Source organism: Vombatus ursinus, unplaced genomic scaffold, assembly GCF_900497805.2.
Source record: "Vombatus ursinus unplaced genomic scaffold, bare-nosed wombat genome assembly UNPS02009573.1, whole genome shotgun sequence".
NCBI classification, from domain to species: Eukaryota; Metazoa; Chordata; class Mammalia; order Diprotodontia; family Vombatidae; genus Vombatus; species Vombatus ursinus.
Genome location: NW_020949351.1, coordinates 14,904,628 through 14,976,716, shown reverse-complemented (window position 1 = coordinate 14,976,716; position 72,089 = coordinate 14,904,628). Strand labels below are relative to the sequence as shown.

At 35.2% G+C, this 72,089-nt stretch overlaps 3 pseudogenes; all 3 read right to left on the bottom strand.

The window, feature by feature from the left end:
- Positions 1-24,973: 24,973 nt before the first annotated feature.
- On the bottom strand, positions 24,974-27,977 carry LOC114035995 (annotated as a pseudogene).
- Positions 27,978-28,047: 70 nt separating this feature from the next.
- LOC114035994 lies at positions 28,048-49,986 on the bottom strand (annotated as a pseudogene).
- A 1,821-nt stretch (positions 49,987-51,807) lies between these two features.
- On the bottom strand, positions 51,808-69,531 carry LOC114035993 (annotated as a pseudogene).
- Positions 69,532-72,089: the final 2,558 nt, after the last annotated feature.

Sequence of the window (72,089 nt, the reverse complement as noted above, 5' to 3'; positions counted from 1 at the left end):
TATTGTTCAGTCTTTTTCAATTTTGTCTGACTCTCCGCAACCTCATTTGGGGTTTTCTTGGCAAAGATACTGGAGTGGTTTGCCATTTCTTTCACCAGCTCATTTTTTACATGAGCAACTGAAGCAAAGAGGATTAAGTGACTTGCCCAGGCTCACAGTGTATGAGACCAAATTTGAACTCACAAAGATTAGTCTTCTTGACTCTAAGCTCAAGTATACATACATATATCCATACATACATATATATACACATAACTATATGATTCTAACTAATGATGATGACAACAATGATAAAAATGGAATAGAATGCTCGCTGTGACTATATACCTTGTTTCTTAAATTAGTTCACATACATACATATTGCAATTTATATTTGTATAATTCATTTTAATCAATATGTTTTCATGTACAATATCTCATTTGCTTCTAACAATAAGCCTGTGGCACATGTAGCTCCAGATATTTTCCCCTTTTTTACAGATTATTTCTTTAAATGGACAGATTAAATTACTTCACAGAATATCAGAATTTGAGAGTTGGAATGGATTTTAGTGAGCACCTCTTCTAAAGCATGCATGAAGCATTTTGCACTTTAATATAGATTACAATTGTTTAACTAGCTTCTTTTTGAATACTTCAAAGGAGGGGTGATACTCTGCTTCTTGAAACAAGACATTTCACTCTTGTACAGATTGATTGTTCACAAATTTTTCCTGACATAAATTCCAAATTTGCATATTTGAAACCCATCCATTACTGCCATTTCCTTTTTTAGGCAAAGAGAACAAGTTAGATCTCTCTTGCACATGGCATTATTTCAAATATCTGAGAATAGGAATCATGTTCTCCACCTCCTCTTATGCTTTTTTTTTCCAGTCTCAACAAGGTCAAGAGTCTTTCACCAATCCCTGATTGATGAACTCATTTTTGCTTCAGAATCCTGGTTTCCGTCCTCTAGATGCTCTACAACTTTTTAATGTCCTTCTTTCTTTCTCACATCTAGTAATAAGAACTAAATGCAAATTGCAGATGACATCCATCAACTATCAAAGAATCCTTGAATTATCATTTCCTTCTTCTTGGAAGCTGTTCTTTTCCCAAAGCAGTCCAAGATTACAATGTCTTTTTTTTATTTTAAATTTTATTATTGTTGTTGTTGTTATTGTTACTGCCACACTACATTGCTGATTTACACTGATCTTGCAACACATTATAACACCTACACCTGCTTCAGAACAACTGCTGACTCTGAACCCCATGTAATATTTGTGGGGTGTGTGTGTGTGTGTGTGTGTGTGATATGTGAAGATTCCATAAGTACATTATCATATCATCTGCAAAGAGTGATAGCTTTGTTTCCTTTTTGCCTATTCTAATTCCTTCAATTTAGTTTTCTTCTCCTATTGCTAAAGCTAATGTTTATAGTACCATGTTGAACAATAGTGGTGATGATGGATATCCTTGTTTCACTTCTGATCTTATTGGAAATGCTTCTAGCTTATCCCCATTATGTATAACACTTGCTGATGGTTTTAGTTAGATGCTACTTATCATTTTAAGGAAGACTGCATTTATTTCTTTGCTCTTAGTGTTTTTAATAGGAATGGGGATTGTATTTTGTCCAAAGCTTTTTCTGCATCTATTGAGATAATCATATGGTTTTAATTAGTTTTGTTGTTAATATGATCAATTATGCTGATAGTTTTCCTAATATTAAACCAACCCTGCATTCCTGGTATAAATCCTACCTGGTCATATTCTTGTGATAAGTTGCTGTAATCTTTTTGCTAATATTTTATTTAAAATTTTGGCATCTAAATTCATTAGGGAAATTTATGTATAATTTTCTTTCTTTGTTTTGACTTTTCCCAATTTAGGTATCAGCACTATATTTGTATCATAAAAAGAATTTAGGAGGAATCCTTCTCAGCCTATTTCCCTAAATAGTTTATACAGTATTGGAATTAATGGTTCTTTCAATGTTTGAAAGAATTCATTTGTAAATCCATCTGGCCCTGGAGATATTTTCTTAGTCATCAAGTGATGGATGACTTTTTCCATTTCTTTTTATGAAATAGGGTTATTTAAAGACTTTATTTCTTCTTCTATTAATCCAAACAATGTCTATCTTCATAAATATTCACCCATTTTACTAAAATTGCCAAATTTATTGGCATACAGTTGGGCAAAATATCTCATAATTATTGCTTTAATTTCCTCTTCATAGGTGGTAAATTCACCCTTTTCATTTTTGATACTAGTAATTTGTATTTATTCTATTTTTAATCAAGTTAAACAAAGGTTTATATGTTATTATTTTTGGTCATAAATCAATTTATTAGTTTTATTTATTAATTCAATAGTTTTGATATCAGTTTTATTAATCTCTGTCATTTTCTGTATTTATAATTTGTTATTTAATTGTGGATTTTTAATTTCTTCTTTTTCTAGGTTTTTTAGTTGTATGCCCAATCCATTGACTTCCTCTTTCTCTATTTTATTCATGTAAGCATTTAGAGATACAAAACTTCCCCCAAAATCAACTTTTGCTATATCCCATAAATTTTGGCATATTTTCTCATTACTGTCATTCTCTTGGATCAAGTTAATGATTATTTCTATGATTTGATGTTAAACCTATGCTTTCTTTAGAATTAGGTTATTTAGTGTCTAATTAATTTTCAGTCCATCTTTCCATGGCCCTTTCTTACATGTAATTTTTATTGCATCATGATCTGTAAAGAATGCATTTAATATTTCTGCCTTTTTGCATAGGATTGTGAGGTTTGAAAGCCCTAGCAAGCTGTCAATTTTTGAGTAGGTGCCACATACAACTGAGAAAAATGTATATTCCTTTCTATTCCCATTAAATTATCTCCAGAGGGTTACCATATCTAAGTTTTCTAAAATTCTTTTTACTTTCTTAACTTCTTTTTGCTTTATGGTAAAATTTATCTAGTTCAGACTGAAGAAGGTTGAGGTCCCCCACTAGTATAGTTTTGCTGTCTATTTCTTCCTCTAACTCATTTAACTTCTCCTCTAAGAAGGTGGATGCTATGCCACTTGGTGCTCATATGTTTAGCAATGATATCACTTCATTGTCCATGGTGACATTTAGCAGGATATAGATTACTTCCTTATCTCTTTTAATTGGATCTATTTTTTGCTTTTGTCTTGTCTGATATTAGGATTGCTACCCCCATTTTGTTTTGTTTTGTTTTCAGCTGAAGTATAATATGTTCTACTCCAGCCTTTTACCTTTATCCTATGTTTCAAATGTGTTTCTTGGGGTCATGGAGGCAGAGCAATATGGCAGAGTGAATACTCTAAATACCTCTAAATTTTTGCATCTATATTCATTAGTGAAATACCTCTAAAAAGTGACTCTGAACAAATTCTAGAGTGACAAAAGTCTAGAGTGACAAAGAGATATAGTGAGGCAGAGTTCCAGCCCAAGAGAACCTGGAAGGTAGACAGAAAAGGTGTGTTGCACCAGCCTGAGAGGAGCATCCAGCATGCAGGGCATAGCACAGACCTTACCTAAGCCAAGCTGGAGCAGGCTTCAGGGGACTGAATCACCAGCAGTAGTTCCAGTCTTCTCAACCCATAGATGCCATAGACAACTTAGAAGGACTGCAGGAAGGGTCTATCAGATTTAGGTGAGAGAGAAGTGCAGTCCAACACAGGCCTGTAGGGTATGCCAATACAGCCCTGGCACCAGCAAACAAGTAATAGGCCTTGGGAGTGACCGAATCAAAAGCAGTAACTGGCAGCTGTGGCAGCTCTGCTCCTGGAGTTATTAGCCCACAGACTGAATGTTTGAAAGTCACCTATTTAGACTTCCAGGAGTCAAGATGGTGGAAAAAGCAGTAAGTCACTCTCACCTTCTCTTATAGATCTTGCAAAACCCAGAAAATATTGCCTCAGGAAAAATCCTAAAATAGTAGAGTCAGCAAAAAGACTAACTAGATACAGCAATCTTTTAGCTCATGAGGCTAGGGAGATTAATGGGAAAGGCCCCTCTTGCTGTGGCTGAAGGAGACCAGTACAGGAAGAGAGGTGTCCCAGCAAGCCAGTGGCAAACTGCACCTCAGTAATCCAGCAACCAGGCCCCTAGCCTCTATCCCTCTGTTTCAAATGAGTTTCTTGTAAACAACATATTGTAGGATTATGATTTTTAATCCATTCTGCTATTCACTTACATTTTATGGGAGAGTTCATCCCATTCACGTTAACAGTTATGATTTCTATCTGTGTCTTTCTCTCAATTCTATCCCCACCCCATCCAATTATGCATTTCATTCTCCTTTTTTTTCTTTCCCTCCTCATTAGAGTTTTGCTTTTAACCACCACTTCCCTCAATCTGCCCTATCAGCTCCCTCCCTTTTCTTCCCCTTTACCCTTACTACTTCTTCCCTCCCTTCTATTCCCCCTCCCTTTTATTTCCCATTTTCCTTCCTACTGTTTATAGGGCAAGTTAGATTTCTATACCTAACTCAGTATGTTATTCCCTCCTTGAGCAAAATCGGATGAGAGTAAGTTCAAACAGTGTTCATCTCCCTCCCATCTTTCCCTTTACTGTAGTATATTTTTGTACCTCTTCATGGGATGCAATTTACCCTTTTCTGTCTCCTCCTTTCCTCATTTCCCATTACAATTCCTTTCCACCAATTCATTAAGTTTTTTTTATCATTACAGCAAAGTCAACTTAAACCCTCCTCCTCTATCTATGTATATCTCTTCTAAATGTCATAATAAAGATCCAGTTCTTGAGAGTTACAAATATTGTCTTCCCTTGAAGGGATGTAAAATGTTTGCTCTTATTGAATAACATATTGTTTTTCCTTTTCTGTTTACCTTTTTATGCCTTTCTTGAGTCTTGTATTTGAAAATTAAATTTTCCATTGAGTTGTGGTCTTTTCATCAGAAAGTCTGGAAGTCCTCCATTTCATACAATGTCCATCTCTTGCCCCGAAACATTATGCTCATTTTCGCTTGGTAGTTGATCTTTGGTTGTAATCCAAGCTCCCTTGCCTTATGGAATATCATTCCCCACCCTCAGGTCTTTTAATGTAGAAGCTGCAAGGCCCGCAGAATCCTGTGTAATCCTGACCATAATTCCACGATATTTCAATTGTTTCTTTCTGGCTGCTTGCAGTATTTTCTCCTTGAGCTGATAATTCTAGAATTTGGTTACAATACTCAGGTATTTTCAATTTGGGATCTCTTTCAGGAAGTGTTCAGTGGATTCTTTTAATGACTGTTTTACCCTCTGGTTCTAGAACCTCAGGATATTTTTTTTGATGATTTCTTAAAAGATACTGTCCAGGCTCTTTTATTATTATTATTATTATTATTATTATTATTATTATTATTATTATTATTATTATTTTGGAGGCAATGGGTTAAGTGACCTGCCCAGGATGACCCAGGCTCTTTTTTTTTTTTTTGATCATGGCTTTCAGGTAGACCAATAATTCTTAAATTATCTCACCTGGATCTATTTTCCAGGTCAGTTGTTTTTCCAATGATGTATTTTATGTTTTTTTTTCCATTTTTTCCAGTCTATTGATTTGGTTTGACTGGTTCTTGATGTCTCATAGAGTCATTAGCTTCCACTTGCCCAATTCTAATTTTTATCAAATTATTTTCTTCAGGTAAATCTTGTACCTCCTTTTCCATTTGGCCAATTCCACTTTTTAAGGAGGTGTTTCTTCAGTGTCCTTTTTTTTCCATTTTGTCAATTGTATTTCTAAAATAATTGTTCAATTTTTCTTCTACCTCTCTTATTTGACTTTTAAAATCCTTCTTGAGCTCTTCCAAGAAGACTTTTTGGGCTTGAGTCCAGTTCATATTCCCCTTTGAGGTTTTTTTATGTGGGTATATTAACAATGTTTTCCTCTCCTGAATTTGTGTTTTGATCTTTCCTGTAACCAAGATACTTCCTTATGGTTATTATTTCTTTATGTTGCTTTTTGCACGTGTTGCTTGCTTTTTTCTGGCTTTTTTTTTTTTTTGGTGAGGCAATTGGAAGTAAGTGACTTGCCTAGAGTCACACGGCTAGTGAATATTATGTGTCTGAGGCCATATTTGACCTCAGGTCCTCCTGACTCCAGGGTTGGTGCTTTATGCACTGTGCCATCTATATGCCTCTTTTTCTAGCTTTTAAATTTGATCTCTGCTTCTGGGGTATAGTGTTTACTGTCCCAGGCTTCTTGTGCTGGGGGGTGGGAGCCTGGTTACTGGTTTTATGTGCTGGAACCTCAGGTGCTGGCAACTAGAAGCAGTAGGTGTCTGATAGGTGTTCAGCTGGAGCAGGTGTTAGTGGCTAGTGTATAATTGGTGTTAGCGATTTCCTGCTCCACCTCTCTGGAGCTCATAATCTCCCATTGATTTGTTGAGGTTAGGCTTGGCACTGGCTTGCTGAGTTGCCTTTCTTCTTGTACTGGTCCCCTTTAGTCACAGTAAAATGATCATGTTAATCCTCCTAGCCTCCTCTGCTAAAAGACTGCTGCACCTCATCTTTCTGCTGGCTCCACTATTTCAGGATTTTTCCTGTACAATATTCCCTGGGTTTTTCAAGGTCGGTAATGTAGGGTGAGAGTGACTTACTGCTTACTCCACCATTTTCCCTCCCAGAAGTCAAAATAGGTGATTTTCAAACATTTTAGCAGTGGGCTGATAGCTTCAGGATCAGCCACTGCAGCTGCTGGTTCAGTCACTTTCAATGCCTGCTCCTTGTTTGCTGGGGCTGGGGCTGTATTGGCACTCTCTGTGTTGGACTATGCTTCTCTCTCACCCAGTTCCTACAGACTCCTCTCACTGACATTCTAAGTTATCTCTGGGATCTGTGGGATGAGAAGTCTGGAAATCACTACTGATGCCAGTGATTCAGTCCCCTGAGGCCTGCTCCAGCTTTTCTGTGGCCAGGTCTGTGCTGGCATGACCTATGCTAGACTGTACTCCTCTCTCAGCCTGGTGCAATAGACCATTCCTTTTGAACTTCCAGGTTGTCTTGGGCTGAAAATCTGCCTCGCTCTGTCTCTTTGTGGGTTCTGACACTGTATAATTTGTTCATAGTCACTTTTTTCAAAGTATTTGAAGAGATTAGGGGGAGAGCTCATGTGAGTTTTCTTTCTTGGCTCCCCAAGACTTTAACATGATGTGGAAATAAAGCCAGGAAATGGATGAATATAGTGTCAAGGCACAGTCTTATAAAGTAAAATTTTAAAAAAATCAGGAATTTTAAAATAAAGTGTAAGTGGAGACCATGGTAGAAAAATAAAGAAAAGAAGAAAACCTTTTTTAAAGGTTATATTGGGATTAAAAAATTATATTTTCTAAAAGCTACGTACTTTGCCTGAGGTGAAAAGGATGATGATAAGTTAAAACTGAGGGAACAAAGGTACTCAATCCTTCTTTTGTTTCTGTTTTCTCTCACACAAGGAATGATATGTGCACTAGAATTGGAAAAAAATGATGAGCAAGGAGCGACCTTGTTTTAAAAGAAGTATCCATGTACCCCTGATTTATTAAGACCTGTAACCATAATGAGGCCATCTAGATGACACAGTAGATAGAGTGACAGGCCAGACTCATGTTCCTGAGTTCAAATCTGGCCTCAGACAGTTACCAGCTATGGGCAAGTGATTTAATCCTGTTTGTCTCAGTTCTTTATTTGTAAAATGAACTGGAGAAGTAAATAGCAAGCCACTCCAGTATCTTTCCTAAGAAAACTCCAAATGGAGTCAGAAAGAGTTGGATATGATTGAAAAACAACTAAAAACCATAATAAACTGCATTGTAGGTTCCTGAAAACCTAGCAGACTGTATTGTTGAGTCAGTATTAGTGACCTTGACAAAGAATGGAAAATGGGAGAGTTAGCACAAGGTGAGAGAATTATCAATGTAGCCAAAACTTGAAGAAGAAGGAGAAAGAGGAGGAGGAGAAGGAGATGATGATGATGATGATGATGGAGAAGAGTGAGGAAGAGAAGGAAAACCTGGAGAAGGTGGAGAAGTAGAAGAGGAAGAGGAAGGAAGGAATGAAGTGTGTATGAAGGAGGAGTCAGCAAACCATAAAATACTAAAATATTTTTTTTATTCCTGGGGAAATTCTTGAAAGAATCATTAAAAACTATTGTTAGCACATCTCTAAAAATGCAATTAATTGTTACAAAATTAACATTCTTTCATCAAGAAGGATTACTAATGAGGATAGTATAAAAATAAATAATAAAATATTATCTTTATTTTAACAAATCAGTTTTTGCTAAGTAATCTCATACTCTTGAAGAAATGATGGATACACATCAGAAGATAATGGAATCAGAAGGGTTTAGAACAACAATAACTAGAATTTATATAGCTCTTTAATTTTTGCCAAGAAATTTCTATATGTTATCACATTTGATCTGATTATATGGCAAGTGTCAGACAGTAGTTGTTAATCGTTGTGTCAATTTATCAGGAGATCTCTAATGGAGTACTTCAGAGGTCTATAATTGCTTTATACTATATAAGAATTTTAGTCATGGCTTGAATAAAAGCATGTATAGTTTAGTCATCCTATTTAATGAAGACACAAAGCCAGAAGAGAAAGGTAACACTGGATTACAGAATTAATAGTCAAAATAATATTGACAGACTAGAATACTTGGCTGAATTGGATAATATGCAATTTCAGAGAGATATCTATATATCTATATCTATATATCTATATTGTATGTGTGCATATGTATACATATGTAAGTGTGTATGCATATATGTATACATATGTATGTATGTATATATGTATATATATGTGTGTGTATATGTGTGTATATGTGTGTGCATGTGTATATATAAGAGGAAAAGCCTTATGAATATTGTGGTCAAATTCCAGAGTTCTCAGGTCAAGGAAAAAATACTGCAAGCAGTCAGAAAGAAACAATTCAAGAATTGTGGAAGGACAGTCATTTTATAGATATGTATATATATATATATATGTATATATATATATATATACATATATATATATTTTAAAAAATAGTCTACCTCAAATGGCAAAAGAGTTACAAACAGCCAAGAAAGAGAAGAATGTCTTAAAAATCAGAATTGGCCAAATGGAAAAGGAGGTCCAAAAGCTCAGTGAAGAAAATAATTCTTTAAAATTAGAATGGAGCAAATGGAAGTTGATGATTATAAAGCAAGAAATTATAAAAAAAAACCAAAAGAATGAAAAAAATAGAATACAATATGAAATATGTCATAGGAAAAACAACTGACCTGGAAAATAGACCCAGGAGAGATTATTCAAAAATTATTGGACTAACTGAAAATCATGATTAAAAAAAAAGGGCCTAGAAAACATCTTTCAAGAAATTATCAAGGAAATCTACCCTGATATTCTAGAACCAGAAGGTGAAATAGAAATTGAAAGAATCCACCAATCATCTCCTGAAAGAGATCCCCAAAGGAAAACTCTTAGGAATATTATAGTCAAATTCCAGAGTTCTCAGGTCAAGGAGAAAATATTGCAAGCAGCCAGAAAGAAACAATTCAAGTATTGTGGAAGGACAGTCATGATAACATAAGATTTAGCACCTTCTACTTTAAGAGGTCGGAGGGCTTAGAATAAGCAATTCTGGAGGTGAAAGGAGCTAAGATTAAAACCAAGAATCACCTACCCAGCAAAACTGAGTATAATGCTATGAGAGAAAATTGACATTCAGTGAAAAATAAAAGACTTTCAAGCATTCTTGATGCAAAGACCAGAGCTGAATAGAAAAATTGACTTTCATTTACAAGACTTAAGAGAATCATAAAAAAAAGAAAACAGTAAAGATATCATGAGGGACTTATTAAATTTGAACTCTTTATATTCTTACATGGAAAGATAGTATTTTTAACTCATGAGACCTTTCCCAGATTTAGGGTAGTTGGAGGGAATGTGTGTGTGTGTGTGTGTGTGTAGGTATGTATGTATATATACATACAGACATGCATACAGACATATATACATACACACACATACAGACATATATACATATACACATACATCCATGCATATATATATATATATATATATATATATACCCACACATATAAACATGCATATACACACAGGACACAGGGTGAGTTGAATATGAAGTAATGATACCTAAAAATAAAACCAAGGGGTAAGAAAAGATTGTACTGGGAGAGGTAGAATGGGGTAAATTATCTCAGATGAAAGGGAAGAAAAAGCTTTTACAGTGGAGGGAAAGAGGGGGGAAATGAGATTGAAAGATTGAATCTTACTGTCAGTAGATTTGGTTTAAGGAGGGAATAACATACACACTCAATTGAATATGCGAATCTATCTTACCCTACAGGTAAATAGAGGGGAAAGGAATAAGAGAGGGGGAAGATAGAAGAGAGGGGGAAGATAGAAGAGAGGGAAAACTGGGGGATGGGGTAATCAAAAGCAAAGACTTTTGAAGAGAGACAAGGTCAAAGGACAGAACAGAACAAATGTGGGGGGCGGCATAGGATGGGAGGAAATATAGTTAGTCTTTTACAACATGGATATTATAGAAGTGTTTTGCATGACTACACATGTATAACTTATATTGAATTGCTTGCTTTCTCAATGAGGATCAGTGGGAGGGAGGAGGTGAGAGAATTTAGAACTCAAAGTTTTAAAAACAAATGATAAAAATTGTTTTTACATGCAACTGGGAAATAAGGTATACAGGCAATGGGGTATAGAAATCAATCAAAGGGATAAAAAGGGGAAGTGGTGATAGAAAGGAGGGCAGATTGGAGGAAGGGGTATTCAGAATGAACACCATCTTGGGATGGGGGAGGAGAGAGATGAGGAGAAAATTTGGAACTAAAAATCTTGAGGAAGTGAATGTTAAAAACAAAAAATAAATTATTAATTTTTTTTAAAAAGGAATAAATAAAAAGAAAATGTAAATCAAATCAACTTTAAAAGACTTAGATACTTGTTTCAATGCAATGATTTATTACAACTCCAAAGGACTCATTCTGAAAGAATGCTACCCATTTCCAGAGAGAGAACTGATGAACTTTAAGTGCAGACTGAAATATTTTTAAGCTTTCTTACTTTCTTATTTTTTTTACATCATGACTAATATGGAAATATTTTTATGAACTCACATATAAAATGGGTATCATATTGGTTCACTTCTCAAATTGTGGGGGAAGACACTGGAGGAAGGGAGAGAATTTAGAACTTAAAAATTGAATGTTAAAAGATAAAATCCCACCTTTTGTGAAACAAAAAAAAAGATTAAAAAGATAAAAGAAAAAAAGAAATATCTTTAGCAAAGTTGTAGAACATAAAATTTACACACATAAATCATCAACATTTCTACATATTACTAACAAAGCAAAGAGCAAGAGCTAGAAAGATAAATTCAATTTAAAGTTACTGTAGACATCATAAAATATTTGGGATTCTACTAGTCTAAACAAACCCAAGAACTATATAAACAGAAGTAAAAAACCCTTTTGACATAAATACAGTCAGATCTAAATAATTAGAAAAACATCAGTTGAACATGGGTAGGTCGAGCTAATATAATAAAAAATAACTCTTCTACCTAAATTAAATTACTTATTCAGTGCCCTACCAATCAAACTAACAAAAATATTTTTTAGAGACAGAAAAAAGTAATAACAAAATTCATCTGGAAGAATAAAATGTCCAGAATGCCAAGGTTATTAATGAAAAGTAATGCTAGGGAAGGTGGTCTAGCCATACCAGATCTTAAATTGTATTATAACCAGAAATCACCAATATTCCTTTGCACTGGCTAAGAAATAAAGTGGTGGATCAGCTGAATAAGTAAGGTACACAAGACACAGTAGCAAATTATTATAATAATCTATTGTTTGAAAAACTGAAAGACCCCAGCTTCTGGGATAAGAACTCACTATTTGACAAAAACTGCTGGGAAAACTGTAAAATACTATGGTAGAAACTAGGCAGAGACCAATGCCTTACTCTATACCAAAATAATGTCAAAATGGGTACATGATCTAGATATGAAGACTGATATTATAAGAAAACTGGGAGAGCAAGTAATAATTTACCTGTATGGTTTATGAAGAATGAAATATTTTTTTAATTTTTAAATTAATTTTTTTAATTATCAAATTTTCTTTTTTTAAAATTTTATTAATTTATTTATTTTTAGTTTTCAACATTCACTTCCACAAGATTTTGAGTTCCAAATTTTCTCCCAATCTCATCCTTACTCCTACCACAAAATGGTGTGTATTCTCAATATCCCTTCCTCTAATATGCCCTCCCTTCTATCTCCTCCCCCAACCTTCTTTTATCTCCCCTTTCTGTTTTCCTATAGGGCAAGATAGATTTCTATACCTTATTTCCTGTATATCTTATTTCCCACTTGCACATGAAAATAATTTTTAACATTTGTTTTTAAAACTTTGGGTTCCTCATTTTCTCCCTTCCCCCCTCCCTACCCACCCTCATTGAAAAGGCAGGCAAGTCAATACAGGTTATACATGTGTAGTCATGCAAAACACTTCCATAGTAGTCGTGTTTTGGAAAACTATCTATATTTCCCTTCATCTGTCCCAATCCCCCATTTATCCTATTCTCCCTTTTGACCATGTCCCTCCTAAGAAATGTGGTGAGATCAAGGAGTGAGGTGGTTATTTCTTCCCTAGCCTACGCTCTTCTCTATGACTGACCACTCTTTTCTGCCTTGGAACTGTGAAGAGGATTCCCTCTCCACTGCCACTACAAGCTCCACCATGCCAGTGCTCCTCCTTGCCTAAAGATCACCACCCTGAACTGTGACCCAGATCAAAGCACAGGCAAAACAAGAGATTTCTACCTCCATGTCAGCAAAGAGATCCCTACAATTGCCCCCTGATCAGCCAGTTGATTCTCCCTCAGTGTGTGGGCTGAGAGCTCTGGAAGCAGCAGCTGGCCCAGGGCTGCACCAGGAGTGGGGTTGGGACCAACCTTCTCTCTCACGTTGGTCACAGACTTTTCCTACTTGCCTTCTAAGTTGTCTTTGGTATTTGTGGATTGAGAAGTCTGGGAACTGCCACAACTGTTCATGATTCAATCCCGAGGCCTGCTCCAGGTTTGCTGGGGCCCCATTTTTGGTTGTTGGGCCCGCGTGCCTACACTGAATTGTGCTCCTTTACCAGTCTGCCACAATAGACCTTTCCAATTGAACATCTAGCTTCTCTTGGGCTGGACATTTTTTCAATCACTCTTTGGTGATTGCTGTTCTAGAACTTGTTTAGAGCCATTTTTATAGATATTTGGAGGGGTTTTGGGGATAATTCAAGCAAGTAACTGTTTTTACTCTGCCATTTTGGCTCTGCCCCCTAAGCACTGAGAATGAAAAATTTTTTGACCAAACAAGGATAGAAAACATTATGAAATGCAAAATGGATAATTTTGATTGCATTAAATTGAAATGTTTTTGCATAAACAAAGCCAATTCAACCAAGATTATGATGGAAGCAATAAGCTGGGAAAGAATTTTTACAACCAGTTTCTCTGATGAACGCCTTATTTCTAACATAGACAGCTGAGTAAAATTTATATGAAAACAAGTCATACCCCAATTTATAAATGGTGAAAGGATATGAACACACAGTTTTCAGATGAAGAAATTAAATTTATCTATACTCATACGAAAAAAAAGCTAGAAGCTAAAGGGCAGCCGAGATGGTGGAGTAAGAAATAAGCCACTCTTATCCTCCCTTATTAACCTCTGAAAGCCAAGAAAATATCTCCCAAGGAAAAACTGTGGAACAACTGAACCAGAAGAAAGTAGGTACAGTAGTCTGATAGCTCAGGTAGCTTGAGGGATTAACGGGAAAGGCCCTTATTACCCTGGGGTAAGAAGAGCAGTACAGAAAGGGAGGCATCCCAGCAAGCTAGAGGAAAGCCCCATGTCAGCATAACAGGAGGAGGTCCTGAAACCCAGGTGGTGGAGCAGGCAAACACCAATACCAGGACCCCTGAGTACCCCAGTGATGGTGGGGGAACCAGTGGAAACCAGCTCAGAAAACCACCAGGTGCCTCAGCTTTCTACACAGTCAAATCTCCCAGTGTCTCAGCAAAACTCTGGGAAGCCCTTTAAGGGACTGCAAGCAGATAAACATCCTGAAACATCCCTCTGAAAGGAGCTGAAGAAAATAAAAGGAAGGAAAGGCTCAGGTGAGCAGGCAACCTCCAGGGGCCAGACTACCCAATCCTACCCTAGAGTTCCATTGTTGCTAATTCCAGCCCAACACAAGGTAAGCTGCCAGAGCCTGACATCCTCCAACTGCCAGCGTCAGAAGCCCTAGCACACAAAGCCACTGACCAGGCCATGGGTTCCCAACAAAAGAAGCTCGGGTCAGTGCCCCCTCCTTCCCAGCAGGAGAGCTCAATCTCTTTAAAGTCCAGGAAAAAAGCAAATACCATAAGCAAAAAAGAAACATACGTTAGATTCTTATTATGGGAAGAGTGAAGATCAAGGCAGAAATGCTGAAGAGGACAACATTGTCAACAAACCCACATCTGGAACCTCAAAAGGGAATTTAAACTGATCTGGAAGAGTTCCAGAAGGATTTTAAAAGTCACATGAGAGAGGTAGAAGAAAAATTGGGAGAAAAAATGAGAGGTACACAAGAGCAAGTCAAAGCATGGAAAAGGAAGGACAATAATTAACTGAAGTAAACAACTCCTTAAAAAAAAAACAGAATTGGTCAAATGGGGAAGGAGGAACAAAATCTAATAGAAGAAAACAATTTGTTAAAAATTAGATTTGGGCAAATGAAAGCTAATGACTCTATGAGAGAGCAAGAATCAGTCAAACAGAAACAAAAGAATGAAAAAATAGATTAAAATGTAAAATATCTCATTTGTAAAACAACTGACTTGGAAAATTATTCCAAGAGAGACAATTTAAAAATTATTGATCTACCTAAACAAACATGATAAAAAAAAAAGAGCCAGGACAGCATCTTTCAGGAAATCATCACAGAAAAGTGCCCTGAGGTCCTGGAACCAGAGGGTAAAATAGCATAGAAAGAATCCACACATCACCTGCTGAAAGAGATCCCAAATTGAAAATGTCAAGGAATACAGTAGCCATATTCCAGAATTACCAGGTCAAAGAGAAAATACTGCAAGCAGCCAGAAAGAAACAATTTATATATCATGAAACCACAGTCAGGATTACACAGGAATTTGCAGCTTTTACATGAAAAGACCATATGGCATGGAATACAATATTCTGGAAGGCAAAGGAGTTTGGATTACAACCACAGATCAACTATCCAGTGAAAATAAGTAATCTTTCAGGGGAGGAGATGGATATTCAATGAAATAGCGGACTTGCAAAACTTTCTGATAAAAAAAGACCAGAGCTCAACAACAACAACAAAAAATGATCTTCAAATACAAGACTCAAGAGAGGCATAAAAAGGTAAACAGGACAGAAAGAAACAACAACATGTTATTAATAAGGGCAAACAGTTTACATCCCTACAAGGGAAGATGACACTTGTAACTCTTGAGAACTGTATTGTTATTACACCATTTTAAAGGGGTATACATAGATGGAGTGGATATAAGTTGACTTTGATGTAATGATAAAAAAAATCTAATCAAGTAGGTCAAATGGATCTAAGTAAGTGGATTAATGTGATCTAACTAAGAAAATGTACTGAGAGAAATGAAAAGGAGGAGGCAGACAAGGGTAAATTACATTATGGGAAAAGATACAAAAACCTATTAGAGTGGAGGGAAAGAAGGGAGGGAAATGAGCATTGCTTGAATCTTACTGTTATCATATTTGGCTCAAGAAGGGAATAACATAATCAGTTAGGTACAGAAATCTAACTTGCTCTATAGGCAGTAGGAGGGAAAAGGAGAAAGAAAAGGGAAGGGTGATAGAAGGGAGAGAAGAAGTAGTAAGGGTAAAGGGGAAGACAAGGGAGGGGGCTAATAGAAAGGAGGCAGGATTGAGGGAGGCTGTGGTCAAAAGCAAAACACTATTGAGGAGGGAAAAGGAGAAAGGAGAAAGAAAAGCATAGACAGGGGGGAAATATGATGGACACAAAAACACAGATAGTAATCTTAACTGTGAATGGGATGAATTCTCCCATAATACAGAAGTGGATAGCAGAATGGACTAAGAACCATAATTCTACAATATGTTATTTAAAGGAAACATATTTGAAAGAGAGGGACACACACAGGTTAAAAGTTAAAAGGTTGGAGTAGAATATATTATGCTTCAGCTGAAGCAAAAAAAAAAAAAAAAAGCAGCAGTAGAAATCCTGATCTCAGACAAAGCAAAAACAAAAGTAGATCTTATCAAAAGAGGTAAGGAAGGAAACTACATCCTGCTTAGAGGCACCATAGACAGTGAAATAATATTATTACTAAACATATGCACCAGATGGTATAGCATCCAAATTCTTAGAGGAGAAGTTCAGGGAGTTACAGGAAGAAATAGCAAAACTATACTAGTGGGGCACCTCAACCCCCTCCTCTCTGAACTAGATTAATCTAACCACAAAATAATCAAGAAAGAAATTAAGAATGTGAATAGAATATTAGAAAAGTCAGATATGGTAGAGCTATGGGGAAAATTGAATGAGAATAGAAAGAAATATATTTTTTTTATTGGTGGTACATGGCACATATACAAAAATCGACCATGTACTAGGGCATAAATACCTCACAATCCAATGTAGAAAGGCAGACATATTAAATGCCTCCTATTCAGATCATCATGTAATAAAAAAAAATATGTAATTAAGGGCTATGGAAAGATTAAAAAATAATTGGAAACTAAATAATCTAATCTTAAAAAATGAATGGGTCAAACAACAAATCATTGAAACAATTAATAACTTCATTCAAGAGAATTACAATAATGAGACAACATACCAAAACTTATGGGATGTAGTGAAAGCAGATCTTAAGGGAAGTTTTATATCCCTAAATATTTACATGAATGAGGTAGAAAAAGAGATCAATGAATTGGGCACACAACTAAAAAAAATTGAAAAAGAATAAAATTAAATTCAATTAAACACCAAATTAAAAATACTTAAAATACTGAAAACAAAGTAGAAATTAAGAAAATTGAAATTAAGAAAACTATTGAACTAATAAATAAAACTAAGAGCTAGTTTTATGAAAAAGACAATAAAATAGTTAAAACTTTGTTTTATTTAATTAAAAAAAGTAAGAAGAAAACCAAATTACCAGTATCAAAAATGAAAAGGGTGAATCCACCACCAAGGAAGAGGAAATTAAAACAATAATTAGGAACTATTTTGCCCAATTGTATGCCACAAAATGATCCACATTTACAAAAAATATTTATAGCAGCTCTTTTTATAGTTGCAAAGAATTGGAAATTGAGAGGTTGCCCATCAATCAGGGAATGGCTGAACAAGTTGCGATATATGAATGTAATGGAATACTATTGTGCTATAAGAAATGATGAGTAAGTGAACTTCAGAAAAAACCTGGAAAGATATGCAGTGTCTGATGCTGAGTGAAGTTAGCAGAAAAAGGAGAACATTATATACAGTAACAACCAGGTTGTGCAATGACTAACATTGATAGACGTAGCCCTTCTCAGCAATGCAAGGATCTAAGACATCTCCAAAGGTCCCATGATGGAAAATGCTATCACATCCAAAGAAAGAACTATGGAGTTTGAATGCAGATCAAGGCTATTTGCTATTGTTTTTCTTCTTTTTTGTTTTGTTTTCTCTTTCTGGTGGTTGCTTCTATTGGTTCCAATTCTTCCATACAATATCACTAGTGTGAAAATATATTTAATAAGAATGTATACATATAGCATATATCAATGCTTATGAAAACAATAACAAAATTTTTCAAAATCTACTAGTTCAGTTCCTACTTGTGAATTTAAGGGAAGAATTATTGAGTAAAATTAATGTAGACATCAAAAGATTAAAAAGGAATATCATAAAATGAGTGATTAGGGAGTATAAGCTGAAAAAGATGACTTTAATACAAATAAAGATAACCGAGATGAGTTAGAGGAACAATTATTGAGTTAAGTAAATTGATAAATTTGTAGGGGAGGGAGATGGGGAGGGAGGGGGAAAATTTAAAACTCAAAAGCTTATTTTAGTGATTGTTGATATATCAAAATAAATTAATAAAAAATGAAAAGGGACTCTTACTTTTTGCATGTATTTTTATCTTGAATACTTAACAGTGTCTGTTACATTAATCTTCTGTTGAGATTTCCACCATTGTTTCATGAAATGACTTAGTGATATTAAATTTAAACACTAAGTCCCTGGTGAAAACTTTTTTTTTATATAACCAATTATCACCTCTTAATAACTTCACTACTTCATTCAATTCTTTTCCATTGTCTCAACAGTTCCATAGTCATAGCAACATCCACTTGCCCTTCAAACTTATACTAATCTCCAGTCTGTTTCATCAATTTTCCCCATAATACAATTGACTTTATCAATTTGCTTAACTCAATAATTGTTCCTCTAACTCATCTCAGTTATCTTTATTTGTATTAAAGTCATCTTTTTCAGCTTATACTCCCTAATCACTCATTTTATAATATTCCTTTTTAATCTTTTGATGTCTACATTAATTTTACTCAATAATTCTTCCCTTAAATCCACAAGTAGGAACTGAACAAGTAGATTTTGCAAAATTTTGTCATTGTTTTCATAAGCATTTCTGAATTTCTCCTCCTCAAATTCAATTGGTAATCTACTTCACTAGGCCAAACCTCTCCAAATTACCTGGATTAGTCTTTTCCTTCTAATTTAGCTTGAACTGATCTCCCTTTTTGTATTTCACTGGGGTCTAAAGTAGAAAGAAAAAGGAGACTTAACTAAGATCAAAAAGTGGCTACTGAGTAGCTAATGAGGAAAGGAATTCCAGTTTTATGAATCTGTTTGACACTTACTTGCCTCTTTGAATAGGTAAATGAATAATATTCATAATATAAATATGCTCATCATGTATTGCTCCTGAATATACGCATATGTGTGTATATTATGTACATATATACATATAAAATGAGAAAGAAAATGTATGTGTGAGAGAGAGATAAAGAGAGAGACAGAGAGAGAGACAGAGGCAGAGATAGAGACAGAGAGAGACAGAGAGAAGGAATATAATAACCCGTAAAATTTCTATTCCCTGGACATTTTTTCCTTGCTTTTTACCAGCAATATACATGAACTTGAATATTAATGATAAACAAATATTTATTAAGAAAAAAAGTCATATTTGACATCGGATCCTTAAATGTCACAGTGGTATTTTCTAACATTTTGACATGTTATCTCTCATCACCTGTCTTCATGTAAGCAGTGCTGTCTGTATGATATGTAAACAAGATGTTAACCTTAGGAATGCATTTGGTACTTACTGACCTTTTCTGGATTCTAAGGCAGCAATGTCAATAAATAGTGTTGTCTTAACTATTAATTATATTTCTTCTAATTTAATTAAATTTAATGAACTGATTAATCCCCTGCTTTGGGTAAGACATTGTGCTAAGAAAGGACAAATGAAGAAGCATAGCCTACATGAACCTAAATTCAATATGTTCACTAGTAAGTTAATACAACAGATAGGATCTTTAGCATGAGATTTTCTTAAATATTTTGTGCCTCTTTTACCAAGTTGTAAGTTCTATTTTTAAAATTTTCTTTCATCACTTTCATTTCTTTCCCCAGTTTTTCCTTTACCACTCTTACCTCTTTAACTCTTCCACGAATTCCTGTTGGGTTTGTATCTATTTAGCATTTTTTTTCTTTGATGCCTTGGTTGTAGATGTTTTTACATTGTTGTCTTCTTTTGAGTTTATGTACTGGTCTTCTATGCCACTGTAAATTTTTTTTTTTATGGTCAAGTTCTTTTATTGTTGTTTGCTCATTTTTCCAGCCTTTTTTTTTAAACTTTGAGTTTTATGTTAAAGTTGGGCTCTGCTCAACTAGGATAAGGAGGGTGTGCTGTGCCATACCCATGACTACTTTGTGCCTCTATTTTCAGAGCTAGTTCTGAAGGTATAAATTTTTTCAGTGCTTCCAAGGTATTGTGATTCTGTGAGAGTTATGATCACTGTTTTCTTACTCTGCTCCCAGATCTTTATTCAGGAAACATCACTTTTCCTCTGCAGGTACAAGTGCTAGCACTCCTCTAAGTCAATTCTGTTCTCCTGTAGCCACAAGCACTAGTGTTCTCTGCCTTGGACCTGTGACTAGGGCCTCTGAGTCCTTTTGATCAACTGGAAGTGCTCCTCTCCACCCTTGAATTGTGACCCAGAAGTGTATGTGGGCAATAGAGTTGCTAATTAATGCCAGCTAGGCTCAGTGCCAGCAAATGGCTCCCTATAAAGGTTTTCTCTTTGTATGATTCCCTTACTGCCTATGGACTGTGAGTTTCTGAAGCTAGTGTTATTATGGCAGCCTTCTCTAAGGCCTACTGGTGGTGGTAATGTGGCTGTTTGAGCTTTGGGTTGGTGTTAACCCAGTTGTCAAAAACCTCTCCTGCTGACCTCCTAAATTGCCTTAGGCTGGAATAATGTATCACCCTGACCTTTTGTTGGTCCTGCTGCTCCAAAATTCAATTTAAGGAGTTATTTTAAAGTTGTTTGGAGGGGAATGTTTGGATAGTGTGGATGGGTTGCTGCCTCTAATCTACAATCTTGGATCCCTTTTATTGATTTTTGATGGAATATTTTTGTGAGAATATGGAACACTATAAACAAAATTACACAGGTATATTAGAGATTCCTAAATGAGATTGTCAAAATACTATTACTACTACAACAACAACAACTACTACAACAACCATCACCACCAACACTATTAATACTACTACTACTAGCAATACAATAAAGTTCAATTGAATAATACACAAAAAGAGAGAGAATTTCTGCAATTCAGACAGAAAGATCCAGTTAAACAGATAGTTGGTTGATCTAGCCAATCAACAATAAATCTTGAGCAGACACTACATGTAGTCTAAAAATGTATTTAGAAGGGAAAAGGAGAAAGAGAGAAGCCAGGATGTTCTTTGCTAACCTATGCTTCTCCCTGAAACAACCACTCACTGTCTGTGAGTAATGTAATACTGAAATATTGAAATAAGCAAAATTTCAGATAATTCAAAAGGCAATGAGAAAGTAAATGAAGGGTATAAACAGAATGTAGGATACCACCAACTTGTGTACAAGTAGCCCTTTTAAAGTTATGATCCTTTTTCATAAGACACTGCTGAGATCTTACTTAAGTCAGTTACTTCTTCCTTTATTGAGAAAACTAGCTCAAATCATAGCCCACCTATTTTGTTACTTCCATGGCCACAAAGACTAATAAAACACATATCTGAAAAGTCACACCTTGATTCCTATACCACCTAAATTCAAGGGCTCTCTTTTTGATGCACTGAAAATTTTCATATAAATGTCTAGAGAAGCTATATTCTATGCTAGAGAAGCATCATTGGGTTCCTATTTATTTGGAAACACGTGGGAATGCTGCCTGTAATTTGCCTTAATTACATCCTGCTCTTTTTACCTCATTATATCTCCTAATTTTTGAGATGTTCATAAGTAGCTATATTATTTGTTTTAAATAATAGTTGACATTTTTCTAATTTAATATTTTATTTTTCCCAATCATGTAAAATATATATATATTTCAAATCTTGAGTTCCAATTTCTCTTACTGCCCCCTTCCACCCTCATTGAGAAGACAATCAATTTGACATAAGTTACACATGTGTACTCATGCATAACACATTTCCCTGTAAGTCATTCTGTGAAAGAAAACACAGACAAAAAACCCAAGAAAAAAAAAAGTAAAGAAAAAGTATCTTCAATCTTCATTCAGGCTCTGTCATTTTTTCTTTAGAGATGGATAGCAGCTTTCATCATAAGCCTTTTTTTTTAACCATTTGGCCCATTTAGTTTTGCAAGTATTTTCTTCAGTATTTTTGTGTCTCCTTTACCAAGCTATTGACTCTTTTCCCATGACTTCTTTTTGCATCACTCTCATTTCTTTTCCTAATTTTTCCTCTACTTCTTCTACTTGATTTTTAAAATAATTTTTTGAGTTCTTCTATCTCCTGAGAACAATTCATAGTGGGTTTTTTTTTTTTGCAGCTTTGGATTAAGGAGTTTTGATTTAATTGTCTTCTTCTGAGTGTGTGTTTTGATCTTTCCTGTCATCATAGTGAATTTCTAATGTCACAATATTTTTCTCTTGTTTGCTCATTTGACAGCCTTTTTTTTTCTTTTTTTTTTTTGGAGGTTAGGCAATGGGGTTGAGTAACTTGCCAGGATCACACAGCTAGTAAGTTTTATGTGTCTGAGGTAGGATTTTGAACTCAGATCCTCCTGAATCCAGGTCCAGTGCTCTATCACTGCACCACCTAGCTGTCCCTTTCCAGCCTATTTCTTGACTTTTAACTCTATGCTATAGGGGGCTCTGCTTCCTGCATGGAGGGGAAACTGTCTCAAGTATCAGACTTTTGGTGCAGCTCTTTTCAGAGGTAATTCTGGTGACCCATATGTTTTTTGGCTATTCCAAGGTGATGAGATCTAGGGAGGGCTGTGTTTACTATTCTTCTCCACTGTGCACTGGTTTGTGAGCAACCACAAGCACTCTTTTCATCCCTGGAACTGTGACCAGGGTCTCTGCTCCCCTGCAGCCACAAGCTCTGATATGCTGGTGCCCCTTCTTGCCCTGGTGATAAGACCCAGGACTGTGACTCAGATCCAAGTATGGGCAATGCAACAGAGTCCTACCCCTGGTGCCAGCAAAGGGGCACTTGTAAATTTCCCTTTGCCCCATTGTCTGATCCCCTTACAGTCTATGGGTTAAGCAGTCTGGAAACCACCACTTCTGCCACTGCTTCAGTTGTCCCAAGACCTGATTCTAGTTTGTTGGGGCCAGTTCTGTGATGGCACAAACTGCATTGAACTTATCTCCAGTCTCACCCTGTTGCAACAGATGTTCTAAGTTGCTTCCCTTCCTTCTAAGTTGCCTTGGGTTGGAAAACTGTTTTACTCTGACTTTTTGTGAATTCTATCGCTATAGAATTTGTTTAGAGTCATTATTTAAAGGTATATGGAGGAGGTTGGGGGAGAGCTCAGGTGAGTTCCTGCCTTTACCCTGACATCTTGGCTCCACCTCTCCAGCCCTTCTATTCTTTTCCACTTAAGTATCAAGGTTAACATCCACTTGATACCAGCTCAGGAAACAGGGCACTTCAGTAGCATACACTAATTCTTCATTACTCTTTTACCAAAGTATTTCAGCCCACTCTCTCAACATTTTTTCTATGTAAATAAACACTATACTTTTGATTCACAGACCCTCATCTTTAGAGTCAAGTCATAATAATGGCTTCTGAAAGATATTTAGTTTGAAAAGGCAGACTCAACATTTTGCCTTTTGTTGGAGAAAAGACAGATTCAGTTTATTTCCCTCTACTTCTTACTCTTGTATTTGGCAACATATATTACTTTTTTCCTGGTAATTCTTATAAAGCTATATTTTGTCTTTTATCAAAAATATGTGTAACATATATCTACAAACTTACACACTTGTGAGGTTAGTTTTTACTTGATCCACTTTAAGCAACAATATTAGCAAGTTTATTGGGAAGGGTCTCCATAGCAACCACAAATCTCAAAGGCAACCCCCGTTGTCTGTTGAGCTGTTAGAGTTTCCTGGTCACTCTCCTACATGCTGTTTCTTATCTCTTATGTTGTTTTAGGGATTTCCTTGAGTGCCTCAAAAAAATGAACCCCTTGTGTTTGTAGAACCCTATGATCTATTGTTAAACCACCTTCTCTGAAAACGTGATATATCCATTGAATGACATTGCAAAAGAGGAAAAAAAAACATGCTAAATCTTGTACAAATGATCCTTGTAACTCACAAAAACATTCTCATTATTAGGACAGTTAACAGATATATATATATATATATACACACATATATATACATATTATATATAGACAGATGACATAGCTGTGAGTTGAATATGATAGGATGATATCTTTAAAAAACTAAGAGGTGATAAAGAGGCATGTACTGGGAGAAAGGGAAATGGAGAGATAGAATGAGGTAAATTATCTCGCATGAAAGAGACAAGAAAGAGCTTTTACAGTAGAGGGAAAGATGGGAAGGAGGTGGGGAACTCTTGAACCTTACTCTCATAAAAATTGGCTTAAAGAGAGAATAGCATACACCATCAATTGGGTATAGAAATCTATCTTACTGTATAAGAAAGTAGGATAAGAAGAAGTTAAGAGAAGGGGGTTCTCATAGAAGAGAGGGTAGATTAAGGAGTCAGTAGTCAGAAGCAAAACACTTTTGGGGAGGGACGAGGTGAAAGAAGAAAGAGAATAACTTAAAGAGGAAGAAATAAGATGGAAGGAAAAGGAATTGGAATCATAACTGTGAAAAAAAATTTGAAACAAGTTTCTCTGATAAAGGCCTTATCTTTCAAATATATAGACTAATAAGTCAAATTTATAAAAAAAAGGCTATTCCTAAATTTATAATTGCCAAAAGATATGAATAGTTTTCAGATGAAGCAATCAAAGCCATGTATAGCCATATGAGAAAAATATCTCTAAATGACTGTTGATTGGAGAAATGAAAATTAAAATATTTCTGAGGTATTACCTCACTTCTATTAGATTGACTACTAGGACAGAAAAGGAGAATGACATTTTTTTTTATTCTTGGAACTTTATTTGATAAAATATTACAGAAGTCAGTGTGGATTTGATGGCTCTTGCCATTTTTTAAACAGATGACTCTTCAGTGGAAATATGGAGAAAGTTTCCATTTGGATGTTCCATGAAACAAAGTGTAAAATAGAATAAAACTCTTGTCCATGTGTACTGCTTTGTCAAGGTCAGCAGTTACATAGGAAAATGTCATGTTACCCCAGGTTTAGTGCACAACCCACAACACTGGGTTTATTTCTAAACAAAAGATTGAAAGGTCTCCAGAAAGACCCTTAAAACAAATATTTTAGGGAAAATCAGCTTAAGTTATTATCAAGATACTTTGTGGAGACACCTTTAGGTTTTCCCTCATGTTTTAGTTAGAACACATTTTAAACCTACTTTGTACAATATTATAATATATTCCAAACAAACATCATAGCATTTTAGCAGACATTTCCACAGGGACATTATTCTGACTTAGCCATAGTAGGTCAACTGAAAATAAAGAAAATAACTATGCAGATCCAGTTGATATTGAAAATATTCACATTTTGGGACATCTAGTCAGAACTGGAGCCTTTCCTAAGAATATTCAGTTCTACTAGTCATCAACAAAAGGTCCAAAAATGAGTCAAGACTTTGGAGAGACATAAGGTGAAGAGCTGTTTTTTTCTCAACCATCTGTGATTTTTAATCTCATTCTGCTACCACAGAATGAGCCCCATAGGCAGGCTAATGAAGCCTGCATCTTCAAAAGCTAACTGAGAGCAGTGGTCTGGTGACTTTTTAAAATTTTATTTAGTATTTTATTTTCCCCAGTTACATGTAAAAATAATTTTTAACATTTATTTTTTTTAAATTTTGATTTCCAAATTCTCTGCCTTCCTTGCTCCCCACTCCCCAACCCACTGAGAAGGCAAAGAATTTGATATAAGTCATACATGTGTAGTCATGCAAAACATATTCATAATAGTCATGTTGTGAAAGAAAACAGACAAAAAAAAAACCAAAGCAAGACAAAACCTTGAGAAAAAATATAGATTGTATTCATATATCATAAGTTCTTTCTCTAAGGATGGATAGCATTTTTCATCATAAGTTGTTCAGAGTTGTCTTGATCATTGTGTTGCTGAGAATATCTAAGCCATTCACAGCTGATGATCTTATAATATTACTGTTACTTTGTATATAGCACATTTCACATTGCATCAGCCCATGAAGTCTTTCAAGGTTTTTCTGAGAGTATTCTGCTCATAATTTTTTATAGTACAATAGTATTCCATCATAATCACATACATCTTGTTCAGCCATTTCCCAAATGGTGAACATCCCCTCAATTTCAAATCCTTTACCCCTAGAAAAGAGCTGATATAAATAATTTCATATATAGGTCCTTTTCCTTTTTGTTTTTTTATTTCTTTAGGGATACCTGATAGTGGTATTGCTAGGTCAAAGGGTAAACATGGTTTTATATCCCTTTGGGCATAGTTCCAAATTCTGGCAACTTTATTAAAGAAACATATGGCATCTATAAACTTTAAATTGGCAGTGAATTATTTTTCAAGGCTTTGACTGGGTATTTATTTGTTGATTAGAAAACTAAAACAAAGTTTGTAAAAGAAGCCTTCATTTGGTGGTAAAGTCGGGCATGGCCAGAAAAATAGTACATTTTAAAATGGAGGGCAAGCTCTTTGAAGAAAAGTCTTGATGTTTACCCATGACTAATTCATTTGCAAACTGATAGCCATAGGAAAATTCAGCTGAGGATTTCTAGTTAATCTAGTTAATCACCTCAAAGATGTCTATGATTTCCAATTTCTTGTACAAAATCAGTAGCAAAATGTAAGATTTTCCTCAAAGATAAAAAAAAGTATTTTTTCTTTAGCAAACATCACTATTAAGAAATTTACTTTTTAGATTCTAGACAGGAAAACTCTTTCTTCTTCCTCTCTTGGAATTGTTATGTATTGCATATTTCCAGTGGAAGGAGTCTTCTTCAAAAACAAGTTGCACATAAATAGGCTGCTGTGCTGGGGAGCTGAGGATACAGAGAACTTGGTTTGAATTAGTGCTTTGCAATTATTAAGAATAAAACTGTTTAGTTCTGTTAACTCTTCAATCTCTTTTAGGTTAGAATCTTCCAGAACAGTGATTCTTACCTCATGAAAGATATTTTTGAGCAGCATCTATTTCAAGAACAAGTAAGATGTTGTCTTGGCAATGAGATTTACTGTAGAGGCATTTTGAAGTAGATATGATGACATCTTCATCTTGAAGAATCCTCCAGAGCTCTCTGGACTAAGCAAAATTGCTTCTTTACATGTTTGCAGCTAGCATTTTCTTCATTATGTTTTTATTTTCTCTAGAAAATGATTTAGGGCGTAAATATCCTCAGTCATTTTTTGTACTGGTACTTCTTGAAAGACAAGCTTAAAAATGTTCTCATAGCTGATATCAGTCTTAATAGGTGAAACAGCAGCATTTTCCCTCATACTGGGTAAACTATAAGACTGCAGTCAGCCACAAGAGGTTATGACACATCCATTTAAATCTGAATCACTTTCTCGAGTCCCCTGTCCTGTCCAATGCTCCAGAATTTTCAACAGGCTGTTAAAAGAGTCATACTTGTCCAAAGCCTCACTGAAGCTTTCAAAGTCATCCCAGGAGCTGTTGTGTTCTATGGAAATCAAACTGCTATTTTCAGAAATGCCAGGTTGTCATGTATCAGTGGAGATAACAGCATTTCTTGCTTTGCTTTCCAACCATAGCTGAGCACAGTGGGTGATTTTTGCTGCCCCCTCATCACAGCCCTGCTCTCGGGTACATAATTTTTCATGTTCTCTTTGGGGTGGTAGCAAACCGAAGCTCTTTCCATCTCTTCCACCAGGTCACTGAGGGAGACACCACTGGAAACCTCCTGTACTCTGGGATTTCTTGTCTTGGGGCCTTGGTCCTGCATTTTCAGCAAAGAAATCTTTAGGTGAAGTTAAAACAACAACAACAACAACAACTACAACAACAACAACAACAACAATATCAACTTGTGCCAAAAAACAGTGAATGGTGCCCATCCTAAGGGGCCATTCACATCTTTGCCTTGAAGCAAGGAGGGGCAGCTCAGTGTCTACTTACCTCAAGGAGCTGTGCCTTTCCCTTCAGAGACCTGTCTAGGGGAACGCTTTCCGGCTCTGCACAAAGAGTTGTCTGCTGTGCCATCGCTCCAGGTACACCAGCAATACTGCCAAGCAGAGAGGTGGCCTGGGTTAGATCAGGCTGGAATGGATGCTTAGCAGGCCAGCTCTGTTTCTGCTGCCCCTGAGTTGGAGAGTGGCCACATCACTGGCTGTGGAGAACAGCAAATATTGCAGTGAATACAGGAAAATTGAGGCATTAATGCACTCTTGGAGGAGTTGTAGACTGATTCAACCATTATGTGGAGCATTTTAAAACTCTGTCCAAATATTTATATTTTTAAGTTTTTATTAAATATTTTATTTTTCTCCAGTTACATGTAAAACAATTTTAACACTCATTTTTAAAAGTTTGAGCTCCAAATTCTCTACCTTCCTTCCTCCCCAACCCTCTCCCACCATTAAGAAGACAAGCAATTCCTTCTCCTAAGTCACATAGTCAGTATTTGCCTGAGATCAGACTTGAACCAACATCTTCATATTTTTTCTCCACTACTTCATGCTACCTTTCTACACATACTAGGTGTTTATTGCTTCTTTTAGTTAAACTGAATTGGACATTATTTACATCCGTCAAGGGGGTGGGCCTTATGACAAAATTATAGATCTTCTAAATTAATATAGATCCAAGTATTCTAAGTTGTTGATACATTTTTTACTACAACTTATAGGACAAATCAGACCATCTTTGATTACATATTGACTTATCAAATTTAGATGGAGGTTGCCAAAAATTTGTTTGACCTATTGTGTATTTTAGTAGGATTTAAGTTAAAGGTTTCTGTAGAAAGTCTTATAAATAAATAATTTAGTGAAATCCTAGTAAGGATATAGTATTCTCACTCTTTTGTTTGAAGCACAGAAACTTTATAAATTCATTACATATAAGTCCACTTGAATATTGGCAATACAATGACAGTAAATGTCCCCAGAGTCCTTAGCAAAAAAGAAATTATACCAAAGGTACAAGGCACTGAATCCTACTGAGAATGAGTTGAAAGATTTATAAAATGTTTATTTGCTGTTTCTTAACAAATATGATGTCAAGATAATGAAAGATATCTAAAGTGAATTTCTTATGCATATACTAAGTGCCTTGCTACATCATTGAGAATAGGAACTTTTTTTCTCACATTTCATAACATAGTCTATAATGTACACATAAACTCATTAGCCATCACTTTTTGCACGTATTAGTTGAAAAATATTGTTACAGCCATTTATAATTTGGGGAGATGATGTGCAGTGAGGCCATAATTCTTGAGAAAGACCATTATTGCTCTTTCCATTCATTACCAAGACACTTTGATATTTAATTAAAATATTTTGGATCATTGGAGGTCAGATGAAAAAGTTATTAATAGAACTATTAATGAAATTAATAATACCATAACTATCAATATATTTCCTTAACAGTTACTTGCCCTGAAAGGTATATTTTCTTTATTTTGTTTTTGTTTTTGTTTGTTGTTTTGCTAGCAATGGGGTTAAGTGATTTGGGTCATACACCTTGTGAGTGTTATGTGTCTGAGGCCGGATTTGAACTCAAGTCCTCCTGACTCCAGGGCCAATGCTCTATCCACTGCAACACCTAGGTATATTTTCTTTAATGTCACTTCTTTACTAAGTTATCAGCAAGTAAATATCCTTTCCCCCCATATCCATTTATATACCAAGATACTACTTAAAGTGTATACATATGTTAAAATATGCTAAATCAATCAAGCAATAAATAATTTTCCTCCTTTTTTATTGTTAAATGTAAGGGAGGGGAAGCTTTTCCTCTTCACCATCTAAAAATCAGCCTTTCTTTACACATCAAAATTGTTTTAGTCTATAGAGTACTTCCTTCAATGTTTATAAAATATTCTTACCATGATTGCAAAAAAACTCACTCCTGCACAGAGAGTAATTAAAGACATTGGTCCAGGCTCTGCTAAGCTTTAAACAACACTAAAATTCTACTGCAGACAAGATTACCAAATTTAATTTCTATAAAGTATAATGGAAACAATTTGGAAGACTTTAGGGAACCACTTCATTTTATTTTCAAAATTAATTTTCTTCTAACCAGAGCAGAGAAAGGAGAAAAGTGGGAAGTACAATAAAGATAAAGCTGATTTTAAAAAAAAGTCTTCATAAAACCATCAAATTGTCCTCAAGAGTCCTCTCTGGGACTGCAGAGTATTGGTTTAAGGGAGGAACTTTCTTTTCATCAAGATTTTAATTTAAAAAGTTCAGGCAAACACCAATAGTCAAATAAACAAGTAAGCCCAGAGGGAAATACTGTATAATTACAATTGCCCAGAGTCTGGGATGTTCTTACACATTGACACTAATCTCCTTCTCCTCCTCTTCATATCTGCAAACCTAAATAAATACACATCATATGTCACTGCTATCTATACCAGCATTCACCAAAGACTTGAAACCGTGTGTATTTAATGCTGTTGAGGGGCTGCGGGAATCCTTAGGATAATTAATATTCTATTAGCCAAGACTAATAATAATAGAATGAAAATTATTTATATTAGCTTTTTCTGAAAAATTGGCAGTGTTAATTGTAAGTAGAATGATCTGAGCAACTTTTCTAGATTCATGGATGATAAATCTTACTATCATGGGTCATTTAAATGTAAGTAAGGAATAAACACCAAATATGGTTATGCTATTCAGTATTACAAGTGAATAGTTGTATCCCTTCATTCCTTCCAGAAGTAAGAACCCATGGCTATGGAACACTAGACAATGCTATTATGCTATGGTAAGTTGGATTTTTTTTTTCGTTTTCGCTATTATTTATAGAATGGGTGACCATAATGGAAAAGAAGGGAAGAGATATATAGGGATTTTAGGTAATGTAAAAGGAAGAAATATATATTTTTATTACAAAAGAATGCAAGTGCATATCCAGTCCCATATAGAATTGTCTTGAAACAGTCATGACTCTGTGATTAATGAGGGAGAAAAACAATGTCTCAGGACTTTGGAAGAATCCTTATTAACAGCTTGTAAGGATTAATCTTGAAAGAATTAGGGTAAAAATAATTGATGAATGATTATTTATTCTTTAAATTGTCCTATTAAATGTCACATGTGGAATACTGAATATAGCAATGAGAAGTTAACCAGGTTTAAAAGGCTAAATTCCTGCTGTGAAATGAATTGGAGCTTGTAGAATTGTTTTTGGTTAATTAAGTTTTTATTATCTTTTTCACTATTTTATTTGCAATTCTATTGTTGCCAAACTAGCAAATGTAAATCATCATTATGCTGTGAGCTTTGAAACAAAACATTGTTTAAAATATAGAGACCAAGAGTATGAACATTCCAAAATTTAGTGATTGTTCTCAGAAGTAACAAAAAATGTACAGAATACTATTTTGCTTTTCTCCTTCTAGGGCTAAAAATTCTGTCTCTAATTTACAAACAAATTAAGCTAAAAAAGCCCTGGAAGATTAAAGAAAAAGATCATATTCATGTTCATTTGTCTATTTTACAACCTGCTTAACAACTAACATTATCCAATTTGCTTGAAAAGAAAATTCAATCTTGACATTGGCGACAATTAGAGCTATGAACTTGGTGAATTGAAGGAATTCTAGAAAATTCCATTAAAAAAGTCAGGTCAGTAAATAATATACACTGAAACCAAATTTAAAAAGGTCATTGATGGCATATAAGATATGCATATTTTATTTAATAATGATTTTTATACAAATAAAATAAGCAAATATTTTAATATATTTAGTAAATAAATGAAAAATAAAGCACAAAAAGAGAGTAAGGAGATAAGTCCAAATCAGACATGTATATATATATGTATATATGTATGTATGTATACACATATACATACACACACATACACACATATATGTATATATGAATATATATATACATAGGTATGCATAAATACACACATATATGTATCTATGCATTTATGTACATGTGTATGTGTATGTCTATATGTGTGTAGTGTGTGTGCATATTCTATGCTAATCATTTAGTAGTTTGGTGCCACAATTTTATCATCTATAAAATAGGAGATAATCAAGTGCAAATGTGATTAGTCTTTTTATTTTCTGTTAGATTTCAGATAAAGAATAAGAATAAATGGTTGTATGCAAGAAGATTTAGAATTAATGTTGATAAAATAAAAATGAAACCTTATAATCACTATAGCTACTTCAAAAGAAAATGAACTATCTTAAGATAAAATAACTTCCTTTTTATTGATTGACATAAAGTGGAGGATTAAAATTAATGTGGAAGATGTGATTTTTGTCTAGTTGAGTGGTAGCCTAGGTGACATCCATTCCAATTCTCAGATTTTGTGACTCTGTGGATACTTTATTACATTTCCCCAAAACAATTTAACTCACTGAAGAACAAATTTAAATATTTCCTATTTCTGTAGTGTTTTAAAAGTTGTCTGGCATTATAACTACATTGTTTCATTGCAGTAACCTATGATTTTAGTTTGATATCTATAACAATTTTAATTTGATAATGTACCAACAAGAGAAACATCTACCACCACCACCAGCCCCACCACTACCACTATTGCTGCTGGTCCTGCTCCTGCTGGACCCAAATGGTTTTTCTTTTTATAGTGAAGGAAGAGAAACAGCAAGGCTTAGACATACCAGTCAGAAATGTAGTATCAACTTTACATGACCTAAGAACTATGAATATCTGATGAGAATCCAGAAACACTAACAAACTGGGCTCTGTTACTGCTACTGATTGGGATGTCATTCTAGTCAGTATGATTGCTCAGAGTCAAAAGAAATGGATGGAGTATCATGGGATTACAGGTTGGTTATGCCTGAAAATATAATTGTCATCTTGACATGATGGACACGGGACTAAGTTCTGCTATTATGGGAAGAAAAGATAAGCTGGAAAACAAATGAGAAATCCCAATACTTTATCAGCTGAAAATGGCTAAGTGTAAGTGGCACTGACAAAAAGCAGACATACCAGGAATTCATCAGAAATTGACTTTTATACAGATATTTCAAGGATGTATTAGTAATGTCCAACAAAACAATCAAATTAAACATTTCAATTATAGATGAGGGATTTATACTGTTCAAAATAAGTCATGCAACAACATATTACAGATAGATGCATGATAATCTGAAGAAATAATTTAATTGCTAAACACAGATTAGACAAAATTATTAAAATTTAGAAGGTACTAAAATGTGAAAAGGGTAAATTTGTAAAAACAGGAATAATCAAAAATCTTTATAGTACAAACACTAGAAATTTTGTCTAATAACAACAATTGAAAATCAATATTAATGTGTTGAATAATTTTGATAATAAAAAAGGGCATAGTTAGAACCAAAACTTCAAAAAATCACCCTTGAGATGAATAATAGAGATGCAATTAGCAGTCCAATTATACTTAAAAAGAACAATTTTTTAAGAATTTGGAATTTACTATATTTATGAAAAAATGAACATTTTCCAACAATATTTGGCAGAGTAAGAAAATATTTCAATATTTCCATGTAACAGTATATACTTTCATCATTGCCATAGTAAGAACAATGGAGGAAAAGGTAGAGATATAAAGTAATATTTTTAAAGTTAGAAATCAAATACCACCACAGCAAAAGTTATTTGAATTATTCATGACATACCATAAGTAATTTGAAGATTAGTCAATATGTAGCTAACATAAAGAATTTTGAAAACTTAAATGCCATATATACTAAAGAAGGGGACAAAAAGAGACGTGTGAAATGTGATCCACAAGACAAAAATATGTCAGTCTGTCATTCAAAAAACATTTATATGTTCTTATGATAATGCCAACTAATTCTAAGTATTGGGGACACAAAGATATCCTTACCCTTATGGACCTCTCATTGGAATATGGAAAACAAAAAGATCAAGCCCCATAGGCCTCCACCCCAACTCTGCAAAAAAAAAAAGAGAAAAAAGAAAAGTACGTACAAGATACACATAAATGCTAATGGGAGGTAATCTCAGAGACAAGACACTAGTGGTGATTGATTGGGGTATTATAACATGAGTAGTAAACAAAGGCATGAAAGTCAGTGTTGAGATGAAGAAGGAAATCATTTCAGGTATGAAAGACAGTCAGTGAAAGTGCAGAGTGTTCAAATTGTTGTGTATGAGTAACAATAATGCCTGGGTAAATGAATTGTAGAGTACACGGAAGGCAGAAAATTATAAGGAGACTGGAGTGATAGGAAGGGGATAGGTTGTAAACAGCTTTTAAATATGAATGATTTAATATTTTATCCTAGATCTAGCTGGTGCCCATTGAAGCTTATTAAATGGGGATGGAGTGGGGTATAGTAACACCTGTTGTTCAGAACAATTTTGGGGGGGGCCGAGCCAAGATGGCAGAGTAAAAGCAGTGACTTGCTTGAGCTCTCCCCCAAACCCCTCCAAATACCTGTAAAAATGGCTCTGAACACATTTCTAAAGCAGCAGAACCCACAAAAAGACAGAGTGAAACAAATTTCCAGCTCAAAACAACCTGGATGGTTGATTAGAAAGGTCTATAACACCAGACAGGGAGAGAAATGCAGTTCAGCATGGGCACACAGGCAAAACAAACCTCAGAGAACCTGGAGCAGGCCTCAGGGTACTGAATCATGGGCAGCTGTAACAGTTTCCAGATTTTTCTCTCTCTCTTTTTTTTTTTTTTTGGTTAGGCAATGGGGTTAAGTGACTTTCCCAGGGTCACATAGCTAGTAAATGTTATGTGTCTGAGGCCAGATTTGAACTCAGGTCCTCCTGAATCTGGGGCTGGTGCTCTATCTACTGCATCACCTATCTGCCTCAGTTTAAAAACTTCTCAATCCACAAATGCCAAAGACAACTTAGAAGGTCAGTAGGAAAGGTCTATGACCTCAGTGAGAGAGAATCTCTGTCCCAGGACCAGTCCTGGCTGGACACCAGGGCAGTGACTGCTTCCAGAGCTTCTGGCCTACAGACTAATGGGGAATCCAGTGGTTGATCAGAGGGGGATTGCAGGGATCTCTTTGCTGGTGCAGGATTCTCTTACTTTGCCCATGCTTAGATCTGGGTCATATATCTTGGTGGTGGTCCTGGGACAAGTAGGAGCTCCGGTGTGGTGGAACTTGTGGCAGCAGTGGAGAGGGAATCCTCCTCACAGTTACAGGACAGAAAAGAGTGCTTGTGGTCACTCATAGACCAGAGCACAAGTGAGGAAAGGAGTAACATCTCGCCCTTGAACATAACACCTTGGAAGAACTGAAAATTTACAGGTCCCTAGAAGTATCTCTGAAAACAGCTGCACAAAACTCCTGAAGCTTGGGACAGTACATTCTCCACACTGGAAGCAGACCTTACCAAAGAGTTCATAACCCAAGTAATTGGCTGGGATCATGAGCAAAATTCCCCCCCCCCAAAAAAAATTAGACCATAGAATCTTTCTTTGGTGACAAAAAAGATCAAAACATAGAACCAGAAGAAGACAAAAAAGTCAAAGCTCCTACATCCAAAGCCTCCAAGAAAAATATGAATTGATCCCAGGCCATGGAAAAACTCAAAAAGGATTTTGAAAAGCAAGCAAGAGAAGTAGAGGAAAACCTGGGAAGAGAAATGAGAGGGATGCAAGAAAATCATGAAAAACAAGTCAACAGCTTGCTAAAGAAGATCCAAAAAATACTAAAGAAAAAACACCTTAAAAAATAACATAACCCAAATGGCAAAAGAGCTCCAAAAAAACAATGAGAAGAATGCCTTAAAAAACAAAATTGGCTTAATAGAAAGGGAAGCCCAAAAGCTTACTGAAGGAAATACTTCCTTAAAAGTTAGAATAGAGCAATTGGAAGCTAATGACTTTATGAGAAATCAAGAAACTGTAAAACAAAAGCAAAAGAATGAAACAATAGAAGACAATGTGAAGTATCTCATTGGAAAAAAAACAAACATGACCTGGAAAATAGATCCAGGAGAGATAATTTAAAGATTATTTGACTATCTGAAAGCCACGATAAAAAAAAGAGCCTAGACATCATCTTTCGAGAAATTATCAAGGAAAACTGCCCTGATATTTTAGAACCAGGGGCAAAACAGAAATTGAAAGAATCCCCTGATCACCTCCTGAAAGAAATTTCCAAAGGAAAACTCCTAGGAATATTGTAGCCAAATTCCAGAGTACCCAGGTCAAGGAGAAAATATTGCAAGCAGCCACAAAGAAACAATTCACATATTGTGGAATAACAATCAAGATAACACAAGATTTAGCAGTTTCTACATTAAGGGACCAGAGGGCATGGAATATAATATTCCAGAGGGCAAAGGAGATAGGATTACAACCAAAAATCACCTCCTCAGTCATGCTCAATAACTGGGGCTAGGACTGATCTTCTCTCTCACCTCAGTCCAAACTTTTCCTACTGACCTTCTAAGTTGTGTTTGGTGTTCATGGGCTGAGAAGTATGTAAACCAAGACAGCTGACCATGATTCTGTCCTCTCATAGCTGCTCCAGGTTCACTGAGGCCTGTTTTGCCTGTGTACCCACACCAAACTGGGCTCCTCTGCCAGCCTGATACGATATACCTTTCCAATCAAACATCCAGGTTGTCTTGGGCTGGAAATTTGTTTCACTCTGTCTTTTCATGGGTTCTGATGCTTTAGAATTTGTATTGACTTCCCTAGCTTCCTTAAAGTTACAACTAAAATCCTTTCTTTTACTAAAAGCCTTCCTGAAACCCTCTTACTTTTAGTCTTTTTTCTTTGTAAAATTATTTTTTATTTATTCTGTTTGTAGTTTCATTTTTATATATTTGTTAGAACATTACCCCACACCCATTATAGTTACTTGAGGACCAAGTTTGTCTTTTGCCTCTTTTTTATCTCTAGCCTTGAACACAATACCTTGGATATAGTAGGCATTTAATAAATTTTTATGAATTAGTTCTAACATATTTCCACTATGGAATTTAGGGCAAATAACTTGATAATTCAGTTCCTCTATGAATTCTCCATGACAATAAATTGCAAAGCTGATCATGAGCTACATTAGTATTGGAAATTTTTCATCAGGAGTTTACAATTCTAATTAAATCACAAATATGGTTAAAGAAAAAAAAACAAAAAAGAAAAGAATAATCTTCCACTTATGTAAATAGTTTTACCTCCTTATCTTCAGGTTTAATTTTTTTTAACTTTTCTGTATGACTCAATTACAACAATTAAACAGAGGGAAAATGGTTAATAATGTAGCAACATGTTACCTCATTAAAAACTGGAAGAATTTTATTTTTGTTGGAAGCCTTTACCAGTTACTTTTCCAATGACTACAGGGAGGATTACAAAGAATAGCTAGGTGACCTGGAATCGAGTCCCAGTTTTACCGCTCAATTGTCAAAATGATGATGATAAATTCATTTTTCCTTTCTAGATTCCAATTTTATCATATATAAAATGAAGTGATTGCACTAAAGATCCAGCCCAATCCAGAACTTCAAGTTAGATATATCCTGTTCACCCCAGGGACACAGCAAAATGGAAAACACAACATTTATATATATATTTTACCTCTTCCACTTGGAAAGTTATTTTGATGTATTTGGTGAATTTAAAGGGAATGATAGCTAGATCTTATGGCTATTTCTCTCCCAATCTTTGTGTATTCATTTTCTAGATTATATAAGACAATTCAAGTATTTCAGCAGTGAATAAATGTTTATATTAAAGAAAAGTAAATAAAGAGGGAAATATATTTAAAGTGCTCTGTCTTTCACTTTCGCATGTTTCCAATTATAATTTCTTAAAAATACCACTGTTTATCTTATTCCACAACAGACATATAAATACCAATTTATAAAGCTGTCCATGAGGCTCAACAGGTAGGAAGAATGCAATCACATTAGGAGATCTATTTGAGAAATCAATATATTTGATGAGATATATGAACCCCTTCATTCTGATCTTGGGTCATGGATTTTAAGCATCTGCCATAGCCTAATGAAGCATTTATACTTGCCATAAGGAAATGGAGAGCTCTCCAAATCAGCTTCAGAATATTGATCTCCACATTTTATGCTATATAAGAAAATCATGAAGTGAACTTTACAGAGGCTTTGATGTATAAAGGTATTTTTTTATTTGTTTGTTTTTCTTTGCTGTTTATTCTCATTTTATCACTAGAAATATTTTTTCAATTACATAATGCTTGTGGTGAAACTATGAAGAACACATATTAATAAAATGTCCCATTATTAAATCTGAAATATCCTATCAAAGGCAAGTGAGGTCATCTGAAGATGTCCTCGGTTAGAAAGCAGCCTGAGTGAGAGCAAGCCAGTTTTATTGATTTGAAGGAGCAAGAATTTTAGTTTTGTCAAATTGTTACCAAGAATCTGTAGGTAAATTCTTCATGAATTTTTAAATTTTAATTATTGAAGATAATTCCAAGGATAGTGCATTTCTACTGTTATTACAAAATATTTTACATATTATCAACAAATTCTTAACTCAGCTTTGATAGGAATATATGTGAAAATTATATTCATTATAAAACATTTCTCGAATGCCAATAGTTGGATATTTATAGTATTAGGTGTTATCTATTACATATAATAAACATAATTTCCACTTTGTGAGATTATTTTTGAAAATTTACCTACTTTTAACATAGAAAAATAATAAGGATGAATCAAAACTATCTTTTATAACTTTAAGTTGAAAGAAAATTTTTTACCTTAAATTGATGGGGCATTTCTTGGTGCTATATTGGACTCAAATTTAAACTACCTTCTTTCTTTGAAGGCATCACAATGAAAAATTGAAGTTCCTCATTTTTAATGTCTGTTCTTTGTTTCTTTTCAACATATCTAGTTAAAAATTTTGATTGCAGCAAACTTTCCATAAAAATGTTGATAAAGAGAAAGAAAGAACTTAAAGTATGCACTTTCCATTACTCTGAACAACTGTTTCAGCTGCTTAATTGGTTCATTTGAGAATTGATACATAATTCAGTTCTGATTTTATACAGGGTGAAAATGATGAAAAAAATATACATCCATCCTGTACAAGCTGATTGAACTTTCCCCTGATTTCATTGAGAAAAGATCTGACAATGTCTAATACTTTATATTCTTAAAATAACTCAAATGCATTACTTAGAAATTTTCTCCATATATATCCTAAAAGTGATGAGGTCCTCAGTCATTTTTAGGTAGATAAATGTAGTCTATTATTTTTCACTAATAGACATAATTTTCTTTAATTTTCCTATTTTTATTTCATATTTCTAGAGCTTTCTTATCCAATAAATAGTATATTTGAGAAGAAGCATATTTTCATGGAAAGAATACTGTTTTATGGTCAGATTATGTGGTTAAAACTTAGCATTGATGATAACATTTTAATACTTTTTAAAAGTCACTCATTTTTGCTCTTCCCCAACATTTTCATCTATAAAATGAGAGTTTGAACAATGTGACCACTAATGTATGATTTTTAATTCAATATCTAGGATTTAAGAATACTTTTTTTATCAATAAAATGTGAATTTCTATCCACAGTTGTGTGTGTATACATAAATATATATATATACATATATATATATACAGAAAAACCCTGTATATACATATATTTTTGTATCTATGTATGCATATTGTGTATATATATATATGTGTAAACTATATTTCCCTATGATTTCCCTGTAGTTTTAATATGACCATGAAGTTTAAACATTGACAGCACAGTGGTTTTTTTTCCCACTTTGAAGAAACAAACTTTTTGAGATGTCAAGAATATCAAGATGTTTATTTTAAACAATCACAGACTGTTAGACCTGGAAGAAAATTTCAATTTCCACCTAGGGTTGGTGACTAACCAACCAACATGGTCAGAGTGGGCAGCAGTATCTCAAAGAAATGATCTAATATTAATTTAGAGACCTCTAATGAAATCAAACCCCACTTGCTTCCTGGTGGTAGTGCTTAGCAGAGTGTGTGGAACATAGCAGGCATAGAATAAATGTTTGCCAATTGATCTGCTGCAGTTTTAGGTATCTTTGTTTAAAAGTTCTGACTATTAAAATAACATTCATTTCTATTCTTTCATAAAGTCTATGTTTAGTTATTTAGAAGTTCTGACCATTATTCATAATTGTGTTTTACTAGACAAATATGTCTAATCACTCTTCTACATAACAAGTCTTAAAACATTTGATGATGAATATCATGGATGCCACCTCCTTCTTTCCCAATCCACCCATACCAAATCATTTCCCCTTCAGGTTGATCATTCCCAGTTCCTTCAGATGATTCTCATATGGTTTGGACTTAAAGCTCTCTACTATCATGGTTTATTTAATTTATACACTCAAATTTATTAGTTCCATTACTAAAATATAATCCTTAAAATTGAATAGGATATATTAAATGAGAACTGAATAGGAAAGTATATCATTTGAAAGATCTAGGGATATTGAGACTGGAAAAAAAAGAATACTAAATTGGGCGCATAATAGTATTTGAAAGACTCTAATGTGGAAGAAGAATTCAGACATCTTCTGCTTGGTCCTAGAGGGCAGCAATAAGAGCATTTAGTAGAAATTGCAAAAAATAAACTTAGGCTTAATATAAGGAGAAACTTCTAGTCAATTAGAGGCATCCAAAATTCTATAGGACAAACTCTAGAGGTAGTGGATTCTCTCTTTGTTGAGCAAAGTACCTTACAAATAGTGGTCATATAACTTTTTTGAGGGGTTATATTATAACATTAGAAGTGGAAAGAATATTGACTCCATAGACAAAGATCTTGGATTCAAATTCCACTTGTAATATTTTTGATCTGAGTGACCTTGGGCAAGTCATTTAATATTTCCTCATCTGTAAAATGAGAGAATTTGACAAAGTGACCTCTCAGGCCCCTCCCCATTCCAAATTTGTGGTTTTTTGATTGGTCAAGATGTATGCAAACAAAAGTTTAACAACAAATTTCCAGGAATATTTAAGGAAGGAGAGGTGAAACTGACTAAGTCCAGAGTCAGCTGGTGGTGCAATGGACTAGATCTGGAATAATCAAGTAGTCCTGAGTAAAAATCCAGCCTCTGACACAAGCTATGTGATCTTGGTCAAGTCACTTAACCTCTGTTTGCCTCAGCTTCCTCAACTGTAAAATAGGTATAATAATAGGACCTATCTCTCATGGCTGTTGTAAGGATTAAATGAAATAATATTTGTAAAAACATTTACTTAGTATGTTCCCTGGCACATAGATACTATAAAAATCCTTATTAACTTTCCCTATACCAGATCCTCCTTGATGTCTTTTTTTAACTCTAGGATTTCTTTTTTGTTTGTTTGTTTGTTTTTGCTTTCTGGTGAGGCAATTGGGGTTAAGTCACTTGCCCAAGGTCACACAGCTAGTAAGTGTCAAGTGTTTGAGGCCAGATTTGAACTGTGGTCCTCCTGACTCCAAAGCCAGAGCTCTATCCACTGTGCAACCTAGCTGCCTCCTAGGATTTTTTAAAAAAAGTTACTCCTAGATTTCAAGTTAACTCAGTTAAACCTTTTAAAAAAACAAGGAAATCAAAAGTCATCTTCAATGACCTACTAATTTTACAGATGATTACGTGGAAAGCCAGAGTAGTTATATAATTTAATCATTGAACCAAAGAATTTTAGACCTGGACAGATCCACAAAGATTGTCATGATTTTTGCATATGAATAAAATTAGAACCAGTGAGGTGAAATGATTTCACCAAAGCATTTTAATGTCATAGAAAAGACTAAAATATAGGTCCCTTGCCTATCAACCAGCTTTTTCTCCCTCTAGACACAAAATTCTTCAGCTGATAAAAGAAACTGGTTATTATGCAGGCAACATGAACAGCAAACAGCACTACACAAGCAACCAAAATAAATAAATTTATCTTTATTATTTCCTCCCATCAAGATTACAATCATTGTGATAATATGTCTGTATATAAATATTACAGAAGAATTTTCACCATGGGTTTATTAAACACTTCAAAATATACTAGTTTTTCAAGAAATCTAGTCTCTTTTTTAGTTCAAATGAGTCCAGTGAAGATTGTGCTAGTGGAAGAGTACTTAGATATAGTACATTATTCATTGAGAAATTAAGCAGAAACAAAGATTATTTTGCTTATTTTGACAGCTTTCTTTTCAAAAAATTAATACAAATTGGGGACAAAAAAATAAGGAAAGAACTATCTTACTCAATTTTTATGTTATTATTGTCCAAAAATCATTCTCTACAAAGGAATAGATAACTTTGTTCATGTAGAATTCTAGATAAGAAGGCATATGCATTCAGCTTTCTCAGCAGGACCCCTATATTATTTACACATACATGTACATGTACCTAGATGTATACATGTGTGTTTATATGTATGTGTGTGAGTATGTGTATACATACATATCCATATAGTTATCCCTTCCACATCATTGGGGTTAAAGGCACATTGCCCCTGTAATCTAGAAAATTCCTGTAAATTTTTGCCTCCCCCTCCTCATTTCATATCAGGGAAGAAGTTTGTTTTTTTTTCCTTAATGGGCTATTTACAGTACCTTATTATAAAATTTTGGTTAAGTATTTGGTCATAGGCAAAGTATGTTCTGCTGACCATCATGTGTTAACTGTGGCTTCCCCAAATTCTCATTTAATTTCTTATGACAACACATTATATATCGAAACTGTGATGGGGAAAGTTGTGATGTGGAAGGGATAATTGTCTATATGTAAATTTTAAAAGTTAATTCACCAAACACACTTGGATTGTTATAAATATGCTTTTGAAAATGCAGTCTCACTAGTTTCAATTCAGACATGATAAGAAGGTAATAAGAGTCAGCCAAATGCCATATACCAGAGAGATATGCCAAGTGACTGTGTCCATCCAACTGTGTGCTACTGCTTAGATGGGCACAGGAAGAAATAGTCAAATGATCCCAAACACTTACCAGGGAACCTGGAAAAAAAAATCTCTATGTTTTGAGGCATATCATGCTCCACCAGATTTTATAATGATTAGCCTTGCTCTGATGATGGTTTATGAGGCTTTTACAGTTTGATCCAATGAGACATAAGATGAGTGAAATTTTGCAATGATATCTGAGACTTATCTAAAAAACAACAAATGCATAAGAATTGGAAAAAGCAAATATCTTGATTCTTTCTATATATTTACAGTTTGGTTTACTTAGAGAAATATTGATTCAGCAATCAATCTAGCAACTGAGTTAAGAACAAATTAAAATTAAGACTTAAAAGTTGTGGCTTATGGACCTAGGCAGCACTGGGCAGATAAAACCTGTAATTGCTATCAACTCTTTTTTTATAACTGATTTGTATTACCAAGTTATGCAGAAAGAGATGAACCACTGATACCACTGTTTTCAGCTCTGAATGAGCCTGGTTAAGGTCATGTCTTCAGACCACTGAGAAAGGGAGGGGAGGACATGGAAGAAGTCAGGAGGAAACAAATCAAACTACATTCAATATGTACAAATGACAGGTTTCTACATCACTACAACACTGACATGGACATGCTTTTTTTCCTCCACAAAACCTCCCAGATTCTTTTCTGTAGGGCAAGTTCTTCCAAATAAAACATACCAAGATTAAAATCACATTTGATTTAATCATGAAACCATGATTAATAATTCTTTTTAAATTTATTTTTATTTTTTTACTTTTAACATGTGTTTTTAAAACTTTAGGTTACAAATTTTCTGCCTTCCTCCCTCCCCACCCACCTTCATTGAAAAGGCAAGCATCTCTATATTCATTCCATCTCACCTTCCCCCATTTCCCCTCCATTGTAGAAACTTTTTCTTGTCTGTTTCATGTGAGATAATTTACCTCATTCTACTTCTCCCTTTCTCCTTCTCCCAGTATAATCCTCTCTCACCCCTTAATTTCATTTTCCAGATTTCACCCCTTCATCTTAGACTCACCCTGTGCCCTCTATCTATCTATGCATGCATATATTTTTCCCTCCCACTACCCTAATACTGACAAAGGTCTCATGAGTTACAAATGTCATCTTTCCATGCAGGAATGTAAACAGTTCAACCTTAATAAATCTCTTATAATTTCTCTTTCCTGTTTACCTCTTCATGTTTCACTTGAGTCTTGTATTTGAAAGTCAAATTTTCTATTCAGCTCTTGTCTTTTCCTCAGGAATGCTTGAAAGTCCCCTATTTCATTGAATGACCATTTTTTACCCTGAAAGACTATACTCAGTTTTGCTGGGTAGGTCATTCTTGGTTGTAGCCCTATCTCCTTTGCCCTCCATAATATCATACTCCATGCCCACTGGACCATTAATGTAGAAACTGCTAAATCTTGTGTTATCCTGATTGTGTTTCAACAATATTTGAATCGTTTCTTTCTGTCTGCTTGCAATATTTTCTCCTTGACCTGGGAATTTGGCTACGATATTCCTAGGAGTTTTCCTTTGGGAATCTTTTTCGGAGGCAATCAGTGGATTCTTTCAATTTCTATTTTACCCTCTGGTTCTAAAATATCAGGACAGTTTTCCTTGATAATTTCTTGAATGATGATGTCTAGGCTCTTGTTTTGATCATGGCTTTCAGATAGTCCAATAATTTTTAAATTCTCTGTCCTGGATCTATTTTCTAGGTCAGTTGTTTTTCCAATGAGATATTTCACATTATCTTCTATTTTTTTATTCTTTTGGATTAGTGTTACAGTGCCTTGATTTCTCAAATTGTCACTAGCTTCTAATTTCTCCATTCTAATTTTTAAGGACGTATTTTCTTCAGTAAGCTTTCGGCCTTCCTTTTCCATTTGGTCAATTTTGCATTTTAGGGCATTCTTCTCCTCATTGACTTTTTGGACTTCTTTTGTCACTTGGGTTAGGCCATTTTTTAAGGTGTTATTTTCTTCAGTATTTTTTGGGCCTCCTTTAGCATCACCCTCAGTTTTTCCTCTATTTCTCTCGCTTGCTTCTCAAAATCCTTTTTGAGCTCTTCCATGGCCTGGGACCAATTCATATCTTTCTTGGAGGCTTTGGATGTAGGAGCTTTGGTTTCTTTGTCTTCTTCTGATTGTATGTTTTGATCTTCTTTGTCACCAAAGTAAGATAATATAGTCTGACTCTATTTGTGCTGCTTGCTGATGATCCTGGTCAATTGTTTAAGTTATAAACTCTTTTTTAAGGTAGGCATCTGTTTCCAGTGTGGAGAATGTACTGTCCCAAGCTTCGGGGGTTTTATACTTCTAGGGACCTGTTAATTTTCAGTTCTTCTTAAGTGCTGTGATCAAGGGCGAGGTGTTTATATCTTTCCTGGCCTGTGCTCTGGTCTTTGAGTGACCACAAGCACTCTTTTCTGTCTTGGAACTCTGAGGAGGGTTTCTTCTCCACAGCTATTATGAGCTCCACTATGCAAGCGCTCCTCCTTTCCCTAGGGCTGCCACTCACAACTGTCACCCAGATCCAAGCATGGGCAAAGCAAGAGAATCCTGCTCCAGCAAAGAGATCTCTGCAATCCCCCTCTGATCAGACACTGAATTCCCCCTCAGTCTGTGGGCCAGAAGCTCAGGAGGCTGCCACCACCCCAGGCTGAGCTTGGGGAATGGGGCTGGAACCCCAGGGTGTTTCTCTCTCACCACTGCAGAAACAGACTTTTGCCACTGACCTTTTAAGTTGTCTTTGGTCTTCATGGGTTGAGAAGTCGGGAAACCACCACAGCTGCCTACTATTTAGTCCTCTGAGGCCTGCTCCAGGTTCACTGCACCTGTGTGCCAACACTGAACTGTTGTCCTCTCCCCACTGGGCACAATATACCTTTTTGATCAACCATCCAGGCTGTCTTTGGCTGGAAATTTGTTTCACCCTGTCTTTTTGTGGGTTCTGCTGCTTTAGAATTTATTTAGAGACATTTTTATAGGTATTTGGAGGGGTTTGGGGGAGAGCTCAAACAAGTCATTGTTTTTACTCTGCCATCTTGGCTCTGTCCCCTCAAAAACCATGATTAATAATTCTTCAAAAACAAACAAACAAACAAATACAAGATGTCTTCCTGAAAAAAAGCTTTTAAATCATTGTTAGGTTACCTACTACTAGCCATGTTGGCTGGCTGTGCAAAGTTTTGTGGGTTAAAGGAAAGGTTAAAAGGTAGGTTGCCCTACAACATTCAGTTGTTTCCTTCTAAGTTTCCTGTTTCTGGGAACCCTTGAGAACATATGAATTGATTAAACCATTGGCTTGATTCACCTTCATATAAATGGCTTATGTTGACATTGGCTTCTGAGGCCCAAACAGATTGTCCAAAGCAGGCATATCTGTGAGTCTGGGTGCAGACTATTTTGACACTCCAGGTGAAATCCTCTGAGCATGGAGGTTTGATAAACTAGATTGCAACTCCAGGTTCAACTGGGCTATTGCCAATGTGTTTGGGCTACTGAAGAGATACTGGTTTGCACTGGGTAGAAAGTTGTATGTTAGTGCTTTAAATCCTATATTAGCATGTAGGCCATTCATCAAATTTTTCTTTTAATTATCAATAGATGTGGGGAGAAAATCATGCCCAATGTCATAGATGAAATTGTAGAGAAGTTGGTAGAAGTTGAAATTTGGTGTGTCCTAACAGAAAGGCTGTTCAAAGTAAATTTATAATTCATCAAGTATCTGTTAAATCCTTTGTTTGATAGGCCCCACAAATGTGTGGGACCTGGGTTTGAGTGGCCACTGACTTTTCAACTTCTGTACCCTTTCTTGCTCTTTGGTTAAGTTTTGTATTTCTTCAAGTTGTAGTGATGTTTTTTTTCTGCATAGTCTGTACCCATTCATTTTACTGCCTAATTCACAAGCAGTTACAAGGACTGCTCCAATATTATTAAAGACCTTGTCAATCTGACTACCAGAATTAGGAATTTTCATCTCTTCAGGTGCATATATTTGGTTAGTGATATCTGAAGATTTCTGCTGTTCTTACAATATATGACGTTACTCCAGTTTTTTTTTAATGTTCCATTTCCAATCTTTTTTTTTTTCAGGAAATTGGGGTTAAGTGACTTGCCCAGGGTCACACAGCTAGTAAGTGTCAAGTGTTTGGTCTGAGACCGGATTTGAACTCAGGTCCTCCTGACTTCAGGGTCGGTGCTCTATTCACTGTGCCACCTAGCTGCCCCCATTTCCAATCTTTAATGACCAAAATAAAATAATTGATCTGATTAAGATTAAGATTATTTTAAACACTCAGAGGCATCAGATGAGGTAAAACTTTCCCAGCAAGCTGTTCCTTGTTGATTCCTAACTTCTTATGAGTAAAAGTACACTTTTAAATACTGAAAATTCTCATGAAGACCACAGGTTCCATGAATAGAATTTGTTGTAGAAAGGGTTGAATGTCATCAAACACAAACCATTTATCCATTTTTTCCCAAAATCTTTCATAAGCACACTGATGAATTTACATGAACAGCAAGGGATAATGTTTTTAATTATCAATTTTTAATTCTTGGTATCAAAAAACTTTTCACAGATGGATAGTCATCGAACTTTTCAAAGGTTGAAACAATGTTTAGGAAAAGTTCCTGGATTTAAATGGAAGGGGCTTTCTAAGCCTCTGGTAGAACACTATTCTTTATTTCATCTGGAGGTATTTGTTTGAGAATATTGTTTTTTTGTCATTTAAGCTGCATCTGGCTGAAGTGCTGGAGTTACTTTTAAAGGTAACTTAATATGTTCCAGGATTTCCTCAGGCATGTTCTGAAGAAAATAGATCCTAGATGAATTAGCTGATCCCAAAGCATATTGAAGTGTTTGTGAGTATATATTGCACATTTGTACACATGCACGCATGCATATCTGCATAGGTGTATATATGTATACATATAAGCATATATGTGTAAATATACATAGAAATATATACAAATAAACACACATGCATATGTATGCATTTGTATACATGTACATATGCATATATAATATATGCATACATAATATACACATACATACACACATATAAGTGTATATTTGTGTATCTAGCTATCTATATACACATGCACAAATATCTCTTGTCTAGGACCTTTTTTTGATCATGGCTTTCAGATAATCCAATAATTTTTAAATTCTCTCTCCTGGATCTATTTCCCAAGTCAGTTGTTTTTCCAATGAGATATTTCACATTGTTTTCTAACTTTTCATTCTTTTGGATTTGTTTTACAGTGTCTTGATTTCTCATAAAGTCACTAGCTTCTAATTGTTCTATTCTAATTTTTAAGGAAGCATTTTCTTCAGTAATCTTTTGGACTTCCTTTTCCATTTGGCCAATTTTGCTTTTTAGGGCATTCTTCTCCTCATTGGCATTTTGGACTTCTTTTGCCATTTGGGTTAGGCCATTTTTTTAAGGTGTTATTTTCTTCAGTATTTTTTTGAGTCTCCTTTAGCATCACTCTCAGTTTTTCCTCTACTTCTCTTACTTGCTTCTCAAAATCCCTTTTGAGCTCTTCCATGGCCTGGGACTAATTCACATTTTTCTTGGAGGCTTTGGATGTAGGAGCTTTGACTTTGTTGTCTTCTTCTGGTTGTATGTTTTGATCTTCTTTGTCACCAAAGTAAGATAATACAATCTGACTCTTTGAGCTGCTTACTCATGATCATAGCCAATTACTTGAGTTTTAAACTCTTTGTTAGGGTAAAAGTCTGCTTCCAATGTGAAGAGTGTACTGTCCCAAGCTTCAGGGGTTTGTACAGCTGTTTTCAGAGGTACTTCTAGGGACCTATAAATTTTCAGTCCTTTCAAGGTACTATGATAAGGGACAAGATGTTTTCTCTTCACCACCACAACGAGCTCCACCACAGTAGCATTCCTCCTTGCCCCAGGACCACCCCTCAGAACTGTGACCCAGATCCAAGCATGGGCAAAGCAAGAGATTCCCACCTCAGCACTGGCAGAGATCCTCTGATTAGCCACTGGATTCCCCTTCAGTTTGTGGGCCAGAAGATCAGGAAAAAGCCGCGGCCCCGGGCTGTGCTCGAGACTTGGGGCTGAGACCTAGTTTCTCTCTCACCGCAGTCACAGACTCTTGATTATTGATTTGAGAGATAGGTTTTCTTTTACTAAATACAGCATAAACAATAACCCCTAAAGAGTACATATCAATCACTATCTCTGCATATGGAAAATATATATTCAGAAGTTAAATATTTAGGATTTGACAAGTACAATGAAGGTAAATTTGGATCCCATTCTTTGCAAGGAAACAGGCTTTTTTTCAGAAGGGCTTGGTTGGTGGTATACAAAAATCCAGGTCCATTATTTTCCAGGTTCCCATTTTATTCAATGCTATATTATCTGGAGTATGGTTTCCCTTAAGCCTTTCTACACAGTTGTGTGAAAATGACAATCCTTCAGAAACTTAAAGCAATCCATATTGTGCTTCTACCTCATAAGATTTATAATCCTTAATTTCTTTTTCTTTTTTTAGCTTACTTTTTTTTTGGCTAGGCAATGGGGTTAAGTTACTTGCCCAAGGTCACACAGCTAGTAAGTGTTACATGTCTGAGGCCAGATTTGAACTCAGGTCCTCCTGAATCCAGGGCCAGTGCTCTATCCACTGTATCACCTAGCAGTCCCCTGTAATCTTTAATTTCAGGGGACAGTAGAAGACATATTTGACCAGTTCCCAAGAATATTGGCTAAACTTGCACATATTGGTTCTGAATAAAATGACAGTCAACCTGTGGATTCTTCTAAAGGATGCTGGACAGCTAAAAGTCAAGGGTGTCAAAGCCAGGTTAACGTCAGTACCTCTTATTTTACAGAACCAATAATCTGATCCTTTTAAGATTCTTGATATTTGTTGATCATATTTTAATCAAAGACAAAAACAGCTGCTTCCTGTTTAGTTGGCTTTTTATGCCATTAAAATCTTCCAAGCTAGTCCATTGGCAACATGTTGACCAACATCAAATTCCTTGGTAATAGAATTTCCCTTTACTGCACTTGTGACATTAAATGTTACTTTTGTAACAGTACTCTTGCACTTATTCAGCATGGAGCTATGGCTGCAATATTATGCAATTTTATTGTCCTGGTCCAGTCACCAACATGCACCACCCCCCCAGGAATGGGTACACAGATTCACTTACTTTCAGCTGTTATGCTGTTACTTCAGGTACTCTTCCACCACAGATATTGCTTCCATGGCCCCTATCACTGCTCAAGCTCCCAGACTCAAAACGTAGGCAGGACCCAATATATCATTCATCAGTACTACTTATAGGCTGCTGAGACATGCAACTAGTTCATTTTCTTTATTTAAATAAATTATTTCTTTATTTTAACCTTCTTTTCTTTTTAAATTTTGATTTCCAAATCCTCTCCCTCTCTCCCACACCCATTGAGAAGGCAAGCAAAATATTAATTATACATGTGAAATGATCCCTGACGTATTTTCATATTGGCCATATTTAAAAAAATAAAGCAAGGAAATTATCCTTCAGTTTGCACTTAGAGTTCATCCATTCTTTCTCTAAATTGGAATAACTTTTTTTTTCATTATGAGACCTTTGGAATTGTCTTGGACCATTTTTATTGATCAGAATAACCACATTTTTTCACAGTTAATCATCATTAAAACATTATTCTTTTGCCTATTGATCTGGTTATTTTTATTTAACTGCATGAGTGCATATAGGTTTCACCACTTTTTTTTTTTCTGAGTCCACTCTCAGAATTTCTTGTAGCACAATAGTAGTCCATCACAGTCCTATGCCACAACTTATTCAACCATTCCCCAACTGATGAGCATCCCCTCAATTTCTAAAGCTTTGCCAACAAAGAACTGTTATATTTTTGTACACATAAGTTCTTTTATTTTTTCCTTTGAGCTCTTCCTAGTATAAATCTAATAGTGATACTTTTGGGTCAATAAATAGCAGTTTCATAGCCTTTTGGGGGTAGTTTCAAATTGTTCTCCACAATGATTGGACCAGTTCAAAACTATACTAACAATTTATTAGTGTTCCAATTTTTCCACATCCCCTCTACTATTTGCCATTTCTTGTAGGTGTGAGGTGATACTTCAGAGTATTTTTAAATTGCCTTTCCCTAATCAATAGTAATTTAGAGCATTTTCATATGACTATAGTTAATTTTTTATTCCTTATGAAAATTGCCTATTTTTATCCTTTTACCATTCATCAATTAGGGATAACTTGAGCCATTGTGCTAAACTCTGGGGATACAAAACAAAAAGAAAAAAAAAGTAAAAGAAAGTGCTTTCTCTTGGATAATTCACAATTCAATAGGGGAGAAAAAATGCAAACAGATACGTAAAATCTAGTTATGTATAGCATAAATTAGAGATAATAAACAGAGTAAGAAACTAAAATTAAGAGGATCTTTTTGTTTTTCTGGAACAGAAAGATTCATGTTTGCATTTGCATAATCTCCATCAGATACTTAAATTGATTAAAACATTTTTATAGCTGTCAAAACAGTTTAGACTTAAAATTATAAATATGACTTTCAATGATTTAATTTAGAGAGCATACTTGATCTCATTTTAATTATAATAAGATCAAAAGTCTATCTCATATTTCCTTTTGTATTAAAAGTAAGTGAGGGAAGATTCTGAGAAAATGGCAGAGTAGGTCAGAAAATTTAAAGCTCTCAAGATTTTCCGCCACGAAAAAAAAAAAGATGAAATAGCACTTCAGGACAAATATTGCCTGGTAAAAATGAATAAGGGGATGCACAGGGTTCTTCCTGGGACAATCAGAGAAGGTTTAAAGAAAAGTCCAGGGATGAAGTTTGGTCCCTGTGAAGAGTAAAGGCTAGGTCCTAGGTCCACTTAAACAACAAGCAGCAGACCCTATGATTGTCTAGGTTCGGAAGCTGCCTGGGCTCCAGCCACGGGGATTTTTACCCCTGGGAAAATGAAGGGTGTTGGCATCTGAGCCAGGGAGAACCAAGGGAACTTCTGTGGACAAGGATCCAGACTCAGCTGTTCTGTGGAGATGCTTCGAGAGAGAGAAGAAATCATCACATTCCTTTTGCACCAGTGAGTGCAGAAGTAGTGGGGCAGGGACACTTACAGGAGGCTATCGTTCTTGGATCCAGTTCCAAGTCAGAGGGGAGAACTGAAGGGTCTGAGGCCAGAGGCACCATCCTCTGCATCCCAGGACTAGAGGTGATTATAGAAACTAATGTACTACAAATAAAAAAAATGTACAGGCAAAGGAGAAACAATCCACCCACAGAGAGTTACTATGGGAATAGAGAAGAAAGGGTCATTTTCAGAGGAAGAAACTGAAGCAAGGAAACCCTCTTCTATCCCAAAGAGTAAAGTCAACTGGTCACCTGCTCAAAATAATTCCTAGAAGAACTTTAAAATACTTTAAAAGTCAAATGAGAGTGATTGAAGAACATTTCAAAAAATAAGAACAATTCAAGAATAACAAGAAGATTATGAAAATAAAGTCAACCAATTAGAAAAGAAGATCCCGAATCTTAAGGAAGAAAATTACTCTTTGAGAATCAGAGTTGGGCAAGGGGAAGCCAGTGAAGTTATAAGAGGGCAAGAAATAATAATACAAAATATAAAGAATAAAAAAAAAAACTAGAAGAGAATGTGAAAGATCTCATAAGAAAAACAGCTAATCTGGAGAACAGATTAAGAAGACAAAACATAAGAATAATTGGACTACCTGAAATCTATAATAAAAAAAGAATCTTGATAGAATAATACAAGAAATAATTAAAGAAAAATTATCCTGAAATATTAGAAGAGGGGAAAATAGAAATAAAAAAAATCCCACCAATTACCCCTTTAAAGAGATCCTTTGAAGAAAATCCATAGGAATATTACAGTCAAATTCTGAAACCGCCAGTTCACAGATAAAATATTATCAGTAACAAGAAAAAAAACATTAAATATGGCGGTGCCACAATCAGGATCACAAAAGATCCAGCAGCATTGAGCTAAAAGACTGCACGTCTTAGAACACTATATATTGAAGGGCAAAAGAAGTGGAGTTCTAGCTGAACCCCATATCATACCCAAAACTAAGCATAATCCTGAATGGAAAAAAATAGAGATTTAATGAACTGTCAAACTTTCAGGACTTTGTTAAAAAAAACTTAACTTAACAGAAGATTTGACATATAAGAATCAAAAAAAATATAAGGTACATATCAAAGATAATTACAAGGAACTCAATAAAGAAGGACTATTTACTTTGCATGTATATAAAATATAAAACATATGTCTAAGATTGTTATTAGTAATTGGGTAGTTCATAGAAAAGATTGGGGTAGACCTGAGTATGATTGGTTGTGTTTTGTTCTTGAAGAGGACCATAATGACATCACTATGCTAGAGTCAAGTTTCATTGTATCCAATTGTGGCTGATCAGATCAATAGAAGCTTGGGATGTTCTACCCAAGACCAGGCACAAATAATTCATGTGAACATTTAGGGTGGAGTCTATAAATTTGAGCATCTTGTTTTTCTCTTGAGCTGTTTCAATTCTGTTTTGCTCATAGAGCACAGCACGTTCTCTGATGGGAGCATCCCATGCTGGTGATCAGAAGAAGCAATACCTGAGTATAATATACCTTTAAAAAGTAAAACCATTTAGGAACAGCTGAAAAGAGTAATTATTTTATACAAATGAAGTGTAACAGAAGAAATGACACAGAGGAATTAGTTAGGGGAGGAGGGCTGTTAGTTCTGGAAAGCTACTTTCATCAAGAATGAGTTCAATAGGAAACAATACATATATATGTATATGTATATATATAATACACATACATATATATGCATATGCACATGCACATACACACATACATGTGTGTGTAAATAGAAAAAGTCCTCTTAATTGAGAAAGAAATAAAACCCTGAGAGGACAGGGAGGTAGAGAGGATAAAGGATGAATCTCTAGAGGGAAGGGTGAATGAACAGATTAAAGTGGGGGTACAGAAGGGTGTTTAGATTTATGGCAATGGGAGGATAAGGGAGGAATCCTTGGAGTCAGAGTAGGTTAAGTAATAGGAGGGCAAGGTAAGGGTAGAAGTAAAGTAGAGGAGTTAGAGGGGATAGGAAATAAAAGATACAAACATGGAAACAAAGATCACAAGTATAATTTGTCAGGGAAAGTATATGTCTATATATGTGTGTATGTGTGTACATATGTATGTGTGTATTTATATACATATGCACTTATATATGCACTTAATTGTAGCCTTCTGAGGCAGGAAAAGAACAAAGTAAAAAGTTCACAGCAGAGAACAAATGAAAGCTAATGAGGAAGAAAAGATGGACAGCTATTAAATCAAGGCACGGTATTTATTATATAGGCTTTCTTGAAATGGAAATGCATTGCCATATATTTTGAATCCTCTCTTATTTTCTGCTGTGCACATGACATGTTTTTTGTCTTTTCTTATTTTGTACGTAAGTTTCAGTATTAAAGTTTATAATATGTTAAAAAAGTAGGTTAGCTTATTGCTAAGTGATATAATCTAAGAAATGAGGGAATGATAAACTCTCTTGAACTATCTGATGTCAATGAAGTCTCAATGATTATCCTCATAATTTAACATTAATATCTTTTCAGTTACAAAACCAGCAATCTCAATGAAGAAAACCAAGCAAATATCCAGAGCGAAAGATGTAATAGCAGAATGAAGAGAGGGACACTGATCAAGGACCTACTTACTCCTTAACCACTTACTCATGCCCTAGTCTTTATTTTTATAAATTTAATTTAGTTCCCCATATATTTGAGAAATGAGGTTTTTTCAGAGAAACTTTCTATAATTTTGATATTACTTCATTGTCTATGGTACCTTTTAGCAAAATGTAATTTATCTGATTATCTCTCTTAATTAGATCTATTTTTGCTTTTTCTGAGATCATGATTGCCACCTTTTTTTTTTGTTTGAACTGAAGGATATACATTGTGATCCAGTCTTTTAATTTTACTCTTTATTTTAAGTGTTTCTTTTATAAACAACATTGTTTGCCGGGCCCAAGAAATACAGCATGAATATAGGTGGTGGTTAAAGCGGCAGAACCTAGAGCATCAAGGCCTCTAGCCTCTTGGCTTTGGTTTTCCTGGAAATGGTGCCACCAGGGCCTCAAAGAAGATGAGGATACTCACCATCACTTACTGCTGCCTGTGATGCAGAGGAAGAGGAGTAAAGCTGGCCAATGAATTATGATGAGAAACAGCAGATGAACCTGGACATCAATAAGTTACCTGGAGAGGAGCTAGGTCACATGGTCCACATCATCCAGGCCAGAAAGCCCTCACTCAGTGACTCAAATACTGAAGAGATTGAAATCCATTTTGAGACTCAAAGCACCCACACTGTGAGAACTTGAGTACTGTCTTTTCCTACTTGTGTAGGAAGCCATGGAAACCTTGTATCATCAAAAAGCCAGTGGGTAAGATGAAGAAGGAATTAGCTCTGGAAAAAAAATGGGAACTTGAGAAGCAGCTGCAGAATATAAGTGGTCTGTTCAATTCTACCAAGAAGTCCCCTAGGAAGGGAAGTTTAAAAGTACAGTCAGCACAGCAGGTGGCAGTGTTACACCTCAGTGCCACAATTTCCAGCTCAGACTACAGATTATCATCAACCTCATCTTTCTTATCTTATTCCAGTGACTCCAATTTAGGTTAAGAGGGCAGAAAACAATAGGACAGTAAGGTCTGCAGGACCAGATTCCTGTAGTCCTCCCTAGGGGTTACCTCTAACTTTGATATGCCCTCATCCCATTGCCCCGTGTGATAAAGCTGACTCTGCAAAGGAGGAGGGATACATGGATGGTTCCCTAAGAGGGATACAAGTACACATGAAGGGTATTGCCCTTGGTCATGGAGCTCCCCGTTTAAAATATGTTGAAGTGAGTTCAGTATCTTGGGTATGTATAAGCTTGGGCTGAAGCTTGAGGCTAAAACCACAAACTTCCTAAGCTTCACCAAAAGTTGTATTTTCTGTAGTTGTTTAATTCATTTTAAAAGGTGTAGGGTTGTAGGAAATGTGATAAGCAGTACCCCTAGACTCTGGGGAGGGAAACTACTCTATTGGAGTCCTTGGGGTCATACTTTCTCTGTCTCCTCAAAAGGTTATCTTCTCCCTTTTCCCTGTGTCAGTTGTTTCTAACTTGCAAATAAAGAGAATTAAAAAAACATATTGTACAATTTTGGTTTCTAATCCGTTTTACTATCTGCTTCAGATTTATGGCTGAACTCATCCCATTCATATTCACAGTTATGATTAATAACTGTATATTTCCCTCCATCCAATTTCATTCAGTTTATCCTTCTCTCTGTTCTTTTTATGCTGTCCCTCCTCAAAAGTCTGTTTTGCTTGTGGTCATTATCTTTCTTAATCTGTCCTCCCTTTCCTTCATCCCCTCCCCCTTATCTATTATCCCTTCCATTTCTTATTTACCTACTGGGTAAGATAGTCATCTATACCTAATTGAGATTGCACATGTATGTATGTATGTGTGTATGTGTGTATGTATGTATATGCACATAAATATGTATATACATGTACGTATGTATTTACATATATGCATTATACACATGTACACACATATATGGATTCGTCTCTCTTTGAACCAATTCAGATGAGAGTGAGGTGCAAGCATTGTCCATTACTCCCCACTCCCACTTAACTCTTTAACTATAAAAGCCCTTCCTATGATGGCCCCTTTATGTAAGAAAATTTTCCTCACTGTACCTCTCACTTCTCACTTCTTCCAGAGTATTCCTTTTTCTCACCTCTTCATTTTTTTGGATCACCCCTGCATAACTGACTCAGACCCATGTCCTCTCTCTGTGCAGACTTCTTGTAACTGTCCCAAAAATGATAAATTTCTAAGAAGTTACAAGCATTATTTTTACATATAGGGAGGTAAATGGTTTAATCTTATTTATTCCATTTAATCTTATTTATCCCATTATGATTTCTCTCTTATGATTACCATTTTATGCTTCTTTTGAGTCCTGTGTTTGAATGTCAAATTTTCTATTCATCTCTGATCAGGAGATTAGGAATTTTAAACCTCTATTTCAATAAATGTCCTTTCCCCCCTGAATAATTATGTTCAGTTTTGTTGTAATCCTGTCTTTTGCCCACTGGAATATCATATTTCAAGTCCTCCACTCCTGCTAAATCTTGTATAATTCCCACTGTGACTCCATGATATTTGAATTGTTTATTTCTGACAGCTGGAAAAATTGACTCCTTGATCAAGGTACACAACAATTGGACTATTATATTCTTATGGGTTTTCTTTCTGGGATTTCTTTCAGGAAGTAATTGGTGGATTCTTTTGACTTCTATTTTACCCTCTTGATCTAAGATATCAGGAAGTTTTTCTTAGAAATTTCCTGAAATATGATGTCTAGACTTTTTATTTTATCTAAAGTCATGTATTTCAGGTAGTAAAATAATTATTGAATTATCTTTCCTGGATATATTTTCCAGGTCATTTTTTACAGTGAGATATTTCAGAATTTCTTCTATTTCTTTTAATTTTTTGGTTTTGTTTTATTGTTTATTAATGTCCCATAGACTCATTGGCTTCCACTTGCCCAATTCTAATTTTTAAGGAATACTTTTCTTTAGTGACCTTCTTTTACCTCTCTTTCCATTTGGCCTATTCTGCTTTTTTAAGGAGTTATTTTCTTCAGTGGATCTTTGTGCTTCTTTTACCATTAGTCCATTCTGCTTTTTTTAAGTTGTTCTCTTCAGTGTTCTTTTACTTTTTGCTTTTTTACCAAGGTGTTAATTTTCTTTCCATAATTTTTTTGAATCACTCATTTCTTCTTCAAAATTTTCCTCTACCATCCTTATGTCTTTCTTTAATTCTTCTAGGAATTTTTCTTTTGCTTTGTTCTAAGCACTTTTTTTCTTTGAGGCTTTCCTTTTATGTGTTTTCATATTGTTGTTTTCTTCTGAGTTTATGTCTTGGTCTTCTCTGTCATCATGTTAGCTTTTTGTGGTCAAAGTATTTTGTTGTTTTTGTTCACACATTTTCCAAACCTATTGCTTGAATTTGAACATTATGTTAAAGTCTGGCTCTGCCCAATTGGGGTTGGGAAGGTACTGTCCCAAGTTTCAAGCTCTTTTGTGCTGCTGTTTTCAGTTTGTTCTGGAGGACTACAATTTTTGGTGCCTGCAAAGTGGTATAATCCTGGGATAGGTATGGTCTCTGCCTTCCTGTTCTGTGCTCTGGTCTCACCAAGAAAGGATGCCTGCTCCCTTGCAGTCAAAAACACTAGTGTTCCTCAAGGCTCTTAAAATTGTGACAAGGTCATCTGGTCTCCTGTAGCCACACATGCAACCAGGAACCTTGCTCCCTAGGGATAGCCACAAGTGTTCCTATCTACCATGTAACTTCCACCTAGAATTGCATACATGTACTAGCTTCATTCAGTGCCAGCAAAGGGAACCCTGTATTATTTATTTGACAAGCTATCTTACTTCATTATCATCTCTGGGGTGAGAGCTTCTAAAGTCACTGCTGTCTTCAGCCTCGAAGGCCCACCACCATTGCTGCAGCTGCACTCTGGGCTAGTCCCCACCCCACTGTCACAGACTTCTCCTAGTGACCTTCTAAGTTGCCTCAGGCTGGAAAAGTGTCTTACTCTGAACTTTAATCGGTTCTGTCCAAAATATTTTCTAATATATTTAGTGTTTTATTTTTCCCTAGTTACATGTAAAAATAATTTATAACATTTGTTTTCAAACCTTTGAGTTTCAAGTACTCTCCCTTCCTCTTTCCCCACACCTCTTCCTTAAGAAGGCAATCAGTTTAATGTAGGTTATGCATGTGTAGTCATGCAAAACATTTCTGTATTAGTCATGTTCTGAAAAAAAAATAGACCAAAAACAAATAACCTCAAGAAAATTAAAGACTGTAATAGAAGTATGCTTCAATCTGTATTCAGACACCATGAATTCTTTCTCTGGGGATGATTAGCATTTTTTCATCAAATGTCCTTCCAAGTTGTCTTGTGTCGTTGCATTACTGAGAATATCTGAGTCATTCACAGCTGATCATCTTACAATATTGCTGTTACTTTATACACAGTATATTCCACTTTTCATCATTTCATGTAAGTCTTTCCCAGGTGTTTCTTAGACCATCCTGCTTATCATTTTTTATAGGACAATAATATTCCATCATAATCACATACCACATTTTTTTCAGCCATTCACAAAATGATGAGAATGCCATCAATTTCCAATCTATTGCCACCTGAAAAAAACCTGCTATAAGTATTTTGTACGTATAGGTCATTTTCATTTTTTAATTTCTTTTCGGATATAGACATAGAAGTGGTATTGATAGGTCAAAGGATATGCATGGTTTTATAGCCTTTTGGGCAAAGTTTCAAATTGTTCTACAGAATGGTTCAATCAGTTCACAACTCCACCAAGAGTGCATTAATGTCTCATTATTCTCACATCCCCTCCAACATTTGTCATTTAGCTTTTCTGTGCTATTAGTCAGTCTGATAGTTACATAGTACCACAGAATTGTTTAATTTGCATTTCTCAAATCAATAGTAAGTTGGAGTGTTTTTTCATATGACTATAGATAGCTTTGATTACTCACCTGAGAACTGTTAATATCTTTTGATCATTTATCATTTTGGGAATGGCTGTTATTTTTGTTAATTTGACTCATTTCTCCGTATGTTTGAGAAATGAGTCCTTTATCAGAGAAACTCCCTTCAAATATTGTTTTCAGAGTTACTATTGATTTTTCCTCTCCATCCTATTTACCCTTTTAATTCTATTCTCTTTCTCCTTCCATCCAGACCTTCCTCAAAAGTGTTTGGCTCCTGATACACCCTCCCCCAATCTGCCCTGCTTTCTATCACCCCCCCCTTCTTTTATCTCCTTCCCCTTCTACATACTTGTAGGGTAAGACAGATTTCTATACCCAATTTAAGTGTATATTTTATTTCCTCTTTGAGTCAATTCTGATTAGAGTGAGGTTCACATTCCCCCTCACTTCTTACTCTTCCCTTTCACTGTAAAGGTTTTTCCTTGTCTCTTTTATGTGAAATAATTTACCTCATTCTACTTTTCCCTTTTTCTTTCTCCCAATACATTCCTCTCTCATTCCTTAATTGCATGTATTTTAATATCATCCCTTTGTATTCAGCTTGCACCTGTGTCCTCTCTCTCTGTATATGTATATATATATATACACACACACATATATACATACACACACACACACACACACACATATATATATGTATATACTCCTTCTAACCACCCTAATATTGAGAATGATTTTATGAATTTTAAGTATCATCTCCCCATGTTGGAAGGTAAAAAGTTTACCCTTATTAATTCCCTTATAATTTCCATTTCCTATTTACCTTTTTATGCTTCCCTTGAGTTTTGTATTTGAAAGTCAGTTTTTCTATTTTCGCTTTTTTCATCAAGAATGTTTGAAAGTCCTCTATTTCATTGAATATCCATTTTTCCCCTTAAGTCTTAAAATCAGTTTTTCTAGGTAGATGTTTCTTGGTTTTAATCCTGGCTCTTTTGCCCTCAAGAATATCATATTTCAAGCATTTAGAATTTTAGAGTAAATTCTTTAGAGTAAAAGCTGATAAATCTTGTGTTATCCAGACTATGGCTCCACAATACTTGAATTGTTTCTTTCTTGCTGCTTACAGTATCTTCTCCTTGACATTGGGGCTCTGGAATTTGGGTCTAATATTCCAGGGAGTTTTTATTTTGGGAATTCTTTCAGGAGGTAAGCAGTGAATTCTTTCAATTTCTATTTTACTCTCTGGTTCTAGAATATCGGGACATTTTTCCTAGATAATTTCTTGAAAGACGATGTCTAGGTTTTTTTTTTATCATAACTTTCAGGTAGTCCCATAATTTTTAAATTATCTGTCCTGGATTTATTTTCTAGGTCATTTGTTTGTCCCATGAAATATTTCACATTGTCTTCTATATTTTCATTTCTTTGACTTTGTCATATTGTCTCTTGATCTATCATAATGGCATTAGCTTTCATTTGGTTCATTCTAAATTTTTAAAAAGATTATTTCCTTCACTGAGCTTTTTTCCATTTGGCCAGTTCTACTATTTAAGGAATTTCTTTCTTCAGTGAATTTTGGTGCCTCTTTTTCCATTTGGCCAATTCTGCTTTTTAAGTCATTCTGCTCACTGACTTTTTGGACCTCTTTTCTATTTGGTCTAGTCTGTTATTTAAGGTGTTATTTTCTTCAGTATTTGAATGTGTGCATGTGTGTATGGGTGTGTCTCCTTTACAAAGATGTTGATTTTGTTTTTCTTATATTCTTGCATCACTCTCATTTCTCTTCCCAATTTTTCCTTTACCTCTTTGACATTATTTTCACAATCCTTTTTGAGCTCTTCCATGGTGTGAGACCAATTGATATTTTTCTTGGAGACTTTGGATGTGTGAGTTTTGACTTTGTTATCTTCTTTTGAACATATGTTTTGATCTTTCTTGTCAGCATAACTTTCTATGGTCAGAATTATTTGTGTCCTAAGGAGCAGCCACAAGTGCTTTTTTCTGCCCTGGAATTATGAGGGGGGTCCCTGCTCAACAGTCACTAAAAGCTCTGGTATGTTACTGCTCCTTCTCATCATATAACTGCTACTCGAATGCAAACCAGACCTGAGTATGGGCAAAGCAAGAGTCTCACCTCAGTGCTAATAAAAAGACCTCTGCAATCTCCTTCTGATCAATTGTTCTGCTCCCTTACTGTCTGTGGGTGAAGAGTCCTGGAAATTGCCACTACTGATGATGATTAAGTGTTTCCCAAGGTCTGTTTCTGGTTTGCTGTGGCCTGGTTTGTTCTGGGGTGGCCTGCACTGTACTGTGCTCCACTCTTGCCCAAGTGCTAAAGACCTTCCCTACAAAACTTCTACATTGTCTTTGAATTGAAAATTATTTTGTTCCATTTTTTGGGTTCTGCTGCTCCAGGAATTATTTTATGACATTATTTAAAGGTGTTTAAAAGAGTTTTGGGGAGAGCACAGGTGAGTCCCTCCCTTTTCTCAGACATCTTTGCTCCACCCCTCCACTCCAAAATTGGATTTAAAGAGTTATTTTAAAATTGTCTGGGGGGGGGGAGAATCCTCAGAGAGTTCAGCTCAGTTTCTACCTTTGCTCCACCATCTTGAAACCACTCTCTTAACTAACTTATTTTCAAAATATTTGGCTAAGGTTTAGATTCTTAAAATCTAGTCAGTAGTTCACTCGTGTTTAAACTCCTCAAGAGTCTGCCCAATATGATGATGTTCTAATAAACCTTGTCTTTGGCTTAAAGAGGCTTGGGTTGAATTCTTTTGGGCATGACCCATGTGTTGTGATTCTGGGGTCCCAGTACCCCTAAATCCTTACACCTCAACATTTTGGTGGCCTGTATGGAAAAACTGCCTAACCCCAAGTTCTTCTCTAGACAAGACTGGAAGGTATGTAAGCCTCACCCCCTCCCTTTCTTGCTCTGCAGTTGGGATTGCTCTCCAAGCACCAAAGCTTAGAGGTGCTTTTCAGGCAGACAGTTACAAGGCTGTCTTGCACTCTGCCTGACTCTCTCAGGCTCTTGTTCCACTGAGTCAGTTTCAGGCCATGGACCTAGGTACATCTTCCACAGCATAGAAGACAAGGACAGATGCCCTATCTGGAAGTGTTTGCCCAATTCTGGCAGTTTTTTTGGTGTTAGAGAATTGGGGGAAACTGCAGTTGCTTTTTGGTTTCCTGAGGCTTACTTCCTTCCTTCCCTCTACACCCTTGAATTCTCCTTCATGAAGATTACAGGGGAAAGTGAGAACAGCTAAAAAATATCTTGGCAGATTCTGGAGGTTTTGTGATTGATCATTAAGGAGTTTGGAACTCCTCCTTACAACCCTGGTCACTCTTTTCTCCCACTCCCTTCCCTTGAGTCAAGAGGGTTTCTGTTAATCCCTCTCATAGGAGAAGAGAGTCTCACTCTTCACCCCTCACCTTTGATTTCATCCTCCCCCACCTGGGAAAGGAAGGAGGGAGGAGGGGCAGCAGCTACAGAGTAGTACCCCCCTGGCATTGGCCTTGGGTCCTCGGTACTCCTTAAGAGTCTCCCCAATATGACGATGTTCTAATAAACTTTGTTTTTGGCTGAGAAAAAATTATTTGGCTAAGTAGAACGTAAGTTCAAGCTCTTTGAGTTCAAGCACCCCATTTCTTTTTCTTTGCCCCAGCCCTAACACTCCAAAAAAATGCTTTGAATATATGTTTAATAAACACATGTGGAATTTAATTGAATACTCTCTAGTAAATCATAAGCTAAAATTGGAATTATAGCCCTGGAGGCAAAAACTAAATTTGAGAGTAACTAATACCATCTTAGATTTGTTAGGTCTTAAAGTTGTAGTCAGTCTAGGTGATTCCACTCCAGTAATTCCCTCTGTATCACAATGAAAATATGCTCCCTTAAACAAACAAACAAAACATTTGCTTACATTTAAAATGCATTCCATCAGTATAGTTTGTAAGTGGAACCCATATTCATATCCTATAAATAAGACTTTTTTTTTTCCTCCAATTCTTGGAAATCTTACCTCAATGTATAATGGATACTGGATACTGGACACTGGATTGTGAATATTATTTTTACTCACAAATGGAAAAAAATAGAATTATATTTTTTCATAGAAATTCTCATAAAAATAATTTCAGTTGTGTCTAACAATATTGGGAGGTTCATTTGACATCAAAAATGATGCAGAATTAAAAGAAAACATTTTGAGGGTTCTAATTTCTTTAGTGAGTTTTTGGAAGTTTTAGGTAGAAAATTTGAATCATCTTCTTTCAAGAATTTAAAAACCCTCTCCCTAAACACCTCTTAAAGTAAATTGGTGACATTTCCCCAAAACATCTGCCTCCAAAAACTTTTTGAAGAATTATATAATAATAGAGATTAAAGGAACCGGGAGACCAGATATTGCAATCTATACATAATCAAGAGTCTTCTTTACATTACACCTTACAACTGATCATCTGCCATTGAAAAAAATGAGGCAAATAAGGGTAATTTTGGTGCCCTTTTTAATTATCACAGTATTACAATACTTCTGTAACAAGCCTCTAAAGTTGAGGCAATTTTTATATACGAAAATCTGCTTTTAGCAATGAGATTGAATGATGAACCATTTCTTTCAGATGAATTGATGTACTAAATGTACCAAAATGACCAGTGCAACACACATTTGGAGAAATCTCTTTGCTTAGTAAAAAAAAAAAAAAAGCAAAAAAACCCCTCATTATTAAATATTTTCCATGTTAGCCATTTTTTCTTTGTGTTAAAATGGTTTTTTTCAAAGAATAACTGCTTGTAACCTCTTAGTTTGCCTGTCACAAGTTCAAAAGTTTGTTTTGTTTGTTTTATCTTTGTAACTTTCATGAGAAGCCTTACTGTGCAAGTTTTGCTCCTTCCTGACCTACATCCTAAGAAAAAAAAAAGTAGATTGTTCAAGGTCATCTCATGATTGTTATGAAGATCTATATTGGGCTCACCTTAAAATAAAAGCTGCTTCCTAAGGTTTGTGAACGTATATTTTGGTCCCGTTTCTCAAACTGCAAATCATAAGTTCGGGAAAAAAAAACCTCTCCCTGAGTTCAGTCACTTTTGTTCATCAGTGCCCACAAAAAATACTTTAGGAAGAGACAAGCAGTGAAACCCTCTGCGCTGGTGCAATTTAGCAGGCAGACAGTAGAGTGGCTCAGGGTAAGCCAACAGCAGGAAGTGGGGGAAACTGAGTCTGCAACAGTGATTTCCAGAGCTCTCAGCCCCCAGATAGTAGTGGAGTTGGAAACATAACAGAAGAAGGTTACAAGGTACCATTTGCTGGCATTGGGTGCAAGATTCTGTTGCATTCTCCATACTCAGCTCTGGATCACAGTCCCACAGTGAGGAGGACCCCTAACACACTAAAGCTTCCAGAAGCAGGGGAATGGGAGCTCTGGTCACAATCACAGAGCAGGAAATAGCATGAGTGGTTGCTGATAGACCAGAATACAGACCAGGAGAGCAGTAATGACAGCTATCTTTAGATCATACCACCTAAGAAGAACTGAAAACTTACAGATGCCCAGAACTACTTCTGACAAGACAACAAAAAAACCTGAAGTTTTATGCAATGTTCCCTCAATTCCAGGAGCAGAGCCCAACTTTAACATAAAGTTCAAAGTCAAGAAATGAAATGGATAATGTATAAGCAACAACAACAACAACAGCAAGAGATCTTGACCATAGGAAGTTACTGTGATGATAAGGAAAATTAAAAAAAAAATTCAGAAGAGGATGACAATGTAAAAAAGGTTACATGCAAAGCCTTAAGGAAAATGCAAATTGGTCTCAGGCCCCAAAAGAAGTCATGGAAGAGCTCAAATCAGATTTAAATAATAAAATAAGAGTAGAGGGAAAAGAAAGAGAAGAAATGAGAGTGATAAAAGATGAAAATAACACATTAAAATAGAATAAGCAAAATAATAAAATAAGCATTAAAAATCACTGAAAAAATTAAATCTTTAAAATTCTGAATCGGCCAAATAGAAAAAGACATACAAAAATTATAAAAAATCACTGAGGAAAAGAACTTCAAAAGTATAGTTCACCAAAAGGAAAAGGAGGCACAAAAACTCCATAAAGAAAATTATCCCTTAAAAATTATAATTGAACAAGTGTAAGCTAACGACTCCAAAAGACATAAAGAAATAACAAAACAAAATTAAAAGAATGAAAAATAATAGGAGAATATGTGAAATATCTTCTTGGAAAAGCAATGGAAAATAAATCAGGAAAAGATAATTTAAGAATGATCAGATTACACAAAAGCCATTAAAATCCTATTTATCATATTTCAAGAAATTATTAATTAATTAAATTAATTAATTAATTCAACATCAATTAATATTGTTCTGACATCCTAGAACAAGAGGACAAAATAGAAATTGAAAGAATCTACCAATCACTTCCTATAAGAGATCCCAAAATGGAAACTCTGAGAAATATTATAGCCAAATTTCAGAGATACTAGGTCAAAGAGAAATTACTCTAAGCAGCCAGAAAAAAAAGGAGGAGGAGGAGGAGGAGGAGGAGGAGGAGGAGGAGGAGGAGGAAGAGAAGAAGAAATAGCATAGAGGCAGTCAGGATAACACAAAAATTAGCAGCTTCTACTTTAAAGGGTGGGAAGATTTGGAATGTCATATTCCAAAGGGCAAAGGAACTAGGATTAAAACCAAGAATCATGTTTCCAGCAAAACTAAGCAGATACCCAAATAGTCAGCTAGGAAGTATAGTACATATTTTGACTACTAGGTGATACTACCTTTGGAACCCCGATGTTATAGTCACTTCTGACTATACATGACTATACTATAGATAGACTAAACCAAAACCCTGTCTACCACCGTGAACTATTTCAGCTCTGTGGGCAGTAGGGCTGGAGTCAGGTTTTTTGTTATTATGGGAGAATAGTAATAATAATAGCTAAATTTTATTTTAAAGAAAATCTATCATGTGCCAAGCACTATGCTAAGTGCTTTACAAATATTATCTCATTTGATCTTCAAAACATCTCTGCAAGGTAGGTGCTGTTATTATCCATATTTATAGATGGAGATACTGAGGCAAACAAAGCATTCATCAGTAAAAACCCCTTCCTACCACTAAACCTAGACCTCCACATTTCTATTTTATTTTTATAGTACATGTCATGTCACTTTTTACCTCAGTATCTGAGGGTAGATTTGAATTTAGGCCTTTATGACTCCATAGTGAGCACTGCATTCACTGTGTCACCTTCCTGCTTCAGGATATGACTTGGGGCATGAAAAAATAGAATAGACAAGTGGAGTTGTTTGGGTTATGGGAGGAGTTTCTATGATGATTATGCTTAAAGGGGAAGACAGACATTCTGTGAAAGGATATAGGGATCTTATAATGAGTGTCATTGGTGGGAATTTGATGTTTCAAAGGAAACATGTCTTGCTGCATGGTGGGGGAAGTTGGAAATCTTGGGGGCAACTGGTGCCTTTGGGAATGGGAAAGCATGGAACTATGGAGGATATTTTGAGGTAAATAAACAATGAAAGTGTAGAAGGGGAAGGTATGTGGCCCTCTAGGTCCTCAACTGTGGCCCTTTGAGTGAATCTAAACTTCACTGAATAAATTCCCTTAATAATATGATTTGTTCTGTAAAACTTGGACTTGGTGAAAAGGTCATACACAAGGACCTAGAAGGCCACATGTGACCTCAAGGCAGCAGGTTCCCCACCCCTGGTTTAAGTCATAGTGGGGCTGCATAATTAGGGATGAAGAAGAGGGGATCTTGCCACAAGGCAATGTCTTCTCTGTCACATATAGGAATCAGATTTTTTGGGGAGTGAGGCACAAAGTAGATGGGAATATGTGAGACAAGCTCTTCTCTGACAGAAAATACCGAGAAGCAGGAGCTCAGAATTGATAACTTGGAAATGTTGAGTCCATGAAGAATATAGACAATAGAGAGAGTCTAGATAAGTACTAGCAACTATGAACCAGAGAAAGACTGTTTTGAGTAGAGATAAAGAAAATATGGATAATGAAGAGAATGATGAAGAGAAATCATCTTTGAAAAAGAGGAAAATTAAATTTCAAAAACTAATGAAAAAGATTAGTTGAAGGGGAGAAGAGAATGAGGGAATATGCATGAATAACCGAGAGGAAAAAAATAAGGGAAAAAATAAGATAAAAGCAAGAAATAAGGAACTAATAACCAAAACTTCAAAGGTAAAGTATAATCAATGGGAAAATGAGGGATTATAAATGAATGGGAGAGATACAATGGGAAAAGGACTATCCTTAAAAAGATTAAGCTGAAATAACTGATGGGATATTGTTCTGTGTTTACAGCAGAAGGAAAAATTATATATATGTATATGTATGTGTGTATAGACAGGTAGACAGACAGAGATAGAGATATGTATGCATACATGTATATTTGTGTGTATGCACATATATGTATGTATATATGTGTATATTTACACACTTATGTATGACAAATGAATATAATATAAATATAAACAAATATGAATATAAGTGTAAATTCAATTCTCATACTCATATCATTCAATGTAAATAGACTAAATAATCCAATGAAACAGAGAAAGATTGAAAAATTGTATAAAATATATAATATGTTGCTACAATTTATTGCTTACAAGTAACATGGTTAAAAAGCAAAGACATACACAAAATAAAATTGAGGAGAAATAAATTAATATGCTTCAAGTCAATGAAAGAAAGCAATGTCACTGGATAAAGCAAAAACAAACATTTAAAATATTTTTAAAAGGGATAAACAAGGAAAATATATAATTGTGAAAGGAAATAAAGATAGCAAACCACTATCATTAATTAACTTATATTCTCTAAATGCCTTAGTATCCAAATCCATAAAAGAAATATTAATTCTGCATATATAAAATACATATGCATTAATACAATAGAAACAGAATAATTCAATGCCCTCATCTTTTTTTTTTATTAAGTCTAATAGAAATATAAACAAAAATGATAATGTATAACTGTATAGTTTCTGGAGCAACTAAAACTAAAATACTTATGACATTTGCTAAACAAGTTTGAAAAAAATTATATTATATACACATATTATATATATATACATATATATGTATGTATTTATGTTTCTCATCTACACATGACACATTTGCTCTGAGTGCACAGAGACTTTGCCAACAAAGATAAAGAGGCAGAAATAGCAAATATTTCCTTTAGAGGCCATAAAGAAATGAAAATAGTCATTAATTTAAGGATTATAAGTAAATGAAAGAGATTCAAATGGGGACAAGGAAATCTCAAATAATGCATGGGTCAAAGAATAAAGCATGGAAACAATAATTATGCAAAAGAAAGTGATAATGATGAAATAATATACTAAAATTTCTAGATTGCATGTAAAAAAATCCTCAGGGCAAAAATAATATCCCTACAGAAGTATACGTGGTATACTCCATGAATGAGCAACAGGAAGCCAGGGACAAAGAAGATGGCACTGGAGACACCTGGCAAAAGGTTCACCTGGCAAAGGGTTCACCTGGAGTCCTACCCCAATGAGGATGAGTGTGAGGCCCAGCAACAACAGTAGGAAGGAGGCCAGAAGCACCTGGCAATTCCTCTGAATCAGAGGGTGATGTATCCAGCTGCAGCAAGCACGGTGGGAGCTCTGGGTGCTGTTGCTGATGGTACTGAAGGACCATTGAGAACTTCAGGTGGAGGAGCAGCCAGGGTCCCTCAGCTTCATAGCTCCATCAGGATCTGAGGGGATCCTGGCACTGTACTCGTCATTCTCCAAGTTCTGGTACTTGAGACGAGACTGTTTCTCGTCCTCTTCTTCCACGTCTCCGTGGCCCTAGAGGTCAAAGTGTAACCCTCCAAAGTGCAGAGGGATCCCTCAGCCTGGGCCCCCCCTCCAGGTAAAGGTCAAAGGTATCATCAATGCTGAAACTGGAGAAGCCACTGCTCATGGCTCGGACTCACACATGGAGTTGACCTGCAGCTGTGCCCACTCTGTTTTTTTGTGGGTTCTGCTCCTCTAGAATTTGTTTAGAGTAATTTCTTACAGGTATTTGGAGGGATTTGGGGGAGAGCTCAAGCAAGTTACTGCCTTTACTCTGCCATCTTGATCCAAGAAATTTCTTTAAGACTTATGATGAATGGAGCTGTCTATCTCCAGAGAAAGAATGGCTATAGTCTAAATGCAGATAGAAACATGCTTTTTCTTTGTTTTTCTTGTTTTGTTATTGCATATGTTAATTTTAAAAATTAATTCATTCAGTATTACTTTTCAACATTCACCTCCATATGATTTTGAGTTCCAAATTTTTTCTCCCCCTCCCTCCCCTCTCCCCACTACAAGGTAGTATGTAATCTGATATAGACTCTACATATCTATCTATCTATCTATCTATCTATCTATCTATATATATATATTCACCTTAAGCATGTTTTAACAGTAGTCTTCTTGTAAAGAAGAATTAGAACCAATGGGAGGAACCAAGAGAAAAAAGAAACCAAAAAATAAATAAATAAAAAGACAGCAAATAATATGCTTCAATCCACATTCATACTCCATAGTTCTTTTTCTGGATGTGGATAGCATTTTCCATCATAAGTCTTTTCGAATTGTCTTAGATCCTTACATGGCTAAGAAGAGGTAAGTCTATCAAAGTTGATAATCACACAATGTTGTTGTTACAGTGTACAATGATTTCCTGGCTCTGCTCATTTCATTCAGCATCAGTTCATGGAGGTCTTTCCAAGTTTTTCTGAAGTCCACCAACTCATCATTTCTTATGGATCAATAGTATTCCCTGATATCCACGTACCACTTGTACAACCATTCCCATTTGGGGGGCAGCCCCTCAATTTACAATTCTAGGCCTCCACAAAAAGTGCTGCTATAAATGTTTTTGTACATCTAGGTTCTTTTCTCATTTTTATGATCTCTTTGAGATACAGACCTAGAAGTGCAGTTGTTGGGTCAAAGTGTATACAAAATTTTATAGTCCTTTAGGCATAGTTTGAAATTACTCTCCAGAATGGTTGGATCAGTTCACAGACTCCACCAATAATCCATTAATGTTCCATTTTTCCCACATCTTCTCCAACATTTATAATTTCCTTTTTTGTCATGGTAGCCAATCTGATAAGCATGATGTGGTCATTTTGAGTTTTTTTTTTTGATTTGCATTTCTCTAATCAGTAATGATTTAGAGGATTTTTTTTTCATATGAGTACAGATAGCTTTAATTTCTTCATCTAAAAATTGCCTGTTCATATCCTTTGACCATTTATCAATTGGGGAATGACTTTTGTTCTTATGAATTTGACTCAGTTCACTTTATATTTGAGAAATGAGGCCTTTATCAGAGACACTCGTTCTAAAAATTGTTTCCCAACTTTCTGCTTCCCTTCTAATCTTGCTTGCATTGGCTTAGTTTATGCAAAAACTTTTCAATTTAATGTAATCAAAATCATCCATTTTGCATTTCATAATGCTCTCTATATCTTGTTTGGTCATAAATTCCTCCATTCCCCATAAATCTGACAGGTAAACTATTCCTTGTTCTCCTAATTCATTTATAGTATCTGCCTTTACATCTAAATTGTGGACTCATTTTGCTTTTATTTTTGTGTATAGTATAAGATATTGGTCTATGGCTAATTTCTGCCACACAATTTTCCTGTTTTCCAAGCAATTTTTGTTTAGATTTTTAAAAAAAAATTTTTAGGCAATTGGGGTTAAGTGACTTGCCCAGGGTCACACAGCTAGTAAGTGTCAAGTGTTTCATCTTTGGCCAGATTTGAACTCAGGTCCTCCTGACTTCGGGGCCGGTGCTTTATCCACTGTGCCACCTAGCTGCCCCCTAAGTTTTGTTAAATACTGAAATCTTATATTAGAAGCTGGACTCTTTGGGCTTATGAAACAGTAGTTTACTACATTAATTGAATACTATATATTGTGTACCTAAACTATTCCACTGATCCATCACTCTATTCCTAGCCAGCATCAAGTAGTTTTGATGATTGCTGCTTTATAATACAATGTAATATCTGGTATGGATAGAACATCTTCCCTAGCATTTCTTTTCATTAATTCACTTGATATTCTGGACCTTTTGTCCTTCCAGTTTCATTTTATCATTTTTTCTAGCTCTATAAAATAATTTTTAGTAGCTTGATTGGTATGGCACTGAATAAGTGAATTAATTTAAGTAGAATAGTCATTTTTATTATATTAGCATGGTTAACTGATATTTGTCCTAATTATTTAGATCTGAATTTATTTATGTGAAAAGTGTTTTGTAATTCAATTCATATACTTCTTGTGTTTGTCTTGGCAGGTAGACTCCCAAATATCTTATGATGTGTACAGAAAATTTAAATGCAATTTCCCAATCACTTATTGCTGGGTTTTGTTAGTAATATATAGAAATGCTGAGGATTTTACTGTGTTTATTTTATATCCTGCAACTTTTCTAAAATTGTTTATTATTTCATGTAGTTTTTTTCTTCATTTTTG